The 69,511-nt window shown below is 37.9% G+C and overlaps 8 protein-coding genes and 1 pseudogene across 8 annotated transcripts; 1 reads left to right on the top strand and 8 right to left on the bottom strand.

Annotated features, from left to right (window-relative positions):
- Positions 1-158: 158 nt before the first annotated feature.
- On the top strand, positions 159-2,978 carry LOC137745367 (uncharacterized). The gene is made up of 4 exons (XM_068485315.1): positions 159-689; positions 784-1,002; positions 1,735-2,007; positions 2,731-2,978. Exons 1-4 carry the CDS (start codon positions 684-686, stop codon positions 2,779-2,781), a joined length of 549 nt encoding a protein of 182 aa, XP_068341416.1. The 5' UTR covers positions 159-683; the 3' UTR covers positions 2,782-2,978.
- Positions 2,979-6,704: 3,726 nt separating this feature from the next.
- On the bottom strand, positions 6,705-9,024 carry LOC137746214 (U-box domain-containing protein 9-like). The gene is made up of 2 exons (XM_068486291.1): positions 8,572-9,024; positions 6,705-8,029 (listed from the first exon to the last, which is right to left on the bottom strand). The coding sequence occupies exons 1-2, from the start codon at positions 8,899-8,901 to the stop codon at positions 6,950-6,952; spliced, it is 1,410 nt and encodes a 469-aa protein (XP_068342392.1). The 5' UTR covers positions 8,902-9,024; the 3' UTR covers positions 6,705-6,949.
- Positions 9,025-11,425: 2,401 nt separating this feature from the next.
- On the bottom strand, positions 11,426-13,669 carry LOC137745383 (U11/U12 small nuclear ribonucleoprotein 48 kDa protein-like; annotated as a pseudogene).
- Positions 13,670-13,813: 144 nt separating this feature from the next.
- On the bottom strand, positions 13,814-23,473 carry LOC137744183 (probable UDP-N-acetylglucosamine--peptide N-acetylglucosaminyltransferase SEC). Its single transcript, XM_068484048.1, has 28 exons — positions 23,106-23,473; positions 22,655-22,800; positions 22,443-22,541; positions 22,299-22,349; positions 21,912-22,028; positions 21,722-21,778; positions 21,088-21,207; positions 20,870-20,932; positions 20,696-20,774; positions 19,072-19,181; positions 18,924-18,977; positions 18,768-18,835; positions 18,557-18,659; positions 17,867-18,069; positions 17,372-17,468; positions 16,900-16,971; positions 16,694-16,770; positions 16,478-16,594; positions 16,302-16,386; positions 16,059-16,226; positions 15,713-15,823; positions 15,544-15,630; positions 15,322-15,449; positions 15,130-15,212; positions 14,803-14,908; positions 14,555-14,701; positions 14,244-14,364; positions 13,814-14,155 (listed from the first exon to the last, which is right to left on the bottom strand). Exons 1-28 carry the CDS (start codon positions 23,260-23,262, stop codon positions 14,042-14,044), a joined length of 2,940 nt encoding a protein of 979 aa, XP_068340149.1. The 5' UTR covers positions 23,263-23,473; the 3' UTR covers positions 13,814-14,041.
- A 10,473-nt stretch (positions 23,474-33,946) lies between these two features.
- On the bottom strand, positions 33,947-37,651 carry LOC137744915 (probable leucine-rich repeat receptor-like protein kinase At5g63930). The gene is made up of 2 exons (XM_068484730.1): positions 34,645-37,651; positions 33,947-34,514 (listed from the first exon to the last, which is right to left on the bottom strand). Exon 1 carries the CDS (start codon positions 37,577-37,579, stop codon positions 35,216-35,218), a length of 2,364 nt encoding a protein of 787 aa, XP_068340831.1. The 5' UTR covers positions 37,580-37,651; the 3' UTR covers positions 33,947-34,514; positions 34,645-35,215.
- LOC137745388 (probable leucine-rich repeat receptor-like protein kinase At5g63930) lies at positions 34,180-35,095 on the bottom strand. Its single transcript, XM_068485337.1, has 2 exons — positions 34,645-35,095; positions 34,180-34,514 (listed from the first exon to the last, which is right to left on the bottom strand). Exons 1-2 carry the CDS (start codon positions 35,093-35,095, stop codon positions 34,180-34,182), a joined length of 786 nt encoding a protein of 261 aa, XP_068341438.1.
- A 2,011-nt stretch (positions 37,652-39,662) lies between the features above and the next one.
- On the bottom strand, positions 39,663-49,534 carry LOC137744914 (protein PIR). Its single transcript, XM_068484729.1, has 30 exons — positions 49,224-49,534; positions 49,041-49,113; positions 48,819-48,883; positions 48,585-48,662; positions 48,351-48,470; positions 48,193-48,263; positions 48,015-48,107; positions 47,842-47,911; positions 47,696-47,760; positions 47,264-47,459; positions 47,011-47,162; positions 46,561-46,654; positions 46,221-46,436; positions 45,527-45,738; positions 45,174-45,315; positions 44,494-44,662; positions 44,234-44,310; positions 43,788-43,958; positions 43,418-43,494; positions 43,238-43,340; positions 42,985-43,104; positions 42,757-42,900; positions 42,504-42,653; positions 42,254-42,397; positions 41,975-42,062; positions 41,581-41,708; positions 41,210-41,417; positions 40,842-41,014; positions 40,535-40,741; positions 39,663-40,306 (listed from the first exon to the last, which is right to left on the bottom strand). The coding sequence occupies exons 1-30, from the start codon at positions 49,275-49,277 to the stop codon at positions 40,112-40,114; spliced, it is 3,855 nt and encodes a 1,284-aa protein (XP_068340830.1). The 5' UTR covers positions 49,278-49,534; the 3' UTR covers positions 39,663-40,111.
- Positions 49,535-55,694: 6,160 nt separating this feature from the next.
- Positions 55,695-57,730, bottom strand: LOC137745798 (GDSL esterase/lipase At5g33370-like). Its single transcript, XM_068485811.1, has 5 exons — positions 57,413-57,730; positions 57,178-57,305; positions 56,767-57,009; positions 56,394-56,646; positions 55,695-56,185 (listed from the first exon to the last, which is right to left on the bottom strand). The coding sequence occupies exons 1-5, from the start codon at positions 57,645-57,647 to the stop codon at positions 55,953-55,955; spliced, it is 1,092 nt and encodes a 363-aa protein (XP_068341912.1). The 5' UTR covers positions 57,648-57,730; the 3' UTR covers positions 55,695-55,952.
- An 8,085-nt stretch (positions 57,731-65,815) lies between these two features.
- LOC137745982 (GDSL esterase/lipase At5g33370-like) lies at positions 65,816-68,852 on the bottom strand. The gene is made up of 5 exons (XM_068486020.1): positions 68,547-68,852; positions 68,224-68,351; positions 67,807-68,049; positions 66,412-66,664; positions 65,816-66,229 (listed from the first exon to the last, which is right to left on the bottom strand). Exons 1-5 carry the CDS (start codon positions 68,776-68,778, stop codon positions 65,997-65,999), a joined length of 1,089 nt encoding a protein of 362 aa, XP_068342121.1. The 5' UTR covers positions 68,779-68,852; the 3' UTR covers positions 65,816-65,996.
- Positions 68,853-69,511: the final 659 nt, after the last annotated feature.

A 69,511-nucleotide genomic window follows, 5' to 3' on the forward strand; every position in this document is an offset into this window, starting at 1 on the left:
GAATTCAACTTTCTCAGGAGATATTTATTAGGTTTTCAAGTGGGAAAACCTGGAATTTCTGGGGCCCACCTGTCTACCGCGTGAACCGAGGAGGTGAAAAAAAACCATCTTTTTATCAGGCATGGTTGAAATGTGGCATTACTAGATTGAGGAATTTGATTAAATTGTCAACTACTACCACCATCTCCTCCATCTCTCTCTCTCTCTCTCTCTCTCTCTCTCTCTCTCTCAAGTGTGTATAGTGAGTAGCGCAACTGTAAACATATGATGCAGAAGCCGACGCAGAAGCAGAAGCAGAAGCAGTAGCCATCCCCCCAAAACAAGGCCCTGAGGGCTGCCATTGCCCTACCCAAATAAGCTATCTTTCGTGCTCGGAGCCTTTGCTTCTGGATGCTATAAATCTAGTAAAAGGAAAGCAACTTTGAGATCATCTCGCTCTCTCTCCTCCTAGATTCTCTCTCTTTAACACTGACCATAATTTATATCCTCTGACTTTTCCTCAGGATTATTCATAGCTTCTTTCACCTTTTTGCTCCCACACCCCCTCCTTTAACTCCTAGTTTCTTCACAGCCAATCTCCACACACCACCCCTTAAATTTTCTTTCTTTCTTTCACCTTTGCATTCAAAATCCAATCTTTCAATTGGGTTCTTGCTCTTTTGTGCAACTGACCCACAAACACAATGGATGTAAGTTCTTCACCCATTTTCTCAGTAACCTTTCTCTTCTTTTTATTGTTTGGTTTTTAATGTTTTGATTTGTGTTTGGATGGTGGTGATTCAGGACTATTACAAGAGGAGTGGGCAGATTCCGGCGTTTGGGGACTGGGATTATGCAAACGAACTGCCAATCACTCAGTATTTCGAGTGTGCAAGACAAGCTGGTTTGATCAGATTCAGCTCTTCCTCCGGCGAGAGTACTGATCATATGCGCCCTGACTTGTATGCTGTTCCTGTCGATCACTTCAAGAAGCCTTCTCGCAACGTTGCTCCTCCTCGAAAGGTTCTAACATTAATTTCATCCCCCTACATCTTCTTTTTTGTAAATATTTTTGCTTTTTCTTTGATTTATGATTTAATTTGAGCATTTTTGCTTTTGTTTTTCATTCCCTTTGCATATTTAGTAATGTGATTTGGGTAATTGTGGTACAAGAAATTGTAAAAGGAAATTATTTCCAAAATTAGATTGACATTGTAAAAGGGAATTTGTGATATGCAATTATTTTTGGTCAAGACTTTAGAAGCTAATTATTTACACCTATGAGCTAATTATTTAAGCTAGCTAGCTTAGGTGAGCTAGCTCATTTCCAAAAGCATGATGCCTATTTTACTATAAATTTTTATGTGACCAGTAGTATCTTTTCATGTATTTTTATGATGCCTATTTTACTATAAATTTTGAGTACTTCCTGACGGAAAAATATCATCTTCGGATTTCTTTTACTTAATTATTCTCAACAAATAATCCGAATCCTTGAAATTAAAACAGGGATCCATTTTAAAAGTTATAATAACTTTAACCGTTAGTTCAAATTTCAAAAGTTTAAATTATTTGATAAGGAGGATTAGGTAGAAGGGATCCGGAGGATCCCTTTCCCTCCGTAACACCTGTCGTATTTATGATATTGTCACACATTAGCTTATGCATCATTTAAATGTCAGAGAGAGTAGTTGGTGAAATTAATTAAATGATGATATAATATGTGAGAGTGAGACGGTATATTTATTGGTGCAGGCAACAGCAGGAGGAGGAGGAGGTGGTGGGCGAGGGAGGGAAAAGCGAGGGCAGCGTGCGCATGTTATGGAGCAAAAGAGGCAGCAATCGAAGGGGACAAAAGTCTGTGACGTGACGGAACCGCCAACTAAACCCTATCACTATCAACTCCATGTTCAACAACCCAATCGCGCACACCTCCACCACCACAAGAACGACACCGTTTCAAGACCCAAGCCTGTCGACGAAGATCTCTACAAGATACCCCCTGAGCTCCTCCACACCACCAAGCGGGTATAATTTCCACATTTTATAAATATAAAATACACCGAAACATAGTAAAATTTTTATGGAACTTAGATGAGAGTTTTTGTCGCAAACAACGAACATGATATGAATTTCTATACACTGAAACACAGTTGAATTTTTGCAAATATGTTGTGTGAGAGTTTTACTCTCAAACATGGTGGAAAAATTTGATACATCGAAACATATTAGAATTTTCGTTAAACATTTTGCAGGACAGTTATACTCGGGGACATGGTCGTGTTTCAATTTTCAACATGGTACTGAGAATTAGTGAAAAAAAGTTGTCCATCATGCACTGAGTTTCACACGATCAGTTTGAAAATATGACCTCCGTTGGTCTGAAATTCAACACTATTATGCATAATGATGTGACTTTCTACGTACTTTGTCGTGTATATAATTTTAACACTTTTGGGGGCATTTTGGAATGAGTCAAGATCCTTTTTGGATTTCTATGTTTGAAACAGCTGAATTAAGAAATTTGGACCGCTTAATTTAAATTATACGGTCTTCGTTAGTCCATTTCATTTGTCCACTTCACGGAACACACAGTCTTTGAACGGTCTGAAAATGGCCTGGATTCCTTGGATTCCTTGACTCGCTCTAGACACAGAAATCTAAAAAGGATCTCAATCTTGTCACTTTTACTCTTTTACATACCCTTTTGATTATTTTTTTTAATTGTTTTTGAATTTTTGTTTTCTGCAGAAGAAAATGCTGGGATTGTTTGCTTGCTTTGTGCCTGCTTGTGCTTCATGAAGCAAGAGGTGTTTCAAAACTCATAGGAATTAGAATGCCTAGAGACCAGACAAACTCAAGTGCCTTGGCTATCTTTATATGTGTTGTTTTCTTCAACATGTGTTAATTATTGTTCTTGTAGCTAGCTAAGATGGAACCAAGCTTATGAATGAGATGAAAATTAGAAGTTAGTGCCAAATTGTGACACTCTTATTTAATTTTCCCCTCATTTGTAACTTTGTTATCTATCTATTTTGTATTTAAGAAATGAAAATTTTCGAAATTTCCGAGTTTATCAAACAAACTAGCTTTTAATCTAGAAGTACTTGTATTTCTGATATTGAAAGGAGAAGCCAAGTTAATCTGTCCCTCCGATAAAAACAAGACGTAGAGAAGATTCTGCTATGCTTGGTGCATGACAAGTATTACAGCAATGGACAGTTAGATGTGTGACCAAGAATTTAACGATCAATGATTCGAAAGCCAAAAAATACCGATATATGATATGAAGCTTGTTTCTCTGTTTGATTTATAATCATTAGTTGAGGGATGGCCCTCATGGGTCATTGCCACTTCCAGGTGGTAGCTCTTAGTATGTGCGTCTTTCTCTTAACAAAACGATATTCTAAATATGTTTTTATAGAAGATGGAATTTGAAATTGAATGTAAATAGCGGGTCATATTATACTGAATAACTGGTCTAACTCATAATTGCACTTTTCCTATATTTGTTCACTTTCTGGTGTTTTGTGGACTTCGGGGATCTCCACTTTGGATCTGATGTTTATGTGGCCCCCCAATTTTGTTCATTTCAAGAATCTTTAGATTTCTCCATACCTCAAAATTGAGTTGGGCTTCCCTTTGCTTGTCTTGGGCATTCTGTTCCACTTTTTGCCCAATTGAATTGTACTGAGCTTAACCCTTCAACTGTTGCATCCAATTTTTCTGTCCATTGAAGCCTGTCCTTAAGGCCTCAAGGCCCAGAGAGATTCTCTCGTGTCACCGAGGATATATCCTCATTAGTCTACGACAATCGTTACTCGAACTATTTCCTCAAGAACTCAATGCTTGGAGAAATGTTTTAGTGTCACCGGACATATATCTTCTTAGATGATAAGTTATGTAGACTTATCGAATATATTCCTGATTGTAGGTAAGAATCTCATTCAGCAGGCGATAATTTTCTATTTGCAGAAAGCTTAGTGGTAGTTAAGCAATTGAAGAAACTTTGAGATGCCATTGCCTATGTTATATACGAATTTAGCCTTCTTCTCTATCTTGGTCTCCCAATTATGAATTGTAGACCGCTATATAAACTACCACGAGAGCTTTTACTTTCTAACTAGAAATATATCCTCAGATAAATGTCTCATGAATCACAATCTGATTGCATAACAAATAAGACGCTTAAATAGTGATATATTCTCGGTTACACTCAAGGTTTTTCCATCTTATGCACATAGATTCGAACTTGTTGGATAAGAAAGAACTTTGAATGGGGAATAAAATATTCTTTGGATGCCCCACTACTTTCTTGTTTTTCTTTGTTTGGAAATTGAAGAAATGGTCTTTACTTTTACTTTTGATATTTTCCAAAGTCCATATTTTGGAGGCAGTAAAAACAACACCAGCAGACAAGGGATCTAAAAAGTGTAGGCCGTTGATTTAGGGGGTTTCATTATCATAAACATTCTTTTAAGCATGGATTAAAGCACCATTAAACAATTTCTTAATCATGGTCCATCTTCTTCTTGTGGTATTACTTTGTCAAACCCAAAAAGTTGCTAGCCCCACCACCTCCCTCCTTCAAGGTTTTAGCCTTTAGGACCACTCCCTCACTCAACCGAAAGCACAAAAATATTAGAAACTAGAAAAGAAACGATGGTTTTCGACTACATTATTTGTACAAAAATATGAAACTTCACTGTATTTTGATCACACTTAACTTAATATGATCGTATTTAGCACGAAAATATCTTAATTTGATAACGCTATCGAATATCTTCTTACCTATTACATGCCAAATCAATCGTATCAAAAAATTGAAGCCAGTAATAAGCCTCTTGGGGGAATCTAAATCCATGGCTTCCAAGTATCATGGGGGAAATTCGATTCCTGCATCTCATCTTTTTAGAATGTTCAGAGATTCTTGATGAATGTTGGTTTTTGTCAGCAAAGATGGGATAGGACCAGCAAATGGCACCATCAAGGGCCGCATGATACGAGTTGTCCTCTAGGGTTTATCATGTCTTGTAGTGAAATGTGGTTTGCATTTTTTCAAGATTGTTTATCCACATAACCGTTTTTACTTTCTACACACATTCTATTAATTTTTGTCATTTGGTATCCTTCAATTTATTCGAACGGATCTGAAAATTGATAGGAGTGTGTGAGAGATAAAAAAAAAAGTGTGTGGATAGCACCACCCTTTTCCCGATGTGTGAGAATTTGGAAATTCAGATTTTCTTTGCATCATATTAAGGAGAAGTTCTGGTGTACGACTAACACTCTCATGCAAGGGTAGGACCAACTCAGCATGGTTGCATGGTCCGATGAGCGGACATTAGAATTTCTTTGCACTATGAAACCAAATTTCATCTTTGTATTGATATACATAATAGTATTACTTTCAAAATCAGTTCTTCCTAAAAGTATATATTGAGTGAACAAATATATATTAGCCATAGAAAGATATTAAGCGACAAGTTGTTGGAAGGTTGATATTTGTTAACCATCAAGCAACAATTACAACAACTAAATAAGCAGGGTTTATAACTAATCCTACTTAATTTACAAAATTAGTTCAGTTGGCAGTTTTCTTTTCAACTAAATTATGCCCCAGTCACACTCCACCATCGTGTTAGATAAGGCTCTTCAACTCCGAGTGTTTTAAGTTCCAATCCTCTTCCCTTCCTTTAGTCTAATAATATTGCTTATCAGACCAAAAAAAAATGTTTTGTATTCAATAGGTTTTTTGATATGCCCTGAATATGGGACGGTACGCTATGTGTTATTAAACAAGCGAATACAAATTTTTTTTTAAAAATATCTCTCTACTTATATAATGATATACGTTGTATGTGTCCGTATTTCGAACACCAAAAAAAGCCTTTCCTGAATCCAAGTTTCAAAGTTACTTAAAGAAGTGGATAAACAAAATTAAGAAGCTTTAATATAATAATTAAATATTTGTACAGTGTTGTGGCCAACCAGAGTTTTTAAGCATGCAGAAGGCCAATTAATTATAAAATATAAAAAAAAAATCAGTCACTGGTATAGAGAGGTAGTTGGAAAATTAGGCCTTCAAGTAAAGTACTGGCTACAAATTTCAAAGCAAACACAAAAAGAAAGGCAGAGGGGATCATATTTGCTTTTATCCAGTAAGATTTTATTAATCATGATGAATACTTAATTAAAATGTTAATTAATCATTGTTTCTACGTACAGTGTAATGCTGAGAAAGGCAAGGTGATTAGTGGAATAACGAATCACAAATTACTAGATTTCGGCATCATTCTGCGCTTAATCTGCCATATTATTAACATTAAACTGTTGTTTCATTATTAAAGTTTGTAAATCCTATTAGCACCGACTAAACATGTCGTTATCGAACCTAATTAGGGTTTAAGGACTTTATCCAGTGCTTAAGTATTGAATTAAGAAAGAAAAGAGATCCGAAATAATGCAATTTGGTGTGGTCAACCTGCCGACACACTTTCAAATTTTAGGGTGGCAGAAACAATGGAGGCCCTACAATCATCATTCAGTCACAAAATCCAAAAGAAACTTATTATATTTATGATGGCATTTCAAAGAGCCAAATGCAATGCACAGCTGGCACAAACCCGAAAAATGTAACACGTGACGGGAGAGATACTAACAGGGTGATATGCCACCGGTTCTACCCGAGAATCGGAAAAATGAGCCACAAAACAGAGAGAAACAAAATGTACTAGTTGTGATTTCTTTTGTGATCAAAGAGAGGAGAAATTCCAATGGCCTTTACATGTCTAGAAATGGACCAAAACTTTGCCCAGGAAAATTTCAAGTTATGTGTACAAATCAGTGAGCTCTTTTATGTGTACAGGTATACCTGGAGTTTAGTACGAAATATACGACATTTACATGGGGTGTGATAGGGTAATACCTTTTCGGGGGAGGAAAAAAAAGAAGAAAAGTTGGATTTCTGTCAAGCAGTGTGCGTTATTGCACCAGTCCTATTCAGTCTTTCAAGAATTCCTCTCGCCTTTCTCTTTGCCCTCGAAGTTCCGGTCTGTACAAGTCTAGAAAATGTACCACTGGCCATTTCCTCTGCCTTAATTTCCTTCAGTTTAGTCCGGTCAGCAAAACAGATAGTGTAAAGGATTGCAACACAGTTCTCCTTGTTGCGCTCGCAGTCGCTCTCCCTTGTGATTCCAATCAAGCAAGGCACAGCGCCAAGCTCACACATTTCCTGAACGGCCCTCTGATGGTTGGAAAGCATTGCAAGTATAACTAACAACTCGGCAACTAAAACATGATCCATTATCTTTATCAGAATCACCCCGACTGCTCCAGCATTGATGGCCCTTTCCTTATTTTCGAGGACAGTACACAGGCTGAATACTGCCGAAGCAACATCCTTCATTGCTAATGGATGCCCCACGTCTAAAAGGTCAATCAAAGGTTTGATAGCACCGGATGCTCCAATTGTAATCTTGTTGGAATCAATTGCTGATAATGTGAAGAAAGTTGCGGCAGCATTGCTTTTTGTTTGGACGGTTCCATATTCCAAGGATTCAATAAGCAGACGGATGACTGAAGTGTTCTCTGCGACTAATCTTTTGTTATTGTCATGAATTGAGAGGTTTAGTAGCGTTGTGATCAAATCTTCTTGAAGATCAGGATGAGCATCAACCTGTCCCGGTGAAAGTGGATTGAGCAACTGCGGAATGGTCTCAGTAGACTCACCAAAAAGTGCCCGAAATGATGAACTTCGCTTTGTTAGCAGTCGAAGCTGTTTTGCTGCTGCTTTTTGATCAGATAGAGATGATGACATCTTCTCAAGCAGTGAATTCAGACATCCTCGGTCTGCACTGGTGACAAGTTGCTCATCAATATCCTGAACAGGTTTCGGAAGCTCAATTTCATGCTCCCTGCACCATTGTGAAACCATTTCTCGAACCAGGTGATTAGGGGTAAGGACAGTATGAGAGATGACTTGCTTGGTTTGAGGGCAAGTTCTGTGGCCTTCGTTCAACCACCTCTGGATGAATGGTCGATCAAACGTCTGTAATCAAATAAAGATATGTAAAAAAATATTAGAAACTGCATGAATTGAAGGTGCTATTAAGCAAAGCAAAACATCGGACATGCAAGCAAGCGATGCTACCATATTTGCAGAAGCCGTGATCTGATCCTAAATAATTCATAAACGCTACAAAATGCTACCATATTAGAAACTGCATGAGTTACAATATATATATATATATATATATATATGTATGTATGTATCTATATATGTATGTATGTATATATATATATGTGTGTGTGTGTGTGTATGTATAATCTTAATTTTAGACATCTTCATATCAAACACAATTAACAAAGAACGAAGAAATCACAGAGCAAATTATGCAAGAACAAAGAAAAACCAATTGAAATCCCAATTTCAAAAATAAAGAACCAATCTTGATACCAGAACAAAACGAAAGTCCCAAATTTAAGGACAACCCAAATCTTCAAAACACGAAATTCTTGCATGCAAATTCGAATTAGCCACGAACATTTCAAAAATCAAAAGAAAAGTAACAAAATTTGTGAACCTGATACCTCTCCAGTGGCCAAGACAACAGGGTCGGCCATGACCTCTCCGGAAATGGGACATCTGAATTCTTTAGGGACGACTACAGTACCGCCGCCGCCGCCGTGAAGCTTGAAAGAGAGAGACCTTTTGGACTTCAAGTCTTTCAAAGAAGCCAAGGCTCTGATGGCCTCGTCAGCAGTCTCGACCCTGTAGTCGTCTTCATCGACAATGGCCTTCACCAGCCTCTCCAGTTGCTTCTTTATCTCCACGGCCTTCGCCTTCGCCGCCGCCGTGGACGCGTCGGCGTCGGCGTCGGTCACATTTCCCTCCTCGTAGACCACACCTTTCCTGGCCATTTGCGGAAGAAGAAAATTTGATATCAGGGGTTACTGTTGCTCTGATTATTCGTTTAAGATGAACGGGGTTTTCGTCGTCAGGGAGATACAGACGTCGAGAATTGTGGGCTGCTGCTGCATCGTCTCGTCTGTCAGAGGAGAGAGAGAGAGAGAGAGAGAGAGAGAGAGTGAGATGCTCTGTTTTCTTGGATTTGTTTTTGTTGTGGTTTGTGTGTGAGTAAGAGGAGATAGAAGGAGTGTGGCACGTCTAAACTGCCTCAACAATATATGTACTTTCCTGTCGCTTGCTCCACCGTACCATTTGAGTAGGAGTCGGATTCTTTTTTTTTTTGGCCTTTCCTTCCCTTCCCTTTTTTCTTATTTGAACGATAACGGTTAAGCCATATTAATATCTTATATTAATTTGTTTTTATCATAAAAGAGAAAGGTTAAATAAAGAAGGTGAGAGGAGGGAATGGAAGAGGATAGAAAGAGGAGAGGAGAGAATCCTGGTCCCTTTGAGTAAGGAGAACTTTCATTCTTATTTTTATTTTTAAACTCAAGGTAAAAGATCGGGCATACTATTCTGACTAACTCGGGTAAAAGAACGGACATACTATTCTAATTAATTGGTCGACAAGTTTAACAGAAATGTGCAGGATTAGTAGGGTTTGGAGGAGAGTGTTTGAGTACAGCAGCCTTATAAGCTGGATGGTCAGACACTATCGCTTGGGAAAAACACTCGTTGTAATTAGAGTTGTTCAATCCAAACGGCTAAAAACGTGGCTATCCAGCATAAGACTCATCGGGTTAGAAAAGCTCCTCTTGTTGACGGTTGCTAATTGCAGTATAGTTGGGGTCTCGTGACCTCTTAATATTCTTATGTAATATTTCCCTTCTTTCGGGCTTATGCCCCGTTGTAAACAAAAAAAAAACTATTATGTTCTCTTCGACTCTCCTTAATTAAAGGTTTCCATCTAAAAACATGTGGATAAACTAACAAATTAAAATGTTGCAGAAAAAAAAATGCTACCAAATTAAATAGCAATTTTACATCATCTCTACAAAACTAAAAATACTAAGAACACAAAACAAGCATTCTTCTTCCATCTACATATTTCAAAGGGGTAAGATGAAGCCAGCTTTCCCACAAGCACCGCTTCCGATTTGCATGAACTCGTCGAAACGATTCATCAGAGAACTGCATTCCATTAGCAAAACTAAACTATTGCATAGAAATAAGGGTCAAAGCACGAGTACTATGCTTCATCCAGTTATGTCATCAGTCACTCTCCATGTTGACAATACCACAGGACAGAGATGCATGCAGCATGGTGCTTCCCTTCACGATTCACAAACTTCTTCAACATTCTAGCAGACGCTGGGGGCATTCTAGTATCTACAGAGCAAAGAGATACGGGTATCAGAAAATTCAACCATGACATCACATGTATTGCTGTATACTACAACACCAGAGTAGAAAGCAAGTAACAAAAAAAGGAACCGTCCCGAGGGGTGGGAGGTCGGAAGGACGGAGAAATCGTTATAATGATGCTATTCTTTGCAATCCAACGACAAACCTGTTGACCCTCATTTGCAGATTGAGATCTGGTAACCATGGCCTCTGTCATTTACACTTGTGAGGAGTGCAAAATGAGATTTTTGGAGTGCTAATAACAGTTTCATATATATATATATATATATATATATGTATATATTACGCATAAAGCTTTAATTGCATAGAAAAATAGAAAAGACATCACTCAGGTTATCTGATAGACTGATTCCCCTAGACAAAAATGCAGCATCACATGCTTGGTGCTACAATCAGCTAGATTTCTCCTAGAGAAGTTAACAGGGTTAACATGGCTCATCAATAACATCAATATACTTAATTTGGTTTGGTCAGAGTGAAGTCTAGCGCAACAGAAAATTCAGAGAGGTTAGCGTGTAAAGAAACAGGATTAACATGTAAGAAGAGTTTAACAAGGTGGTTGTGTTTTCGCTGACTTACTAGACCAACAATTGCTAAATGCGAGAGATCACAATTGCAAGTCCACAAATGTGCACTCTGATGTGCTCATCCCAACCAATTAAAAGGAATCGCCATATCTTGAAATACTAGAATGGGCTATCATAATGAACTGATGTAAATACTTAATACTGACAAGAGGATGCAGTAAATAACAATCTCAACTGTGGTGTTAACTGACGAGGCTAAAAAACCATGATGAATATAGGAACAACCATGCCAGTACGAGCAACGTTTTGTTATCAACTTTTCATCTATTCAGAGCAAGAATGAGGGAAGAAACGTGCGCAACTGAAATATTTATATGCTTAACAGCTAATTAGAAAAATAGTCAAGGATACAAAGGAGGATACAGATGAAGTTAAAATTGCTGAAGCCTGATGACTTTGTGTTGCAAAATTTGGTCAATAAACCATGTCACGAACAAAATATCACTTTCAAATTCAAGTGAGAGCATACCACAAGTACATAAAAGAAAATCAAGAATAACTTACCGACATGGCAGTCAGATTTCTAACGGTCATTGGGAATTTTCTCTTTTTCAGAATGTCTGCTTGCTCTAGCATACTTTCTGTTTGTAGAGAGATTGTCTTCATATACATCACGAGGCTCCAAAGGATCATATCTGTCATCAAACGTATTTTGTTCCATAGAGTTTGAACTGTGATTCTCATATGTGTACCTATCCCTTCTAACCTTTGATTTCTGATGAGAATTTGACCGAGAAGATGATCTATTATCTTTATACTTGGATATGCTAGAAGATGACATTTTGGTTTCATGATGCTTGGTCTTTGTCACCTCCAGATCATCTCGTTCCCTGCGATTGCGAGTATGCCTGTCTGCTAAGTTAAAATAATGATATTATCTGGTACCTGGTTATCTAGAAACAAGTATCATGTCTCTGCTAAGTTATCTAGAAATAATGATATTATCTGGTACCTGGTTACGTGATTTCTCCCAATCATCATGGTCAATAATGGGTTTGTACTGATTTCGGTTTTTCCGCTCCTCATGAGCTCTCTGTGATAGATAATCATGATCAACCACCCTACAAAGAAACTTAGCGTTTTATAAGCAACCACCAATATATACATATGCCAAGTAATGGGACTGTGTATAACAACTCAGTTGAAATAAACGCTGGCAAAAGGCCAGTTTTCTCCAAACATAAATAGTCCAATATCAAAAACAAAAGCAAAGTATTGGCTGTTTTACAAAGGTTAATATAAAGATTTGCAGCACTGGAAGATCCCTGGCCCTTTCGATTACGCTTCAACTAGATTTTCAACATATTAAAAGAAAACCTGAAAGCAAACTCAAGATAAAAATGAAACTGAGCATAGTGGCATACTGTTGATATCTAGTAAGGGTTTTTGAAACCCATTGTGCTGTAAGTTTTTCTTCTAACAAGGACCCTTCATGCAACGCCGCGACCGCTGCTGCAACCTGGGACACAAATACCACCCTACTGATAATGTTTTCCTTCATCATGCTATCCCCTTCACCATCTGTGCTTAGTGGTTTCAAAGCTTCAGTATTCCTAACACCGTTGCCATTGGCATCCAAATTCGATGAAGCCTCTTCTAAAGCAGGAGACCATGTCACCTGTTGCTCCAATGGGAAACTTAACGAGGCCATTACAGCATCTGATATGCATTTCTTGAGAACGCTTATGGCAAATACTTTCCCATTTTGTGCACCATACAGTATGGAAAGCTAAGAGGCCAGCCACGTCAAAGCTTGAACCAGAGTGGGACACTCAAAATTCTCTCTTTGGATCTCCTTATGATCCCTCATAGCGACATCAATCACAACTCCACATTGTGGTGAATTTGCAGACACCCATATGGCTAAGTCCCATTCTCTAACCACACCCAACCCCAAGATGGCACCAAGAACACAGTACGAGTACATACAAGGAAACTCATTCCAGCCCTCAACTTCAGTTTTAATAGCCCACAACTCCGATGGAAGAATTCTACACCACTCTTTGTCAGCTGAAGGAACTGTGAACATTCTGTTGATACCATCAAAAACAGAAAAATTAACGAAGGTGGGGAGGATTGATGATGCGTTCCGGCTTTTGCATAATTCGATTGAAGACGGGCATAAGCCATTTCCGACCTTGTAAGCTTCCATAATTAAGGAGATGTGTAGGAGGGGTCAGTTTGATGATGCATTTTGTTTCTTTAGAGAGATGAAGGTTAAGGGAGATCCCCCTAACCGACCGGTGTATACTATGTTGATAACGATGGCTGGACGCGGAGGGCGGTTTGTTGAGGCCGCGAATTACTTGGTGGAAATGACTGTGATGGGGTTGATGCCGATGTCGCGGTGCTTTGATTTGGTTACTGACGGATTGAAGAATTGTGGGAAGCATGATATGGCTTAGAGGGTTGAACAATTGGAAGCGTCTCTCCACGGCACTTGACGGGGCAACCGAGCGTTGAAGATGTTTGTTCTTGGCCGTTTGAAGGATCTAATGGTTCTGCACTGGGCATCATGCCACTCGTGCTCGCGGTGGGGCACCTGGTTCACAGAGGACATGGAAGAATTGATGGCCTCGTTGGTACTTGATCGAGGAAGTAACGATGCAGTTCTCTGTTCAACAATATATGCAATTTAGGTTCGGGTTTTGTTAGAGCGGGCTACAAGCCATTACTGACAACCAAAATCGCTTCCGACCATCATCTAGCTGCTGATGTTTCTTATATTTTACGCAGATAGTCGAGACGAATCCCTAGTAATGCTTCTCCTTCATATTGTAGGGCAGAATTTGCTTGCAAACTGAACACAAATCGCAATTCAATTTCCGGCAAAGTTTCGGTTCAAGTAGAAAGAATGGAAAATGCATCAGAAAGATTTCCGTTGACAATCGAAGACGAGCAGCACAAGAGCAGCGTGGAACCAATACATTACCAATATATCATCTCCATTATATAAGATACGTACAGATCGCAAGATTATATGGTGGAGGGGATGGTGAGGAGGGGAGGAAGCGGAAAGAGTGACATAGTGAATACGGCTACGTCAAGCAAATCTCTCCTTCGACTCGAAACATGTCCAGGATTTATCAATTTGTGTAGAACTTACGGATCTACAAATTCCGTCTCTAACTTCGCCCTTCTATCTATCGTACGGAAACTCTAAGTTGTTCTCGGTGACTTTGAAATGCTGCGGCTTCTGGCCCGAGCAATGCAGATTCCACATTTTGAAATAACTCCTCTCCAGATTCCTCACCTGCAACAAGTTGTTTCGAGAGATTATTACTGTGCCTTCCATTTTTTCCGAGTAGTCATTATGCACAAAACATGTTGCTTTGACTTACCCAGCGTGCAGTGTCGAACAGAGGACAAGTCAACCGGGCTGCCTTGAGCTTGCTGGTAAGAGCATGGAGCTTTGAGGGATTCAGTGCCAGAGACACTGCCTTCTCTTCATACTCTTTCATGCTATGGGAAGTCAAGACAGGAAAAGGAAATTGTTACGAACTCATTTACATGTAAGAAAAAAGCGTCCAGTGAGAAGACAAGAACAAAGTGACAACTGACAAGCGCTGTGTGCAGATGGTGGATGATAAAGGCATCATTTTATGAAATACTTGTATGTCAAGTCTCAAGGTTGTCTGTAAAAAAGACGTACCTGCTAACAATCATCTCGTCTCCCAGTCCAGTAGCGAGACACAGTGATCCAGCAACCCTGGTAGCCATCTTTTCAAGGGGAAGGGTCACCATTGGCAGACCTGCCCATAGAATATCCGTGCCTGTCGTATGTGCATTGCACAGAGGCCTAAAAACAATCTCAAACAATCAGAAATTCTAGCTTACTATGTATAGTACACAACGAAAGAGACTTCAGATTTACGTTGAATCCAGGGAAAAGAAGATTACGTGTCAAGGAATAAATCTGCCAACGCACTCCGCTTGATATGTTCACCTTTCATAGCAACATCTGTGAAGATGATTTGGTCTGGCTGCACTCCTTGAGCAACAGCATCTGAATAAAGTCGAATAAATAATAATAATGTCATATACTTTTGGGTGAAAAGACAGAGCTCAAGGCCCATTATTAAATCGTTTTTACTTCAGACCGCAAGGTCAAAGGTTGTGTTTTCTCTTTTACTCAGATTGAGTATTCAAAAAACCTATATGGTTGCACGAAAGAGGTTTAAATGAGTGCGATCAACTCATTATAAAGTAGTAAACCATTCCACTTACATGCACGAAGTCTCATTTCGCCTGCAGCTGGGAATCTGAGGAGCCAAAGTGCACCGTTGGGTACACGTTTAAGAATATTGCACCTAGAGCACATAGAATCATTAGTGAGATGACAAATTATGTACAATCTGTACTAATGTAATTTTTTGTTCTTCAGGAATTGCGACTACGTGAGGAATATGATGATATTACCATGTATTAAAGATTTCAGGATCCATTTTGTACAACTGATTGAAGCATGCAAATATAAATTTATCCTCAGGCAGACCATAACTGGATCGCTTCTGCCGGCAGCTTGGATCCAACACATCTTGATTTTTCTGAACACAACATTAAAAGGTGATTCAGGTTCCATGTAACTTCGCTGAAGTTAATAAAATAACAACACAGACTAGAGAGCATATCTACACCAACCTGCTTGTAATCATTCACAAAGTAGCAATGCGGGAGATGAACAATCTTCTCAGAGTAAATATGTGAGAAGCGCAAAGGTGAAACGAACTGAAACAAAAGAAACAGCACATCAGAAAACTACATTCAACAAAATTAAGCTATCCACAACATAAGGTGGCCCAATTCAAACCTCATCAGTGACCAAGTAATCAATGTAATTTGCTCCTGTAGTACCAGGGAAACCCATATATGAAACCTGAATGGGTGCTGGCTGCATGGCAAATATTTCATTTCTTGCACCCTGCATGATGAAGGTGCCATTAAGTCATTCCAACAAGTACAACAAATATATGATACAATAAAAAGCTGAGTGCATAAAAAACTACAATTAGTTGATGTAGTATACCTGACCATATTTATGAGCAAATAATTACACAATGCGTCACATAAATAGGCACAAGTTCAAGGTCCTTACAATAAGCCTCATCAAAGATTATTTAAGGACGAGAAAAGAAATGTCAACAGATGAAGCATACCTTTGTATAACCATTAAGGTTAATTAAGATCTGTATCTTATCTTCATTAATCATTTTGGCAATCATATCTGATGACAAAGATGAGACATCGATAAAGTGCTCTGCTTCCGACTGGATGCGTTGTCTCCATTCCGTTCCATCATTTGGACTCAAGGCATAACAGAAAACCTATATCAAAATGCTTAGTTCCAGCATGCAGTAATTTACTTAGAAAGAACCTATAAGAGTACAAAAATTACAAACCTCAACATTGTCCTTATTATGCATCCCAAACACAGATCCCATAAGATGTGACAAGGGGTGATTACCAAAGTCACTGCTTACATATCTGCAATTCAAGAAAGGTCCTCATACGGTTAAAGAGAAGTATAGCTCTGACAAATAAAGAGATTAGTCTCACGCATCCTGTCAAAACATACCCAATCCTTAGTTTCTGTGGCCCACCATTACGCTTTATATGGATTGGAGCAGGATGGTTGAAAGGAGAAAGTCCAAATCGTGATGCGACTATGGAGCAGTGTGCAGCATATTTACGACTGTAAAAGAGAAGACAAAATTGTGAATGAGAAGAAAAATTATTCTTGCTGGTTAACTATTGTTTCTTAAAGCCTAAACACTGTACGTAGGGGCGATACCTAATTTCAAGTGCCAGAATTGGATCAATCGGATAGGCTATTGCATGGAAAGGTTGCACACTTGGCAGAAGAGACATCTGAAATAAGAAGAAAGTAGCATTCAAGTGACTCTTAGTAAAGTTTTATAGTAGACTGAAATAAGATTAGAAGGGTAAATGATCAGTTTTACAAAATAGAGAGTATAATGATAACAAATCAAGACCGACATTAATCTGCCTCCTGATTATCCCTTCAACTTCAGAAAACATTTTGTCGCGGTCCTCCCAACTGCATACACACTACAATGTACAATCATATTACATTAGTTTACATGTAAGGACATCAATGCTCAATGCACTGCAACCAACAGACGGAATTTAACACATGCTCCTCTACCTCTGAATACTGCACATATGCCTTTATATTTCAAGTCTACTTATGTAGTCTAAATCAACCAACATAAAGCCATTTCTATGGTCACGGATATATCCACACAACTCCAAGAGTTTTAAAGAGTACAGGTATTGGTGCATGTGAACATTTGTGTTGAGTGTCCAAGAGCAAACCGACATGAACACAATTCGATTAGTGCACTAAATAAATACTTTCATAAGTAGAATTTAGATTAGTGCAAATTTCACAGCCAAATCACATAAAGAATTCTTGTCAAATACCACTTCCATGGAATTCAGATAATACCTGTAATGTATGTAAAAGATTACAAATTGCCTCTGAAAAATCAGGTCGAATAAGCAATGCCTGTTTATAGCTCTTAATAGCAGCCTCCACATGTCCACTGCAAGATGAGCTCAATAAATGTTAATTCCACTTCCACGCAAGGGATATGATGGTTTGAATGTCCATCCAAGGCATCCAGCTACTTTACTAAACTAAAATTTACCCAGTTGGAGTTTGTTGGGACCCAAAGATTAGATTCCCTGGCAAGAAGGCATTAACTCTAAATTCTAACAAATGAAAGTAAATTGTTCCCTCATAGGCTCCCAAATAGCAGTGCACCCATCAGTACCACCCACCACAGAATCAATTTGATTGAATTAAACGGATCAAAATAGGAATAACAATCCTGAAGGAATTTCACTTTTTGTTGGAGTAAACCAACTTTTCCCAGGAACCTGGCATATTAAACAGTTGACAAAAATTAGAGCGCCAACAGTGAAAACTGAAGTACCATACCTATCCTTGTAAGCTGACGCCAAATTTGCATGAGCTTCAGCCATAGTTGGCCGGACAGATATTGCGTGTATGTAGTCCTGAATTGCTTCACTGACTCTACCAATCTCTTTGTACGTGTTCCCCCTATTGACAAGCCCATCAGCTGCCAAGGGATCTATGCGGAGAACCTCATTGTAGCAAGAAATTGCATCTGCATAATTCCCCTGTGATGAAAGCATGCACAGTAGATATTAGAGCAGAAAATGGTGATAAATAAAAATAGATTCAACAAAGTTTTACGAGAAGAAACAGGACTATATATCCATACAATTCTTATTTTTCTCCTTAGTTTTTATTTCTACTCTTAATCTTAGAAACTGACCAAGCCTTTACTGTGAGGGTTTCACCTGCATGATTTCTTAAAATATGGTCCTGCCCCTCCCCCTAAAAGGCAGTTTTTTGGAGTGCAAATTGTCTAGACAAATCTTCACATATCATGCACCTTTATAATTTAAAGACTATGAATCTTAGTAAGAGGAAAGAAAAAAAAAAGGCCAACATTTTCCCAAAGCTGTAAAGGAGCAATTAATAGCAGTACCACCTTCCATACCACCCTCCCCCCTCTACCCCAACCCCAAAAGAGGGGAGACAATCCACAGGGGAAAATACACTTCTTGCATCCATGTAAGAATGGAATCAAGGAAACGGTACCTGTTGTTTATAGATGATGGCAAGATTATTAAAAGGAGCAGACAATCCAGTTGTTACAGTCAATGTGGCCTTATAATATTGAGCAGCAGCAGACACCATGTTCCTGCATATACAGTACTTTTAGTTGTTAAAAGCGTGTTCATCATCCAGAGCTAATTGTTTCGAAATTAATAAATTAATAATAATGCACAATCATTTCAAGATCACATACCATTCCATATAAATATTCCCAAGGTTGGTAAGCGCTTGTGGATGGTTAGGCTGTAAAGTGAGGCATTGCTGCATGCAGCGACATAAAAGGTCAAAGGGGACAGAAGATTATATGCAAGTAATTCAAATGAAATTTAACATAGAAAGATGAACCTACATTGTAGTATTGAATTGCTTCATCTACTCTGCCAACGTCTTTAAGAGCATTACCCTTCAAATGATGCAAAAACAAAACAAAAAATCAAGTCAGTGAAAGTTGCAACTACAAATCCAAAATTCATAACATTCTGGATATGAGAACCAACCAAATTATTGTAAGCCTCCAAAAATCTTCCATCATAAGAAATGGCTTGCTTATAATGTAGGATTGCCAGATCCAGTTGACCTTGTTCATAATACGTACTAGCCAAATTACCTGCGCCAAACAATTCAATTTAAGGTCACATAAAATTCATGAAACTGCTACCACACGACAAATGTATCTTAACATCTGAAAAAAGAAATGAGGATAACAGAATTCAAAACAAATTCAAAACACTTGTATGTTACAGATACTTATTACACACTCAGACGAGATATGAAAGTAGTCAGTTGACTTGAGACAAGAATTTGGCCAACTGACTCAATTTCTCTTTATGGTTAAAGTAAATGTATTTCAAATCCAAAATGCCAGAACAACTTATTCTAAAAAGGAATAACCAAGTAATCTAATAAGTAAAGACTAAATTAAAAATAGGGCAAAGTACACAAAACTACCTCTCAAGTATGAGTCTAATCACAATCTCATACCTCATGTTTTAAACATTGCAATGTCATACCTCAACTTATAAATTCGTTGCAATGTCAGACCTCCATTAAGTTTTCTATCAATTTGGTTGTTAAATGATGACGTGGCATATATTTGTTGACATGGCATGTATGGGTATTAAATGTGTGTTATGTGAATAAAAAATAAATAAATAAATAACCTAAATAACCTAAAAATATCATTTCAAATTATTAGGGGAAAATAAAAGGAATCCAATATTTATTCATCATGACCCGCCCTTCCCCAAATCCCTTAGCGCCGCTGCCCCAACCTATCCCCACCATCTCTTCCAAAATCCCTTCCCTCTCAGTCTCCCAATCCCGCAACCACTTTCTCCCATCCACCCACGGCATCAACATCTCTCTTTTCTGTAAAATGAACATATTTAAGCAGTGAAACCAAATTCCAAGAACAAATCAAACAAGACAACAGCGACACGGACTGGGGCTACAGCAGGCGGTAGGCTTCATCTTCGTTGACGTCAACTCCGAGCTTTGACGGCTCGAGTCGTCGTGTTCGCGTAATTGGGCGTTCACAATTTTTGTTTGTTAGTCGTCAAGAAAAACACACTGCAATTCCAGGCCTTTGAAACTTCTTCGTACCCAGAAATTCCAGGGCTCTGAAGCTTCTTCTGGATCCGCTTCATCAGGTGGGTTGAGAATCCCACAGGTATAGTTAGGAGGGACTGGATCGGTTCTGGATTGGGATGGTGGTGGTAGGGGTGGGGCAGCGGCGGTGAGGGATATGGGTAAGGGATGCTGGGGTTTTGGGGAAGCGCGGGGCATAAGAATGAATTGGATTTTTTTAAAATATTTTGGAGTGATATTTAAAAATAATTAATTTTTTTTTGTTTATTTTTATTCACAAAGCACAAATTTGATAGCCATACACGCCACGACAGCAAATACATGCGATGTAGTCTTGCCACATCATCACTTAATGGTCAATTTAACGGATTGACTAACGGAGCTCTAACATTGCAATGAATTTGTAATTTGATGTATGACATTGCAAGGTTTAAAAGATCAGGTATGAGTTTATTATGCAACCGAAAGTTGAGGGTGAAAATTGTAATTTACCCAAATTATGAAAAGGCCAAGACATGGTAAGATATTACTCACCGAAAGCCATTGCATAGTTGGGTCTTGTCTGGAGAGCACGTTGATAACACACGATTGCCTCCTGTGGCAGTCCCAAAGCCTGGAAAAGGCAAAAGAAATAGCTTGTTTTTCTCCAACACAAGTCCAGCCACTTGCACCTACCAAACCTTACTGGCATTAGGCATGACAGCTTACCTTATAAACATTCCCAAGATTGAGATACGCATCTGGAAAAGCAGGTTTGAGTTTCACGGCCTCCTGTGATAGAAAAGTATCCAAGGAAAAAGAACACAATTAAGAACATTTCTAAATAGGGCAGATATGATAAATCATGTACAGAAGTAAGATATAAAAGAATAAGTACATCACAAAGACAGAAGATGAATAATGGATGAACACAAAATTTACGATACCTTATAGTACTGCAGGGCCCTATTAAGATCACCAGACTCCATGAAAAGACCAGCAAGATTAGACCATGCAATAGCGAAGTTTGGTTGGATACGTATAGCCTCGAGGTAGCAACTGTATGCCTGCACAAAAGGTTAGAGTCTGACTATTTGCAGTCTTGGGGATGGGAGTAACAACAAAACCATCATCTGAGCCCTGGCCTGGGGACAACAACTTCATATCTGTTTGAACTGTGAATTCACACACAGTTCCACACATGAATTATTCCATCAGTGACTTTACTTGATATACATTACAAAAATTTAAATGTTGAACAGAATTAACATTCCAGTAGACTGTTGCGAAATCCAAAATTATTAAGCCCCCCCAAAACTTGGCGGGGGAATAGTTTGGGCCAGGTGGATATTCTAGAGCAGAAGCTCAGAAGCTCAGACTTAAGTACCATATTCTGTACTGAATCTGAACAGAAAGTGATACGGCGGTATTATAGGTCTAGGCAAACAGCATGGAAAGTTAGGGAACACAATAACCAACGGCACTTAAAGCCTATACAGCGCAATCTAGATCTTAGCTTCCATTACATATATGGTAACTAAAACATAATACAAGGCAATGCATTCATTTTTCAAGACTTACCTCTTGCACCAATCCCCGTGCCTTCATTAGATTCCCAAGATTACTATGGGCATCAACCTGTTTTATCAATTTCCCATTGTAGTTAGCTTGCAGATAATATTGAAAGCAGAATAGTGTGTAACCTTGGATCGGACAAAAGAACAACAATTACAGCCTGTAGAAAGTCAAAAATAACAAGATGGAAGCCCACCAAATGGGGATTTAATGCAAGTGCCTGGCGACAACACTGTGCCGCTTCTTCATGTCTTCCTTTCCGCATGTATGCACTAGCTAAGTTTGACCATGCATCACAGAAATTGGGACGAAGCTGCAGCCAAGTAAAAGTAAGATCAATAAACTAAACAAAAGTATGAGTCTATGAGAAGACAAAGACACCTAACCATTCAAACTGAAGCAGCACAACTTGAACTTTATAAACAAAGCACATCCAAAAAGTTTAATAACCAAATTAGGGAAATTTGACTCTATAAATGAAAATTACACACTACAAGAAAACTGAACATCCATTTTCATCCCTTTATACGATTTGAGGGATTGCAGGAATAATTAGAAAATAATTATATAATAGTATACGAACCTCAATGGCAACCAAATAATAGCGAATAGCAACGTCATTATTTCCTTTTTCCTGCATAAAGAACAAACTTTAACATTATGGAAAATTGTTCAACCAGAAAAACGGAAGGGGTGAAACTAGGCAACCATGCATTCACGACACCACCTTCCAAGCATTAGCCATGTTCCCATAACACTCGGCAAAATGCGGCTCAATTCGAAGGGCTTCTTCATTTTTGGCAATACACATATCAAAGTCATGCAACTGCAACAAAATAAAGCGGACATAATATTAATCAATTTCAGGTTTCCAATTCTAATTGAACGAAAATCAACCATTGGAAAATAATAAAATTACACTTTAATGAATTATTGAACCTGATAATAGATTGCACCCAGAAGAAGGAGATTGTCAGTGCGAATCGGGGTTTTCTCATACACAATTTTGCTATGCTCTAGTGCCTCCTTATAGTTTCCAGCCTTGTACATTTGATGAGCAACGGTCATATGTGCGTCTTCATCAACTTCATAATCAAATAATTAATCAATCAGCCTCAACAATAAGAAATTCAAATAATTAACCAAAAAAAAAAAAAAAAAGCATCTTGGTGATAGGGAACAATAGATGAAAACCCTAACCCTATAATTCGAATTTTAGCTTCTGTCAAAATTTTTAGCTCAAATTAATCACCAGAAGAACACTCATCGATTGAAAAACCCCAACAATTGCAATTGAAGTTTCAAACTTTAATTAAGAAACAATTTAGAAATTCATATTCCGATTGTAAAATAATATGAAACTAAAAAAAATTAGATCAGAAAATGGAACCTTCACGAGCATCGTGATGAGGCTTGAAAGAGACCAAGCTGAGCGACGACGGCTCCGGCTTAATCCCAAAGGAATCATCGCGAGCGGAGCCGAAGTGTACCCTAGAAGCTCCGACCACCGCCGGCGGCTGACGAGCCTCGCCCTTAACCGTGATCATCGTGGCGAACCTCCTCCTCACCCCCCTCCGATCACTACCATCCAACTGCAATCGGACGGCCCACAACTCTCTCTCGAGCTGTCTGGCTCTGCCCCTTGGCTTCTAACTTTTTTTTGTTTTTGGAGTTCTACAGTTTTGCGTAATTGGAAGAAGCGCCTTTTTTTGGAAGCGGCTTTTTTTTCGGTGCTTGTTTTGGTGCGAATAACAGAGGACAACGCGACAGAAAGAGGGGCTTAAATATAAGGTGGATAAGTCGGCTGTGGGCGAGGAATGATCTGGGCCGTCGGATGGTGGGATGTGATTCAGATTTGTGATTGGATGTCGACGTGCCGTATCGGTTGAGTTGTAATTTCCAAACATTCTGCAACTTGTTTGCAGTTTTCACCTAATACGGAAGAAAAATAACATGTTGTGGACACGTAATCTTACGCTGACTGATGAATGCAAAAGTGCGTATATTTAATTATTTTGGGAGAAAGATTTCACTTTTTGACGCACATTTAAAGATTCGAATTAATTGCTTGGTAGATTTTGATAAGAGAGATCTGAAGGGAATCTTTTTTCCATTTTAAATTCATTGTGTGACGTGTTTTGATAATTTAAATCATGTATATTTTATAATATTATTCTAAATTATTTTTTACAAAAGAAATTAAGTAAATTTCAAATTATTAAAACATTCATTTTAATTAAAAAATTGAACGAGTACGATTCTACAAAGTGGGGTCTCATAAAAGAAGAAAATTGTTATTAGCACTCTAAAATTCTTATTTTACACTTCAAACTTTCTATATTTAGAAAAAAATATATACTTATAAGGAGTGTAAAATGAGATTTTCGAAGTGTCAATAACATTTCTTAAAAAGAATTCTATTCGAACTGAACCCATTGGGCCTTTTCAAACATGAGTCTATTGGGTGATTTGAACCCGAGTCCATCAGTCCATTTCCGACTAAGTTCATTGTGACATTGCAGCCGGAGTCCATCGGAGCAAATGTATGGTGGGGTCAACAACTATGAAGTTAGGGACACAGAAGTGGGACTCCAAGCAACCTGCAATCCAATGGCTCATCACCACAATGGTAGCAGTAGCAGCTTTTGCCGGCTTGTATCAATGATACAATGTTATATGTAAATTTTTCTCCAGTCGTTTAGCATTACAGTGTAATGGTATTCATATTCACTTGTATAAGAGAGATTTTAGGTTTGATTTTCGCTAAAAGCAAGTTTAAACTATATTATTATGACTAGCCTAATGAGAGACTTAGCCCACTCTCCACCCCCTTAAAAAATATAATATCGTTTGTTAAAAAAAAAAAAAAAAATTCTCCACGTAATACTATATAAGGCCGCATAATGTCTAGGTGACGGTATCCGTATTTGGTAGGGCACTCTAGTTATTATTGCACTTAATTCCACTACGAAGATGTGTGCATGGCTGCGCTATGGTTACTTTTGTTGTCAATGACTCTCACGTTCCTCTTTAAAACATGCATTCACCAAGCATTTGCACATCCCGTATTTTCATCGTTCAAATTTCATAATTATAATCGTTCAATTTTGTCATCATTTCAATATCATTCTTACAAAAAAAATTATTTGAGTTAGAAATATTCTTCCAAATGTATCGAATAAATGATTGAAATTTGACACTTACACCAATTTTTTTTTTCATACTTTTGGATGACTAAATGATTTTTTTTTTTTTTTTCAAATAAAATTTTTTATGGATGATTTTCAAATGAAGATTATGAAATTTGTGTAGCGAACAGACATACTTCTCTCATATTTGACAATAAGAATCGTATTTGGGTGAGGCGATTGTTTCTAGCATCGTAAGATATTATGCCACATTGTAAAAGAAAATTGACAAATTGATACAAGGGCCAGATAAATGATAGATCTTATATAATGGTAAGATTGAGAACTTGGACTAGCATATTGCCTGCTATTGTGATTTGCCTTTGTTATTCAATGTCTATCCAAGGTGAGCCTCAGTATACACAACTTAAAGAAAGCTGACTAGTTTAACTAATTGTTTCTTATTTCATCCTGATCAGCAGTTCGACGAATGAGTTGGAACGATTAGTGCACCATGAGGAAAATGCAGACAAGGACGCAGTACATATGAATTAGCCAGAGAAGAAGGAGATTGAATGTTTTAGTCACCGATGAATGTTTGATTTCTTAACATTATCCGCCGTGACTGTCACGAGGTTAGTTTTGAACTAAAATATTGATTGGAAGTCTTGCTTGGTTTAGATTCTGTAACATTCGAGTTAAAGAGAAGAGAGCAAGCTGCCAATATAAAGTAAACAATGAATCAAAAACTGTATAAAGTTCATCAAATATAGGATAATAACAGATACAGATTGCTTCCTGTATGAAAAACGGAACATGCATGTTATCCACGTTAAATGGATCGAGAAGTCATAGGGTACACGTACTGGGAGAAGTTTGTTGTATTTGTTTATTTGTTTAACTAATACAGGGATGAGTATAAACCTAGGATTAATTAGAATCAAGGTTCAGTATTATCTATGGAATTGGTATCATGATTTGATGAATCACTTTCAAAGTGTCCTTCGCTCTCATTTGATCCAATAAGCATGGAAGCAACTTCTCTCATGGTCGGGCGGTCGAAAGGGGGCAACTTGTGCACAACAAATCAATTTTTAAGATAGTAATCATGTGGGAGACAGTAGCTTCATCTTGTAAATCTAATCGAGCATCGATTGCTCCTGAAGACAATGAATGGAGGAGAACATAATTTCTTACCCACGTTACCAAGTCACCGCCTTCCCCATTCGATTGTACAGGCGTTCTGCCAGTCAGCAACTCTAGCAGGACTACTCCATAGCTGTAGATGTCATATTTTTCTGTGACTTTCAAAGTTTATGCATACTCTGGAATAAAAGATTTTGTATCAGTATCTAAAGCATTAATCATCCTAAATATAACAGATAGCGTTCGGCGGTTATATCAAATCGATCTTCTAAGTTGTATTGTATTAAGATTAGTTGAAAGATAGCTTACCAGGATATCATTGTAGCATCTCTAATTTTTCAATTTTTTATTCAAATTTCACTCACATATCTGTTGGTATTCAAAGGAGTTTGCTAACTCAATACCAAAATATGTGGGTGATAAGTTTACAAACTCTATCACACCTCTCACTTTGCACTCTCAATAAAATTGGACAAGGAAAGAAATAGAGAAAGGAGGGAAGCAACAAGCTTTGGCAAAACACTTGGACTTTGATATATATAAAAAAAAGGTTTACAAACTGATGGAATAAGAAAGCTTACAAGCTTCTTCACAATTGGAAGTGGGATTCGGATGGGATAATTCTAAAGCCTAGCAAGGAGGCTTATTTATACAAGCAGAAAATGAATAAACAATAAGACAACACATGCAAACAGATCATGTGAACTTTGGACAGCTTGCACACAGCAGCTCACATCTCTGCTGTCTTTCAACACACTTTCAGCTAGCACATGGAGGAAACTTTAGTCTTTGTAGTTGCAGCATGTGTGGATACAACCTGTAAAGAAACTAGCAGCAACCTTTTACAGCCTGTTTTTATTTGAATTTCCAACACGCCCCCTCAAATCAAAATGCCTTCATGCCTAGCATTTCACGTAATAACCGGAATGATTCAACTGGTAATGGCTTAGTGAAGATGTCAGCCACTTGTTCCTTTGTGTGACAATAGACAAGCTCAATTGTCTTTTGCTTCACATGGTCCCTTAGAAAATGGAACCTGGTATCAATGTGCTTGCTCCTTCCATGTTGAACAGGATTCTTTGCAAGTTTGATTGCAGACACGTTATTCACATGAATCACAGTCGATTCCACTTGTGGATGACACACTGACTTCAACAGATTTCTTAACCAAATTGCCTCACACACGGTTGAGGCTACAACAACGTACTCGGCTTCACACGATCACAAAGCAACAATTGATTGCTTCTTTGAAGTCCATGAGAAAGTTGTTGATCCTAGAAAAAACACATAGCCAGCTGTGCTTTTCCTTTCATCTTGGTCACCTCCCCAATCACTATCTGAATAACCAAATAATTTTGCATCTTCACCAAAATTATAAAATAGACCATAGTTTAGAGTACCTCTTATGTACCTCAAAATTCTCTTGGCGGCCAACCAATGAGACTCCCTTGATGTTTCCATGTATCGACTCACGAGTCCAACACCATAAACTATATCAGGTCTTGTGATTGTAAGGTACCTTAGGCTTCCAACCAAGCTTTTGTACACGGTTGAGTTTACAAACTCACCTTCTCCTTCCTTAGACAGCTTCAATCCAGTTGCAACTGGAGTGTTGACAATATTGCACTTGTCCATATTGAATTTCTCCAATATATCTCTCATGTACTTTTGTTGAGAAATGTAGATACCATCACTTCCTTGCTTCACTTCTATGCCAAGAAAGTATGACATTAATCCATTGTCAGTCATCTCGAATTCACTGAACATGGATTGCTTGAACTCACAGAACATTGCTTCATTGTTTCCTGTAAACAACAAGTCATCTACATAGAGACAAATAATTAAGAACTCCCCTTTTGCACCATTCTTCATGTAAACTGAATGCTCGTATGGACATTTCTGAAATCCATTTTGGTGAAGGTAGTTGTCAATCCTTGAGTTCCAAGCTCGTGGTGCTTGCTTGAGGCCATACAAAGCCTTCTTCAAACGATACACCTTATCTTCTTTTCCCTGTACTTGGAAGCCTTCTGGTTGTTCCACGTACACTTCTTCCTCAAGAACTCCATTAAGGAAGGCTGACTTGACATCTAGTTGATAAATTTTCCATTTATGATGAGCGGCAAAAGAGATTAGTAATCTTACCTTGTCAAGTCTTGCAACTGGAGCATAGATTTCATCATAGTCCACTCCATACTTCTGTTTGTAGCCCTTTGCTACAAGCCTTGATTTGTATCGATCCACACTCCCATCTGCAGTGCATTTGATCTTGTAAACCCACTTGACACCAATAGCCTTCTGATTTGGTGGGAGCTTTGTTAACTCCTAAGTGTCATTCTTCTCGATAGCATGGATCTCTTCTTCCATGGCTTTCTTCCAACGATCTTCTTCCACAGCTTCATTGAATGAGAGAGGCTCGTGGTCTGCATACAAGCAGAAAAAGTTGGTTTCTTCTTCTTCTTCTTGTCCATATATCTCGGTGAGACTTCTTAGCCTTACTGGAGTTGATGAGCTGCTTTCTTCACTAGATGTTGGACCACTCCTTGCAGTTCTGTGCAATGGAGTTGTTGTGGTTGTTTGAGCAGGTTGTTGCTCAACAAGTGGTACAACTTCTGGTTCTTCAAAATCAGTGGAAACGATCTTCTCTTTACTGACTTCTTTGTTGTTCCACTTCCATGCCTCTTCCTCACTGAAGATGACATCTCTACTAACCACTAATTTGCCAGTTAGTGGGTTGTAGAGCTTGTATGCCTTGGACTCTTCACTATAGCCCACAAACACACACTTCTCACCTCTATCATCAAGTTTCCTCCTCTTGGCTTCTGGAACTTGAGCATATGCAACACACCCAAAAATTCTTAGGTGTGTAACATTCGGCTTGTATCCACTCCAAGCCTCTTGTGGTGTCATCCTCTTGACACTCTTTGTTGGACATCGATTCAACAAATAAATCGAACAAGCTACAGCTTCTGCCCATAACTCTTTTGGCAAATTCTTCTCCTTAAGCATGGACCTTGTCATGTCAAGGATGGTTCGATTCTTTCTTTCGGTTATCCCATTTTGCTGTGGGGTATAGGCAGCAGTAAGTTGATGCCTAATTCCTTGTTCCTTGCAGTATGCTTGGAAAGCATTGGAGGTGTACTCTCCACCTCTATCTGATCTCACAGCCACAAGTTTGTGGTTACTTTCAGCCTCTGTGAGTGCCTTGAACTCCTTGAAAATTTTTAGGGCAGCTGACTTCTCCTTGAGAAAATAGACCCAAGTCTTTCTACTGAAATCATCAATGAAGGTAATAAAATACCTATTACCTCCATAAGACATGGGATCCAATGGACCACATATATCTGTGTGCACCAACTGCAGTGGTGCATTTGCTCTCCATGTATCACCAACAGGGAACGATAGTCGTGCTTGCTTGCCAAGCACACAACCTTCACATACTTGGCGTGTGGCTTCAATTTGGGGTAGACCACGAACCATTCCTCCACTTGACAGCAACTTTAGGCCATTGAAATGAAGATGGCCAAATCGAAGATGCCATTTCCATGACTCATCTTCCATTACACCGATGTTGCAGCTTCCAATCTTTGTGTTCAAATTCAACGGAAACATCCGGTTCTTTGACATTCGAACACGTGCAATAAGCTTTCTCCTTGCATTCCTGAGAGTGAGAAGCATGTTCTCTATATGTATAATGTACCCTTTCTAGAGCAGTTGACCAATGCTTAGAATGTTGCTCTTCATACCTGGTATGTAGTAGGTATCGGAGATGTATTCTTCTTTACCATCCTTCTGGATGATCTTGATCTTCCCTTTGCCTTCAACTGGCAACTTTGAGGAGTCACCAAGACTTACAGATCCATAGGCCCCATCTTTGAGTTCGGCAAAAAACTCTTTCTTTCCACACATGTGATTGCTTGCACCAGAGTCCAAATACCAAACATCTTGTTGGCTACTGGAATCATGGTGTGCTAGCAAGACTGTAAGTTCTTCATCAGTATTTCCACTTGATTCTGCCATGTTGACATGCTCACCATTTTTATGTGAACATTCATTGGCATAATGTCCATATTGTTTACAGTTGTGACACTGGATATGCGCCTTTCCTCGAGTAGATCTCCACTCCTGAGACTGACCTCGATTTTGTGCATAGCCTCGACCTCTTCCTCGAGCTCGTCCTCGGCTACGGTTAGATGAACTCCCATGACGTGAGTTCCACTGCCCACGACCTCCATTTGATTTGTCAATATTCAACTTTGACTCCAAAGCTTGCTCTAGCGTTGTGGGGTTTGCATTCTTCTGAATGCGTTGCTCGTGAACTAGGAGGGATCCTAGTAGCTCCTATGCGTTCATCACCTCCAAATCCTTGGATTCCTCAATGGCAGTCACCACATGCTCAAACTTAGATGTGAGTGACCGGAGTATCTTCTCCACAACTTGTACTTCATCGAGTCTCTCGCAATTTCTCCTCATCTGATTTACTATCATAATGAGCCTTGAGTGATAGTCGGAGATGCACTCCCCTTCATTCATATGAGCAGTTTCAAAATCTGCTCGAAGTGACTGTAACCTCACTTTCTTGACTCGATCTACTCCTTTGTAGATTGTACTGAGTGTATCCCATACTTGCTTGCTCGTTGTTGCTTCTGCAACCTTCTCGAACGTTGAATCTTCCAAACCCTGGTATAGAAGATACAGCGCATTTTGGTCCTTCTTTCGTAAGTCCTTGAGAGTGTTCCTTTGATCCGCAGTATATACGGCTTCTTGCTCGGCAGTGGGTACAACATACCCACTACTGACAACTTCCCATAGCTCATGTGATCCAAATAATGCTTTGAATTGGATGCACCATCTTTCATAATTTTCTTTCTTCAATGTGGGAACTTGGAGTTGCACTAAGTTGGACGTCATAACTGCTGCACCTGCCAGAATGGTATTCTGGCTCTGATACCAATTGTTGGTATTCAAAGGAGTTTGCTAACTCAATACCAAAATATGTGGGTGATAAGTTTACAAACTCTATCACACCTCTCACTTTGCACTCTCAATAAAATTGGACAAGGAAAGAAATAGAGAAAGGAGGGAAGCAATAAGCTTTGGCAAAACACTTGGACTTTGATATATATAAAAAAAAGGTTTACAAACTGATGGAATAAGAAAGCTTACAAGCTTCTTCACAATTGGAAGTGGGATTCGGATGGGATAATTCTAAAGCCTAGCAAGGAGGCTTATTTATACAAGCAGAAAATGAATAAACAATAAGACAACACATGCAAACAGATCATGTGAACTTTGGACAGCTTGCACACAGCAGCTCACATCTCTGCTGTCTTTCAACACACTTTCAGCTAGCACATGGAGGAAACTTTAGTCTTTGTAGTTGCAGCATGTGTGGATACAACCTGTAAAGAAACTAGCAGCAACCTTTTACAGCCTGTTTTTATTTGAATTTCCAACAATATCATCATAACATCTGTAATTTAAGAAAATATATATCCATATTTTCTTTTTGTCTCTCTCATATTTCTCTCCAACTTTTGACTTTTTCGTATATACTTTCTTAAAATTTATACATTCATAGCGTGTGGCTTCATCTAATATATTATTATTTCAATTGCTATATATAGCTGGATTGTTCTAGATCCCAAAATAGCATAAAATTATAACCATGAGCGTAAGGACTATCCTAAAAGAAACAGGAGACTTGAAATGTAAACACATTGTATAAGTTCTATAATTCATAAATTAACAAATACCAAGTTATCACAACGCATCTTCTTCTTCCTCGCACATGCATGTCCTCTACTCTCCCTGCAAATTTTGGCCAGTGGCCACCGGAGGCTCTTGACTCTTGGATCTTGTGCGGTCGCACACAACGATAGCGTTCACCCTAAGCCGGCCTTGATCACAGGATTCATAGTATATAAGAGATAAAATCACGTGCGACGTGTTGAACAAAAAAAAAGATACCATGTGAATCATGTCAATATATATATAACAATAAAAAGTATAGTAACCCTAATATTTTCCTAAGTTGCCTAGCCACTATATATCTATATCTATATGCAACCCAGTTGGTTCACTCATTGCATTCCCACCACCGTTGTTTTAGCGACGACCGATCGAGGAAACAAGGTATGGAGTCGGGTTCCGAAATGCCGTCGCCAAAAGTTACAATAATTGATTTTACAATTAGTGGCAGTAAGGTCCAGGAAGAAGGTTCGGGTAGTTGTCGGCCTTCCAAGGCCAATCAAGTATGACGTGCACTTGAAGAACACGGTTGTTTTGTGGCAGCATACGACGGAGTTTCTTCTCAACTTGTTGACAAGGTGGTGGCGCAGTCTAAGGATCTGTTTGATCTGCCCACAGAAACCAAAGACAGCAGTGCCCGCAACAACATCGCAACCAGTGGCTACATCCGACCACCTCAGAATCCTTACTACGAGACCTTTGCAATTGATCATGCTACAAACTTACAAGATGTTCAGCAATTCACGAACCTCGTGTGGCCTGCCGGCAACGATCACTTCTGGTAATATTAATCAGTAAATGAATATATGATCATTCGTGTTAATTGCTGATATATATATATATATATATATATATATATATATAATCTTTTCTTTTGTACATGTATGATATAGAATTGGATCTGAATCCTCGATTTGCTTGGGTTTTTTTTTTTTTTTTTTTTTTTTTTTTCTGTATGATTTAAGATTTTATTGGGTTGTCTACGTTTGTTTCTTGTTTATTATAACAAGACTAATTGGATGGCTAGTATATTTAGGTTAGTTTAAATTCGCGTCACATACACACTATAATCTATATACCTTAGTCAACTTGCTTTGTTTTTAGTAGAGAGACAACGTTAGTAAGTTAGATAGTTAATTGTTAGAGGGCAAGAAAATTGATGAAAATAGAATCTGCACTATAATGCATAAACATGATTATTTTTATGCATCTCGTGTTTCTCACGTTAGTGGGTTAGCTAGCCAACTTGAAGTGCATTTTTGCACATCCCATAACTTTGGTGTATGTTCACCGTGTGTCTTGCCTTCGAGAAATTACTTTCATTTTTTTTTTTTGTTTTGTTTGTATCATTTGCGAATCCAAGGCCACTGCCAAGCTGTTATATGTATACACACATAGATATCGTTGGCATACTCACCCTCAGAGAGACACAGTAGCGTTAGTGATGGTCGATCGAGTAATTTAAATATGGGGTCGGATAGAATGTCATATTTGCGATTCAAGTTAGGGTGTTGAAGATCTCAGGTAGCAGCTAGTTTACTATTCTTCAGTGATCTAGATCGATTCATTTTACGATTTTTCTTTAAATTTGAAGTTTTTAACATATGAATGCAGGTTCAGACGCCAAGGCATGCACGTACGAGGAGGAGCTCGGCAAGGAACTGGTGAAAAGTTGTGCAGGGTTACCGTTTGCCATTGTTGTCCTCAGCGCCTCAGTACATTCAACTTAAAGAAAGCTGACTAGTGGATCACTTCTCGGGCCCGACTCTACCGTAGCATGATATTGTCCGTTTTGGGCCCTCAGCACACCCTCACGGTTTTGTTTCTGGGAACTCACACGAGAACTTCCCGATAGGTCACCCATCCTGGGAGTGCTCTCGTGTGCTACTCGCTTAACTTCGGAGTTCCTATGGAACCCGAAGCCAGTGAGCTTCCAAAAGGCCTCATGCTATGTAGATATGGGAATATACATATCAGGCTTACAGGATCCATTCCCTTGGACGATATGAGATGTTACATTAGTTTTGTACTAAAATATTTGATTGGAAGTCTTGCTTGGTTTAGATTCTATAATATTTGAGTTAAAGAGAAGAGAGCAAGCTACCAACGCCTTTCGAGCGTTCGAGAAACAATTGTATTTTACTGGAATAACAAAGCAAACAATGAATCATCAAATGTAGGATCATAACAGATATATTCTGCTTACCGTATGAAAAACGGAACATGTTATCCCCGTCAAATGGATCGAGAAGTCATAGGGTACATGTATAGGGAGAAGTTTATTGTATTTGTTTAAATAATACAGGGATGAGTATATATAATTGACAATTAAAAGAAAAAAAACTCATCCTGGATAACCAAAATTCCCCAGAAAATTAGGATTAATTAGAATCAAGGTTCAGTATATCTATGGAATTGGTATCATGATTTGATGAATCACTTTCAAAGTATCCTTTCCCTCTCATTTGACCCAATAAGCATGGAAACAACTTCTCTCATGGTCGGGCGGTTGAAAGGGGACATACTGGTGCACATCAAAGCAATTTTCAAGACAGTAATCATGTGAGAGACAGTAGCTTCATCTTGTAAATCTAATCGAGCATCGAGTACTCCTGAAGACAACAAATGGAGCAGAAAATAGTTTCTTACCCAAGTTACCAGGTCACCGCCTTCCTCTATCGATTGTACAGGCGTTCTGCCGGTCAGCAACTCCAGAAGGATTGCTCCGAAGCTGTAGATGTCACATTTTTCTGTGACTTTCAAAGTGTATACATATTCTGAAAGAAAAGATTATGTATCAGTATCTAAAGCATTAATCATCCTAACTATAACAGATAGCATTCGGGGGTTATATCAAATCGATCTTCTAAGTTGTATGGTATTAAGATTAGTTAAAAGATAGCTTACCAGGAGTAATGTATCCATAAGAACCTGCAACTACAGACAGAGTCGTAGAGTGTGGCATGTCCATCACCTTTGCCAACCCGAAATCCCCAACACGAGATTCAAACTTGTCGTCAAGAAGAATGTCATTGGACTTTATATCACGGTGAAAGATTATCGGTTTGCAATCATGATGCAAGTAAGAGAGACCCTGAGCAACCCCAAGGGCAATCATGAATCTCGTTGTCCAATCAAGACTACAAGATGTTCCATGAAGCAATTCTCCCAAGCTGCCTCTCGCCATGTACTCATAGAGCAGAAGATTGCAACCCTGGTAGTAGCAGAAACCGCATAGCTTTACAATATTTCGATGCCTGATTTTTCCTAAAGTTAGAATTTCAGCATGAAAACTGTTATCCACATTGTTCCCCTCCCTGCTGGATACTACTTTCTTAACAGCAACTGTATGACCCATCGGTAAGACTGCTTTGTACACGGTTCCACAAGCTCCTCTTCCAATTGTAAAGCTCTCATCAATATTTTCAGTCGCCGCAACCAAGTCTTGGAAAGTGAACCCTGCAGCCTTTGGACAAAATTAGATGTCCAAAACCGGCAAAGAGAATGATTTTTCCTGCAACGAAGAAACTACACTCGTGGGACGTCTCATGACATAAACAAGGATTGCAATCAAAATGAGAGAAACACCACCAATAGCTGCTGCGATGATAGCGATGATTTTACCCAAGTGGGGGCGTTTCTTCGCCACATCCGGAGGAAAAGAGAGTGAAGATGGTAATGTTGCGCAATCACCAAGAGGCCCGCCGCAGAGTCCTTTATTCCCAACAAAGCTGTCAACATTCATATTCTGAAAGAATGGTAAATGAGGGATAGGCCCTGCCAAGGCATTGTACGACAGGTTGCAGACAAGTAGACTCAAAAGATTCTGGAAAACACCTGGAATTACACCTGTCAAATTGTTGTTATTGAGTAGCAGGAATTCCAGCAAGATAAGATTTCCAAGCTGAGGAGGTATCTGCCCGGAAAGGTTGTTAAAACTGAGATTTAATGCAATCTGCAGGCTCGAAAGGGAACCCAACTCCGCTGGGATGCTGCCAGAGAATGAGTTGCCACCCATTTGTAGCTCAGTCAAACGTACAAGGTTTCCCAGCGCAACTGGTATGTTTCCGGAAAGATTGTTTTCAGAAAGCTTGAGAAGCTCCAACTGAGAAAGTGTTCCTATCTCACTTGGCAATGCATCTGAAAAGTTGTTATTGCTAAGATCAAGCCGTTGAAGTGTTTTACAATTGAAAATTTCAGGCGGTATCCTTCCAGAAAGAGAATTTGATGAGACATTAAAGGTCACCAACTGTGGGAGGCTACCAATCTCTCTAGGCAACTCCGATGTGAAGTAGTTGTCCGAAAGGTGCAGCCTTTGCAAAGTTCTACAGTTGCCAATTTCTGGAGGAATGGCTCCCCTGAACTTGTTCTGATCCAACTCCATTGTAGAAAGGTTAACCAGTTTGCACATTTCGGATGGAAAAGTACCCGTGAGGTTGTTTCCAACTAGACGAAGCTGCACTAATGACTTGCAGCTTGTGATGCCATTTGGTATATTCCCAGTGAGCCTGTTAGACCCCAAATTTAACAAAATCATGTTAGAATTTCTGCAGAGATGATGAGGAACTCCCCCCGTTAAGAAGTTTTCGGATAAGTCAACCACCCAAAGCGCGCTATACACTCCAAGGCCTTGAGGGATTACGCCACTCAGCAAATTGTGGAACAATTGCAGCATGATCAGTTCAGTCAAGTACTGGATTCTGGTAGGAATTGAACCGGTGAGAAAATTGATAGAGAGGTCGAGCTTAGTCAGGTTTGTAAGACTTGTGAACTCATCTGGAATAACACCTGTGAATTGGTTCTTGAAAAGATAAAGCAATTGCAATCCCGCTATCTTACTGAGCTCAACCGGTATCTCTCCCGATAATAAGTTCTCCGAAAGATCAATCTGTGCTAATAGAGAAAGATTGCCAATCTCTCTTGGAACTGTCCCATTCAACATATTTCTGTAAAGATACAACTTCTTCAGATAAGCAATGTTTCCGAGCTCCCTTGGAATCTCTCCCACAAGCTTGTTCTCATACAGGGCAAGAATTTCCAAATTTGTACAGTTGCCAAGCTCCTTTGGAATAACCCCGGAAAGCTGGTTACCCCAAAGAAACAAAGCTCCCAAATTCTCAAGCATTCCAAGCTCCTTAGGCATTTCTTCACTTAACTGATTTTCCGCTAGACCAAGAAACTCCAAGCTCTCACATTCACCTATCTCTGTAGGCAAGCGTCCGGATATTAAGTTCTCCCCTGCCCGGAAAGTCCTCAATCTTTTGAGATTTCCAAGAGAGCGCGGCAAAATTCCGCTAAGATTGTTAGAGTACGCAATCAATTGGGACAGGGATGAAAGATTTCCAATTTCTTCATGGATAGGCCCTGATAATCTATTGTTGCAGAGATTCAGTACTCGTAAACTTGAAAGCGTAGCTATTGGTTTAGGAATTTGACCTATAAAGTTATTGTCATTCAAATATAGAACCTCCAAACTCGAACAATTTCCGATGTCTTCAGGTATACTCCGAGTCAGTTCATTGAAAGAAAGATTAAGATAGTTCAGGTGAACCAATCCGCCAATGCTCGGAGACAAATAACCCGAAAGATTCATTGAGCTCAAGTCAAGAGACAGCACAACCGGATTGTATCCACTGCTGCAATTCACTCCTCTCCATCCACAAGGTGTGAAATCATTGGAATTCCAACTACCAAGATGATCAAACCTATCAACTAATCCGCTCTTGAATTTTAGAAGATATTGACCCTCATCGTTAAGCCCCTCGGATTCGAAAACCAAAAGGGCAGCAACAAGGACAATTATAGTAATCAAGAAACCATATGACATGTTCACCATAACCATCAAATGGAATTGAAACCAATAACCCTTAGTTTGTAGGGTTTCAGCACTCACAGCACCACTTTCTCATCAACAGTTCCATGATTTTTTTGACGAAAACTAGACTTCGAGGAAGTTAACACAACAAATATGAAGGGTGATCACAAAAGCAAAAGATTCAGATTTGAGAAAGATACAAGGGTTTTGATAACTTGCAGGGAACGATGATTTTACATACCTGGAGTTGATGACCAATAGTGGGAAAAAAAAAAAAAAGGAATCCCATCAAAGAGAAGCAACCAAAACTCGAGGAAGCGGCAAGAAACGCATTCCACTTTCCCGGGAAAATAAAACTTTCTGGGAAAATTCATTGGATGTTTATGGTTGAAAAGAAAGAGTGGCGCGTCATTGCAGTGAATTGCCACCTTTCTAAAGATAATTTTAAAGGATAAGAAGCCGAGTGTTCATTCACTTTGTCACCCTACTGAATGATTCAGAAGATCCTACTTTGTGTGAATCTGGAAGAGAGAGAGAGAGAGGAGGGAGATAGTGATGCAGGAATGGCCGACAAAGCATGCACGATGCATAAGCTTTTCTCTCCTCTCACTCCTCTTCCATAATATTTTAGCGTTTCACAAAAACCAACTGAGATTGTTTCAGTTTTGTATTGTTCTGCTGCTATTGTACTCTCATAAAAAACATGAAGTGCTTTCAGATCAAATAACTAAAAACACTTTAGATCACGTTTAACAGAACAAATTAAGAAATTATACTTCTTTTAAAATGCACTTAGAGTTTTCATTCAAAAATCGATGTGCTTCTAATAAAAGCGCTTTAAGTGAAAATACTTTTTAAAGAAGCATATAAGAACCAACTGATCCCGGCTGGTCAAACCTTGAGTCTTGGTAAAAGGTTTAGTTGGCATGATCTAGTTTTCAGCAAGTCAAACTTGATTATACTTATGATTGCGTTTGGGTTCGATTTCTAATGTTGATGAATCACACGATGATGATCAATTGCTTAAATGTCTCTATAAATCTTCCTGACTCCAAAAAAAGAAGATTGTCGCAATTTCGTTGTCTTTTTTTTTATTATTTTTTTTCAGAAAAAAGTTATATATATATATATGATTGAGAGACACCGCAACAAATGTACCGCTGCCCCTTTCGGTCTTCGTACGCTCTTCCACTATAACTTTTGTTTTTTTGTTGTATTTTTTTTTGGGCTAACACGTAGGTTTTCCATACTTGTTTTGGATTGGAAAACGTAAATGCTTTATGTTTTTGTAGATAATTAAGCATTATATTTGTTTTTCTTTTGCCATTAGTCATTAATGACTGCAAATATCAATTGAAACTTTGTTATTGGATCAAGAAATCATGTAGTGGTGTATGTGTTTACATCAAGTTGGTCTCTCCTCTTGTCATAAATATTACTTTAAAACTTTGAAAATAAAATTTAGAAGAAAGAATACAAAATGATCGCTAAATTTTTTTAGTGATGACCTTCAAAAGATTTTTCGTCGTTAAAAAGGTTGTTTATATTTTAATGACTGTTTCTGAATAATTGTTTCATCACTAAATGTTTATTTTATTTGGGAGAAAAACGTGAAAGAGAAAATGGTGTCAACTGATATGATTACCTGATTGTAAAACACCAAAATAAAACAGTAAAATTATTTTGTATTTATTTTACTATATTGACCATAACTTTTATTTTGCTTATTTTCCTTTAATTTTGTTAACAGAATTATTTAGATTTTTACTCTTTTTGATCTACAAAAAGAATTTTATTAATAAGTACTGCCTTTATATGAGTTGGACGTAAATATATACGTCATTGCTGACGATAACCCCTACCAACTGGCACTGTATTGACAGCTGACATGTCAAAAAGGCCGCCCTAACACAGTAACACTGGCCGGCCGGACCAACTAGGCTGTACGGGCGTACGGCCATACTCACAAACTAAGGAGCAACTGCCTAGGCTAGAAAATTTTCAGTATATCTAGCACACATATCGGTACACCACTTGTTATAATATGTAAAGAAAGTATATTATTCAATATCCCTTCACTTGTATTATAACATACGATGAACGGACAATATACAATGAACGGATACGATTTACGGATTCCCGAGATCCTCACAAAAAGGATACAAGAATCGGGATTCCAGAGGGACGGCCTGAACCCAACGGGCGGGGCCTAGCCTATCATTCTTCGGAAGAACTTTGTCATGTCTTTTGACAAAGATAATATTCTAATCAATATAGGAGAATAGAGATTCAAACTTGAGAGTAAAGCTTCCGACATGCTACATTAGACTAGCTTAGCCCATGTCTGCATCTAAAAGTTGAGAGTATGCAATTCATAACGAACTTTTCAAAACAATGCTCTCTCTCTCTCTCTCTCTCTCTCTCTCTCTCTCTCTCTCTCCACTTGCATTATCTACATAACTTCGAATGCAATCGTGCTTAGGAAGTACAGAAACCAAAAGGAAGAGAACAGCTTAAGCATTAAGGAGTAATGAAATGACCTAACTTATATAATTCAATTCAGGCCTCTTTCTGCGGAAGAGTTTCAAACGCAGAGACGGTGTTCTCGAACTTGACCCGATGCAGAGGGGCACCGCTTTGCTTGATAGCGCAAGCCGTCTTGTCTTCGAGCGGGCAGCGCGCCTTTAGCATGCTGAACACATGATTGTTTAGCCTCCTTGCTTTCTTCATTACTTCTAACAGACCGTCCCATCCCTTCACCACATATAACCAAACAACCAAGTTAAAACTTAAAACCAATACCATGTTTGCATGCAAAAAGACATCATTGATCAGAGGACGACTCGAGAACGGAGAGTTTATGCGAAATTCGTAAACATTAGAAACAACAAATGGAATATGGGAACGGTAGACCACAGACATTAGTAACTAATTAATTTATAGACTAGTGGAAGCGGATAAAAGGATGCGTAACTTCTGTACCTGGACAAAATGAGGACTCTTGTGGACTTGGCTGATCGATGCAGACTCCACTTCGGCAACGTTGAGGACCTGGTATGAAAAATCCAAGAGCTCAAAATGTAGCTGTTGCCCAAGCAAGTATATTATGGTGCAACCACCCCAAGCTATGGAATCACCCAGCACTTCATGACTGCTTGGTGTTACTCGAACAGACTCCTCTAGGTACCACTACAATTTAAGAAGTACGATATGTTAGCAGTTAGCAGCAATAAAAGATGAGAAATATTCCGATTTCTAGCACAACTAAACCAGTTACACCAGATCTTACAATTTGAAGACCACTGTATATACGATAGAAATCCTTTGACGTTGTGATGTCGATGAACCCTGTTTTTGGAACAGCACTCCATTTGCTACAATATTTGTCCAGAGCCGCACTTGTAAATGCTAGGGCGTATTCCAACACACTTCCAGTATTCATGTTAGCCTTGTACAACAGATCTGCAGTGAAAGTAGACATCTGAAACCATCAACGCGGAACAGAAATAAAACAGGAACCAAAATAGGATTACTGGTTTCTGCATTTTATTTCAATTAAAGCATGTGAATCTAAAAATCTCCAAAGAAAGTTTACAAGAACTACATAATTATATAGTATAAGCAGGAACTTTTTAGGAGTAACATGCAACTGCACACCTGCAGCTTCTGCCTGTTTTGATAAGGTATGGAAGGAAGTCGGATTTCGGCACCCAGGATTTGACACAATTACAGAAGTAGCTGATTTGAAGAGGTTGACAATAGGGCTTTCTCCGCCATCTTGAGAATGCAGTATTTGTCCATCTGCGCCAGGAAGCAAGCCCAACCAAGGGGCTGTTTGCATGAAATGTGTTGTATCTGTTTCTCTCTGTCAAGCAGTTGAGATCGTAAAAGTAAGGATCAACCAGCCATCAAATTAATTTCAATTAAAACAGCAATCAATGTGATGTGCAAAAATCAGGATACGCCTGCCTAATATCACATAGCAATGGCAAAACTAATGCTATCATTGAAGTATTCAAAACACTAACCAACACGATATCAAGAAGCCCCAACCAATATAACACACTTCCAATCTCCTTTATCCCTCGAAGAACTTCGCTTTTAAGCTGTGATTTGGTTCCCCAACTAAGTTGTTCTTTAACAAGCCTCATACAACCTGGGTTTAAAGAATTACAAAGGAAAATCAGAATATACCGCAAACACTGCGACAAAATTACATGTGGTCGGGGTTGCTTTATTTGCAGATGCACTACTTATTGCTTCAATATTCCACAGAAAAACTTAATATAAAAGGACCAAAAGAGCACAGCTATATCCAAAAAAGGTTCAAACATTAACTTTTATTCATGAGTCATGACCCAGTCAATTCATTTGTGTTTTTCTAATTAGCAAAGAACGCATACAAAACATAGCACTATGTACCTGTCACGCCTCCATCAAACGGAAGCAATCCAATAGACTTCGGCAAAGCTTCTTGAAGCCCTGTTATCATTGGTTCCACCGCAGCTATCTGAAAGCACACATGACCATGAAAATCAACATGGCGTTAATGTTATCAAAAGCTAACATGCATTAAACAAAGAAAATTTCTAACATGATGGAAATAATTAAACAGAGAAACATGTGCAACTTCAAATAACCATGTATATTTACATTTGAATCTTGTCTATGAGCTACGGACTTCTGCATAGCATGACATACCTTGTTTGATACATGATCTAGAAGTGCTCGAATTAGCCAAGGCAATGATCTAGACCCTAGAAGCCTAACAATTGAAAACATGTGGGGCATCCCAAAAAATCCACTGTGCAACCGTGCAAAACTCTGATGAGCTGCATTTAAGTCCTGCCATGACACAATTGATATTCAATACAGTAAAATATACTCAACCAAAAGGTTTGCACTTACAATGACAAATGAGGAATTAGGCTTGGCAAGGAAGATTTCTTACTTTAGTACCACAATAGAAATTAGGCTTGGCAGAGGGAACCGATGGCTTTTGAATAGGTACAAGAGGCACCTTTGATGATCGGGTGAAACGCTGGGTAGTATTGCAAAGGATGAAGTTTGGCAAGAAATCATTTTGCATCTCTGACCAAATCTAGAATAAAACAAAATGAATAAGTGAATATAGAAAGTAAAAGACTCAACATTCACAGTTCCGAAGCAGCTTAGTAACAATGACAAAGAAAAAATTGCCAAACCTGGGAAGCAAGTCTACTACAGTATGACACAAGTGATATGTTTTCTTGCATCTCATTCAACATGATACTGAACGAGTCTATTGAGAGATCCCTGGATAGCAACCCATGGGCATGTTTTAAGATATCCAACAGATTTTCTAATTCCTATCAACCAAAAAGTTATATTTGTTAACAATGGGATTGCTTACACTATCCAGGAGACAAAAGTAAAACTGTGAAACTACTTACCACAATAGCGCACAGATCCTGAGACTCAAAACGATCAAATAGAAACTCAATATTATCTCTGAAAACTTTGTTCATCCGGTCAGCAATCAAACTTCTCAAATCAATCATCCTCCCAAGCAACTGTAGGCAATGAAATTTTCACTCTTAAGTAGAGGAAAGAGATACTTATTTAACTCGTGTATTCGAAAAACATAAATATAACCAGTTATAATAGGAAAACTAATGAAAATCACATATCAAAGTTAGAAATTACCTTCACTCTGGTCATCTTAAGTAGGGCAGTGAACCTCATAGGCTCAACAGAATATTTCTCTCCATTGTCCAATGCGAAGAGGAATGAAGTATCAAGTAGCTCACTGCAAGATAAGACAACTAACCCATGAAAATGGTTACTCTATTGGTGGTATTGATAAGCCAAAGGAGGTTGACATACCTTGCTGCCCAGCTCTTGTAATAAGTGAAAATACTATCACAAAGCTTTGAAACAAATATATCGAAACAATGGTCCACCTGAGAGGGAAATGAAAATAATTAATCAACTATGGTGCAAGGAGATAAACAACAATCTATTCTCATGCATGCAGTTGTATGAGACCCATAAATGTACCATTTCAAATACAATATACTATTAAAATATTCTTTTCAAAGCAAGATACAAATTCAGCATGCAAATTTTCTGTCCTACAGAAGCCACAAGGACACTACTAGAATTAAGTATTAGTTCAATGCAACAAGCACCTAAGGCAAACATGAATATAATTGTGCTGGCTAATATCTTTTATAAGTAAACAAAATTCAGGTACCTCAGCCTCAATTTCATCATAGAGGAACCGTTGCTTGAGCAAGACCAGTGCTTGCTGAGCTGAATCATTATAGATGTCAAATGGCATCAACACACTTTCTAGGATGCCCGCATTCTGCGACTCCAGCACGTAATCCACCAACATCCAGGGTAGAGAACACTCAATGGGAAACTGATCAATAAGAACAAACACGTTTCATAAAATTTAAGAACGAACAAAGCTAAGAAAATATGGGCTGAACTATCCGAGGGTACAATACAACTTCAGAAAATCTTTTTCAGCTGAAACACTTTCAACTTTGTAAACATACAAGAAAAAAGCGTGGGAATAAATAAACTATTGAATGCATTGTTATACAAGTTCAACATGCTAGTATAATTCATTTATTGTCAAACATGCTATGCAATTCAAATGAGATCTAGTTATTATGTGGAATAGTGTGCTACCTGAATAACACGAGAAGATTCCAAATAAAATTCTCTAAACCACAAGAAACCAAGATCCGTCAAAGTTGCCACAGTCACTGCAACGGAATCAAAAGGACAAAGCTGAATTTTATAGAAGTGGTAAAAATTCTAGTTTAAGAAAGGAGCAAATCAATATGTTATCAGTTTCAGATAAAATGACAAGCTCTGATTGTAAGCCATAAGACTTAGCAGCGTTATGACTAAGGCATGTAAGACGAAAGGAGAGTTGGAAGGAATACCTGAGTAGTCCAATATATGCAGGAAGAATCTGAGCTTGTAAAAGAATGTTTCCAACTGTTTTAGATCATTAACGGGAATCTCAGACCCACTATTCCCAAAGAGTCCTCCAGGCTTCCTAAGATTACCACCAGACACTGCCTCATATATCAGGAACTGCAGGCAGTGAGCCTGAAAAAAGAAACTGAATTGATCAATGAGCTCAATCTTAGGGCGAGAGAATTATATGATAATGTACCAAAAAAATATATTAATTGGTAGTTTACCAAAATTTGCAAAATTAAGCACAACTTGAAACTCGATTTAAGCTCTACTTCTTTAATAGCTTACAATTGAGCATCTATGTATTGGGTGAAAAGAGGAACGTGCAAGACATATAAGACCCATGCAAAATAGATTGAGTTATATATATGCTTAAAACTTGAAGGTGCTAATAATTTACTATTAAAAGCTCCCTTAACTTATTCATTATAAATGTGGGTCTTTGCAGATCCAGATTACAAGGGAAGTACTAATTGGATCAACATAGAAGTTTCTGATTAATTTTGTTTCCCAGTGAACAAATGGAAGGAAAAAAACCAAAATACAAAGAGCAATATCAAGTAAGGAAAAAAATCCCTAATTAACTGATAATAAAAAAAAATCTCAAATTTCACGAAAGAAGTAGGATGATGCAGGAAACCTGAGCAGCTGTTGGTGCAACCGGCCTTGGATAAAAAAAGTTTCCTTTGCTTTCATCACCCCCTTGTTGTAGGGATCCAGACTCAGACTTGCTAGTATTTGCCATCCAGTCTGCTGAAAGAGTCCGCATATCAGAAAGGATCCTGAATTGAATGAAACTTATAAGCAAAATGAAAAAATTGCACCAAAAATTTATATTACATTAATAAGGTATTTCAATTTTCGTTATGGTAAACTGACTGATGCTATAAAAGAGAAAGAAAACAATACAAAAGCAATGAACCAGTCCACTAAGAACTCTTTTCCAGTAAGAGACCCAAGAAAAAATCATATTAAACAAACTTAAAGTCCCACCTAGATAGGTCCTTCTTCTTTCGGAAGGTAGTCCTCAACATAGTGGCCAATGTATTTTGAACAAAATCCTGGACCTCTGCATGAATTGTCTCCCATAAAGCATCAGCTACCAAAGTGTCGTTGCACTGCATCAGTGATCCAATGCTCTTTATGTAACCAACAAGTTCAACCAGTGCTTTCCTTTCCTCTGCACTATAGTTATATCGTACCACCTATGAGAGATTTCACAATAGTTGCGATCTACGATTAGGCAGACAAGAACTGAATCGATAAACTTAAGACATGCACATATAAGTTAGATATGTATGTTAACATTAGCCTTTTAGGTCATTAACGTTTCTTCCATGTATAACCTAAACGGCGATTTCAAAATTGAGTAAACAGAACCAAGCATTAAATTATTATGTGCATGGAGATCCAGGCTCCAACCCAATTTTCAAAGCCTACCTCAAGCTAAATGGGACCTCGAAAAAAGATTTACATCATCGACCACATTCTTTAGTAATGTGTTGTTACCATAGGATGGACTACCAATCCTCCATTCATTATTTACGTGCTATGCCTTTTTTTTCCACAGGTTTTAAATTTCTTAATCACACTAGCATCTTGTACCGAAATCTTAAAAATATTTACAAATTATTGGGTCTGGGATCAATAGATGCAATTACAACATTTCAGATATGGGATACAATACCTTTTCATAGTCAGAAAATGATGCTAAAGCCTCTTGTGTTTCAGAAGGAACTATATCCTTGCAGGGACGAGAAAACTTCCATGCACATTGTTCCCAAATGCGTGCAGTCCATCTACTCAACAGCTGAAAACCTTCAACAACCATATCATATATGTTTCCCTTCACTTCTTTGCACCAATCAATATCAGGATTGTCTGTTGCCTTCAACAACAATAACTACATAAAGCAGAAGGAGCAACTTCAGAAAATTACATAAGAGGGCCGAAAAGAATTCATATTCATAATACAGGTTTACTTTTATTTTGTGGAGATGAAGGACTGAGGAGTAGAAGGAAGAGACCTGATTCATGGAGGAAGAAAAACGAATTGCAAAGTCATCATGCTCTGCACGGATGGATCCAATGTGATTGATGATTAGATAATGTCTCTGATAAGTATAACATGTCAAGGCCTCACTGAATAGATGCACCAACAACGAGATTTTGTGCAAATCTCAAAGACACTAAACAAGACAAAACTATAAAGTTGCAGTTAGATTCGGTAACGAAGCAAATACCCATGTGCCCAATAAAAGATAATCAGACTACTAGTAGACTTCTATAACAATGTAAGAGTTGAGTCAGCAGTCTAATGTTCCATCTAGCTGTGGTCAAAAACACAAGCTTTAGAAAAGTGGATTCACTTGCATTAATGAAAATAATTTTTCTTATACAACTTAGTGATGCTAAATTCCCAATATAAAAACACAATTTTACTTTTAATAAATAATGAAAAAAAAATCAAAGGATATTCTTGTGCCTCGCGGGATGGAAGCTCATGAGGTGAGGGAAGACTAAGAAGACGAGTTTGGGTGGAAAACTTCTGGAAGTATATTGACAATTCTTTCATGATTGCAACAGGAGAAAGATGAAGATCTGGAAATGCAGGAATTACTGGATCATTCTGGAAGACAAATAACAAAGAAACAAATAGAAGCCTTTAGGTGAGAGTGCAGATAACTTTTTAATTTCTGAACTTTGAAAATCATTACAACTATATATTACCTTAAATATATTGATCAGTCTGTTGATTTTCACTCTCTTGTACAAAGACTCGCTATCCTTTTCCGATGATGTTGCTAAAACAACAAGAATTGGCAAAACACGTAGAAGAATATGCCGCTCTGGGAACAGAAGTGCAAAATCCAGCTCTAATGACTCAACAGCAAAGACTATGAGAACTTGAAGGATGTCTTCTACACTGTATTGTGTCAAGGAACTCATAGCACACTGTATCACCAATTGCAAATGTAACAAATTGACAATAACAAGAAAAGGCAGATCACTATAATTTTTGGACAAGGTGAACAAAATTAGTAGCTCCAATTAAGTGAAAAGAGTAGAGTTGAAAGTATCAGTCGTCACTTCTTCTACTCATTTCATATAGAATTGTAATGTCTAACAAAATGAGTCCAATGCCTCCGGTACACAGGATACTTGTTCACGCGGAACATCTCCACATGCAAATTCAATAAGATAGCCCACCTTGTGCTAAGGAAAATCTGCAGCAACATATACAGTGATATTACGCATCCATCTAAATCTGCATATCATGAAGCTAGTGAAGGAGACCACAGTCACACCTGTAAGTCATCTAGCTCCTCTCTCATCGTATCAGTATCATGCCACTGTACACTTACTTGTGTGAATGTCCTGAAAAACTCACAGTAAGCCAAATAAGAGAACTAATCATGGATTACATGCCATGTCAAAGGTACAGTAAAAAAAAGATATAGAATGGTAATAATTGTCTTACCTTTTATACCAAGAGAAATCATTCGGTATGCTTGCTTTGGCATTTTTGAGATGATCAAGTTGCACCAGAGTGTCAAGTAACTTCAACATGGACCTGGAGCATGAACAAATTAGTGGGACCCACATTGACACACGCCAAAACTAAAGAAAGAAAATGTTTCGGAAATGTTATTGCATACCAGAGATGAGTTACTGTGGGGCCATTAATGCGTCGCTCAGGCCTAGAAAACCGTTGCATATCTGCAGCTAGCTGTACAAAAACATCCATGCCACAGTGAAATTTCAAATCAAGGATAACAAAGAAAGTGTGTAAATTGAGGTTTGAAAAAGCTAATACCTTTGCGGCAGCTGATGCTTGCCATCGTTGTATTTCACGCAAACGGCTCATTTCCAAGTCCAAAACTTGATATGTTTCTAGATACAAGTCAGCTTGACTTTGTTTCATATTATCAGGAAGCTGCCACAAAAGATACATACACACACGTTAGAGACAAGTCAGCTCAACCATTTATAAAGATTTTCCGAAACAATGCTAGCTTGTATCGGTGACAACTTGAAGGAAGAGCTTAACCTGAGGAAGTGCTTTGACACAACTGCGATACGTATAAAGCACTGATCCCATCTCCTTTCCCTCTTGAATAAGAGCATTCTGCATAAGTTGCAATTTTTATCGAAAACACAATCAAAGACAACATTCAGATGCATCCGAAAATGAGTACAAAAATGTAGCCAAAATGCTTCTTTGTGTCTACATTTACACCGAAAATCGATTCAAAGACAAAAATTGCAACAAATAAGTATGTACCAGCTGATTGAGAGCTTTTGTGTCTTCTGTCAACGACAGGCGATAAGCGGAAACATCGCTATACTCTACAAAATGTAAATAACAACAATTAAACTTCAAGACAGTTGCTTTAATTGGAAAAAAAAAGTTAAATGTAGTTCATAATATCAACCACTTCACTCAAGACTTCCAAATCAACACCAAAAACAATTCCAATTCCAACAAAAGAAACGAAAAACGCACCGATGGGACTATCCGTTGCGCCGCTATCAGTCGAAACCCAAATTCCCGGTCCTTGAACCTCTGCTTGTTCATCCTACATTCAACCAAAATTAAATAAAATTATAAATAAATAAAAAAATCAGAATAAACACAATTAAATCAAATTAATGTGAATTCAACCAAAATTAAAGCCATTTTTCGGACCTCGAGTGAGAAGGTGGATAGAGCGGCAATGGCTTCTTCAACAGGAACAGCCATGGCTGAAGTCTCTCCTACAGTAAGATCTGAGTAAAAACTGAAGCTTTCAGAGTAGAAGCTTTAGATTAGAAAGGAAAGCAGCATCGTCGCATTCTGCTTTGAGTTTAAGCAGCTTTTTTGGCCAGCGCTTTTGGCTGACGGAGTTTGCGGGTGAGTGCCTTTTTTTTTTTTTTTTTTAGGTGGGAAGGAAGGAGATCGCGAGCGAGCCGTTTCCGCTGTGTGTGGGTCTGAAGGCGGTTGTTATCAGTGCCTGACTAAACGACTGAGCGGAGTGGGTACACACAACTCCATTAGGACAAATATGTCCTTAACTGCAAAAGGACTAATTAGCAATTTTGGAGTACTTTCGAAAAAGAAAGACATCCTTGGGGTCAATTCATGAATAAGGATAAATATAATAGAATTGGATCCGCTCTGGACCTTAGTGTCCGGAGCCTAAAGATTAATTCATCTGGGCTGCTAATTGGTGTGTAAAAGAAATCAGAGCAGTTGATTTTGTGTGGTGGGCTAGGAAAATGAGTTAATGAGAACCGTTGGATTGAATTTGTGCAGTCCAGATGAATTGATCCCTAGGCTTCGGACACTAAGGTCCGGAGCAGATCCAATTCCAAATATAACGTCGTGTTTACCCTTGTACATGACTAAAATACGAGAGTAAAATGTAGATAAAATTGTATAAAATGGTTTCTCAATTTAAACTTAATTGAAGCAATGGTCTTTCAACTAAAAATTTAAGATTATTGGTCTCTTTAACTCCTTGAAAAATGCAGTTATGATCCTTTTGTCAACTGTTAGAATTTCGTTAAATGAGTCATATTTGAATGACCGTTCTTATTAAATAAACTTAACCCATTTTCATGAAAAATAAAGTTATAGAATAATTTTTCATTAAAGCAAACTCAGACCAAACTCTTTTCATTAAAAGGCTCTTTTATTAACTTAATTTTTCATCAAAAAATGATTTCCACGCTCCGGTTCTAACACAAGTTCCTTTACTCCGGGGACGGGTCCCGGCCGGCTCATTAAACAACATAATGGCTGCATTAGATTGTGTTCTCTCTTTGAAGTTACATTTTCATTGGCTTGCTTTAAGATCAAGCATCAATCATATGTCTTATGCACCAAGACAACTGAATTTGACTGCCTTTTAAGCTAACAGTCAATGAGTACAGAAAATAATTACTACCACTACTGAAAAAGAGAAACCCCAAGCTAACAAGGCTTCCTGCTTATTAAGAGTCGGAAATGGAATGTCTGTCGTACGTAGTTGTATCCTTGTTGTCTTACCCTTACTTTATAAAGAGATTGTTTCCACAGCTCTAACTCGAAACTTTTCGGTCGCAAAACAGCAACTTTTCTGTTGCACCAAGGCTCGCTGTCAATTACTTCCACTGCTAAGTGGGCAAAATTTAGGTTTAATTACACAGTAAGGGAGAACTGTAACAAATTCTAACCCTTGTATTGCAACTACCTTTGACAGTACAATCAGGTCGTCCGCTTAGCAGAAATCACCCGGTCCAATGTCTCGTATGGGACTGTGATTCCAGTCGTCACCATGTCTGCAACAATTGCAACGGCTGCATCTAGCTCCCCGAGGTCAAGACACAGTGAGATGATTTCATCGTAAAGGGGACTGCAACGGAAGAGAAGAAAAACTGATGTAAACAAGACCTCCAAAATGTAGAATCAAATCTCTCTGGCAAGCGATAATTTGTGTGGATGAACGTGTTTTAGATCATGAACGTGAACACCTACATCATCTCCGGTTTCTGTTTTGTTTTCAGTTTTGTCATACTCAACTTACTACATGGTCTTGCCTGCCGAATACATAACCAAGACTATGCGTAGTCTGTAAGATCTTCAAGAAAGCTGACGGCAGAGGAGCCCTTACTGGTTACTGCCCCACGCAAAATCATGGCACAATCCGCAATTGTGGGTACTCCTCCTCATCATCAGCTTCAGCTTCGTCATTTTTCACATCTTATGCAACATCAACGGTGACACTATCCGAAACATCTTCAGCCTTTTCTTGATCAGTACCGGAGCCTACTCCCATGAAACGACGCTTCCAGAACTCTGTATTTCCTTTTTCTAGCTTAACACATGAGAGCAGTTCATCAAGCTCTTCAGCAACCTGTAAGACGAAACACATTCAGATTTGATCAGTATAGAGTGAAGTTCCAAGTGCAGCCAAAATGGGGAACCATTGCTTGCAGAGCTATGCAACCCCCCGACATAAGGAGCAGGTGTCCTTGCTTTTTGGACACGCTGGTAGAGAACATTTCTGGTACCATCGGTTGGCAGACCCAAAATAATTGGGGGCACCAAAATTATTAGGGTAATATATTTATATATGTTTTCATTAGAGTATAAATTTACAAAATTTGGTTGCAAAGAAATTTAACAAGAACTGATGATTTTGTTGTTTGAAATTAATTTAGCTAGTAATTATGTGGGTTGTTATTTTTAAATATTTGGTGCTTATTTACTTTTCAATTTTTACAAATTTCTTCTCATAAAAGTATAAATATATAAAGTTTGGCTAAATAATCAAGAAATTTAATTAGAATCATTGGGTTTTTATGTTTAAAATTAACGAAAGGTCCTAAATTCGAAATGCTAAGTGTATGTTTATTCTTTTCAATTTTTACGAATTTTTGTTTGGTTGTTAATTTATTTTTAATTAGTAGCTAGTAGTTATGTGGGTTGTTATTTTTAAACATTTGTTCCCATTCAAGTATAATCTTCAACGAAGAGTAATGCGTTGACCAAATTTTCAGACTAAATTTGCAAATTATATAACGTGTCATCAAAAAGTTTAATTTAGTACCCATTTATTACTTATACATATCAATTAAACACTCAAAAACATCATTATTTTTTTAGTCCCGTATTGACAAGGTTAATAAATAAGAAAAAACACCTCACAATTTACACAAAAATACTTTAAAAGTTCAGATGGAAAAAAAAAAAAACTCATATCTATCTACTTGTAAACCCGGAGTTTTTTTGTTTCCTTCTCACGATATAAAATAAATTAGTTTTTCTATGTTTCAAAATTATCTAATTTGAAGTGCTTTTATAAGTATAATTTTATCGATATCTTACGTGTGAAAACAAATATTTTTCTTATATAAAGTGAGGGCACATTTTTTTGCATCGTCTCGGACCTCAAAAATCTCTAGACTGGCCCTGAAGCCCACCCTCTGCAGTGTACCTGATTCATGGACAAATACTACAACAATTAACACCACCTGTGTTAACTTGATATACATGCACCAAGAATTTAAGCTTTGGGAGTCCGGTATAAGTCAAGCTTGGTTCTGTTATACAAAAAAGGGACCATATTCATCTATATTATTTATCTGTGTTACCTTCTAAAGTGCAAAATTCAAAATAACACTTGCGCATAATAACCGTTGCAACTATTACCACATATGGAGCCACCGACCTGGCCATGCAATCTATCTCATGTGCAGTTCAGCTTGTGTGTGGGCATATACTAATAATAGTTAAGCAATGAGTTAAATTTGTCCAACAAAATTAGAAAAACACACGCATATGTAATATACATACATACATACATACATACATACATACATACATACATACATATATATATATATATTCTTTCAGGTCAGATGGTGGAGTCCAAGGCCATTATGGTACTGAGGTTCATGGGGCTCGTATAGTCAGTTGAGCCCGTCGTGATCATCTCTGCATAAATTCTATTAGCCTTTTTCAGATGGATGGAAGGCATCCCAAAACGCAAGCAGGTTTCTATTTGGGGTCAAATTGGACAGAAATGTGCAGAGACCTTGTCCATTGGAGGGTCCTTGCCCACAACATGCTACCTTCGATGTGGTAAACCCTGCAGTGAATGCACAACCACGCGTTAGAAAATGAGTGAACAACGTGTTTAATGTGTTTCAAATTTAGGATTTTGTAAGAACAAATAGATGCATGTGTTATAACATGAGTGAATCAATAACAATTTCCAATGTAATTTGTTTTTAGCTAGAAGTGCTTTATAGAAACATGTTGACATTTTTGTTAAAATCCTAGTGTTGCTTGAATAAGAACTTGAAAGAGTTTCCTTAAGAAGCATCATGCTTCACGAAGTACCTAATTACGGCCTGGTTTGGTACTGAGATAATTCTGAAAAAAGCCGGCATAAAAAAAAGCTGGCATCAAAAAAAGTTAGGAGCTGTTTTTGTGTTTGGTAAACATTCAGCTTCAACTTTTTTTCACAGTTTTGGGTGAAAAAAAAGCCAAAAACAAGAAGCTGCAAAACTCAGCTTTGAAAAACCAGCTTTTTTTTCACATCTGTTTTACATAAAAGTTTACCAAACACTATAATACTGCTTTTTTTTTTTTTTCAAAAACACTTTTACAAAAAAGTTTACCAAACACTCTGCTGTTTTATTTCACAACTGCTTATTCTCACAGCACAGCAGAAGCAGCTTTTTTTCAAAGCACAGTAATACCAAACCAGCCCTACATGTGTTTCTTTCTTCCATAAGCACTTTCAACTTTTGCAATTGGAAGAATTTTTTGGTTATCAAAAAACACTTTTAGTCATTTCAAAAGTAGTCAACATATCATCTTTTAAAGACAAAAACCAATTAAATTCATGAATTATTACCAAATGCTTGGGGGTTGCTAATGAAAACTGCATGCATTTGCCTTGTGTTGGTCAGGATCGACCAATAGAAAATGAGCATGCTTATTCCTGACCTAATCGGTTTTATTAAGTAATAATTCAATCACCAATTGGCTGAAGAGGTTGCAACCATTGATACGCTTAATTATGTGATTTGATCAGGATCGATATATATTGCAGTGTAAACTGTACACTGAGAATTCATATGAAGCAAACTATATAGGGCATGCGCAGTACGTGCATGGAGTTAATTTTGTCAGCTAGGCTTTTATTAACCCTTGAGCAACTTCGTAGTGGTTAGTTTTAAGTGGGAGGTACGTCTAAGGAGAGGAAAGAAGTCTCTTTTCAAACCAGTTATCACGTAATGAGGGTGGGATTCAGAGTCAACCCACTTAAAAGAGTTTAGAGAGGCAACATCATCATCAATATCGAAGTCCGTCTTCCATGAAGGAGGTGCCTTGACTTCGAAGAAAATGAGAAGAGTACTCGGGCGATCAATATTGTTCTCTCCACCTAGCTAGAAGAGAAATGTAAGCACAAACATTAGAAAACATACTCTAGTCTTCAGTTTTCCTGTTCTTCATATCTTTAATATCTCTTAATTGATGGTTCGTTTGAAACTACTTATTTATAAAGAAGTTATGCTTAGAAGAATTGAAGTGATTTTTTGAACCTAGAAGCATTTTAATTTTTTTCTGCTAAATATGTTCAGAATCTATTTTACTAATTTAAAAGAACTTTTAATTATTTTAAAAACAATTCCAAACATATCCTAAAACAAAAAACTTATTCACAAACATCATTATTTTGTTGTAAAACTATTGAAAATTAATCAGGGGAATGTTAATTGGACGGATATTTGATTGTAATAGGTAGGATATAATAAAGGATTTGGATCCTCTCTGGATTCCCTCCTTGAAGATTCCGGAGATCAATGCACAAGAACCGTTCATCAAAGATCATGCAGTCACAATTAAATATTTTTTACTCAAAACGAGATTGTTTTACTTTTAAAAATATAAAAAAATATATTTAATTATGATCGCACGATATTTGATGAACAGTCATTGTGCATTGATCTCCGAGATCCCAAGAAGAGAATTCGGAGAGAATCCAAATTTTTTAATAAAGATATGAAATGCTCGAAACGTGGCGCTCCAACAAGAAGTATGTGACATGCATTAAATTGGTTGGCCATGGCAGTGAAGCAAGTGGTCCTAAAAAGCTAGCTAGAGCAACCAGCGCAAATTTCTCGGGAAACTGGAAAGTCTTGCAGATTGGAAGAGAAAAAGTTTAACCTAGCTTAATTATTCAATGGCATACACTTTTGCGTAGTCAAAGTTTGTTACAACAAACATTTTTCGTAAAAAAATTATTATTAGAGAGAGAGGGGGTTCGAAACTATTATAATAATTTAAAATATAAAAAAATTTGAACTCAGGATACATGAGTGAAAACCCAACGCACTATAGTATTTATTAGGATATTAGACCACTTACAGAAGAGGAGAAGGGAATGCTTCTCCTTTTCCATAATTTAGATTAAGCTAATTAGAATGTCACTCGAGTATAACGAAAAAAATATTCTCCACCAACTCTTAAATTACACTCACAAAAACGAACTTTTAAGTGGTATTCTATAAAGAGAGTAGACAAATCACACCCATGTAACACGAAGAAATGGTCGTGCCCAAAGGTTATGTTCAATAGCTACAATAAACCAAGATCAGCAAATTTTGATCAAGCTAAACCCAATGAACAAAAAGACTGAATGGAAATTAAAGGTGATTGCACATAACTTGGAAAGTTTGACATTGTCACCTTGGGAAAAATCTTTCCCATCAACCATTACAAGAACTACAAAGCAATTGGGAAGCTCCAATCAGTTTTTAATCACTAGACTTCCCAGCACGGACACAAACATCAATGGCAGCTAGTACTCGCATTTAACACATATCATGATCTAGTACATATAAATATAGTTTCAAATGGAAAGACAGATAAACATATGTCTTAGGTCCTGGAATCCAAAGCCAAGATGGTGCTGAGGTTCATGGGGTACATGTACTTTTCATCCCCTTTCAAAATATTCTGAACGATCAGTTTGTTCGCCTTTTCAGATGGATGAAATGCATCCCAGAAAGCGTATTGGTTGCGGTTCGGGCACAAGTTTGAGGCCACCGTGCACAGCCCCAAGCCATTGTAAGGTCCTTGCCCACAGCATGCAATCTTTGACGTAGAAAATCCTACACAATAAAAATTAAAACAAACAATGTTATGTCACCAACACTACAAAAGGGTATAGTAAGCAACAAAATGCTTGGTAGGGTTGAAAATAAGCGTAAATCTGGAGATTCCCGAATATGTAAATCTTTCAAACTAAAGCTTAATCCATGATCATGATATTACACCATGGTCATAAGATTGATATATGTGTGTGTATAATTTATTTACCAAAAGCTTGAGGGTTGCTGACGAAGTCATTGTGGGTCTGCTGAGTGTTTGCAGCAATGAAGACATCCGAACCGAGTTGGCTGTTGACTGATCTCAGCATCTGAATGAGTTGGGGGTTGTACAGAGACGCAGCTCGTTGCAGCTCCGCTGAGCATTCTCCGTTCCTGCTTCTCATGGCCAATTCGGCCGGCACACAGCCTAGTGGTCCTGTCCCCGTCACCAAAACCCTTCGTGCTCCAAGATCATACATTTTCTGTAAAGTTATGACACCAAGGATGATCAAACAACACATAATAATAAGTCATTAACATGAGACATTGTTGCTTAGCTACCAATTTCATTATCGAACTTAGCCTAACTGAGAATTGGTTACCAAGAGAAGTTTTCGGAGCTCGGAAATGAGGTATCTGACATAGTCTGGCAGATCAAACTGGCGAGATCTTGCGGAGAAAGGCACCAGGTAGTAGTTGTTGACAAAATCGTTGCCGCCGACGGTGAGGAGGACGAGTGCTTGATTTACGAGTTGTTTGGTACGTTGAGGTCCGATTAGGGAAGACAGCCTTTGCTGGTATTGTTGGAAGTAGTCAAATTGCCTTGTCATTCTGATTATATTTATCTGAAAATATCACATATGATATAATCCATTGCTAGTTAAAAAATAAAAGAAAATTGTTGGTTGACAACTTTACGAAGATAATTAATTAACTAGCGTGTAGCAATTTGTGCCTGGGCACTAAAGAGCTAATCTTGCATTATCCTTTATTTGGTTTGAAAAAAAACTTACAAACTGAATCCCAGTGTCATTGAGAATTCCAATGCCAGCAGAGGCAAAGTTTGCACCAACTAGTAGCTTTTGCCCTGTGAGCTCTGGACTCAAGTATGGCAATGTAGGTTCTGCGCCAAGTTGCTGGCCTATATATACACACACGCACATATTAGGTCAATTCAGTAAATGCGAATGAGGTGAAAAAAAACCCCGAAAAATCGGAAAGAAAAAGAGAATGGAAGAAAACCGTAACTGATGAAGTCAGGAATGTTCAAGCCATTGGAGAAACGGCCGGTGGGTCGACCGGTGGGATAGTCAATGCCGTAAGGAGGAGAGTCGGCACGAGCGGTGGTGGCTAAGTAGTTGTTGTTGCCATTGTCGACCAGTGAGTCTCCAAAGACAAAAAAGGCACGAGCCTCAGCCTCATAACTCAACATTCCCAACGCCATGATCATAAGCACACCAAAAATGGCCAATGAGCTAGCCATGGAGTTGGCTTTTGACTTTTGAAAGTAACCCAACAAAGAAAATAGAAAGGAGTTTGACCTAGATCTTTTTTTATGATTGTACAATGATCGCAATGAGTATATGTGGAAGTTTGAATCGATGAGAGGGGGGTTATATAGGTGGGGGTGTTGGCCGATTGGAGTAAAAACTTAGGCCCACTTGTGCAAAAGCAAAGCTATATTTGTAGTTTGTGTTTATGGCAATGTCTTGTATGGTTGGCAATGCAAAAGCAAAAGCTGGTTTGAAATTTCAGCTTCCTTCTTTTTTTTTTTTCTTTTTTTTTTTTTTTTTTTGTTTGATCCAGAAATTTCAGCTTCTTGTAATCAATTGAAGTGGTTATTCGACCAATATTTTAGCTTTTAAACTTACTGCCAAGTCAGAACTCAGAACTCAGAAATGAGAAAAATTTAATGTAATTTTCAGTTGGGTCAGGCTCATTAGACTACGTCCTTGAATTGGGAAGAGACTTGACCACACATGATAAGTCACTATAAGGATATTAAAAACAAATACCGCATTGGTGTATATTACAATGCGTTATTTATTTAGAATATTATTCCATTAGCCAATATAGATAAGTCATTCTCCTGCAACTTAATGTATATGTACTCTTATGTCTATAACTTGACGTGCTGTAAACAAAATTGTACCCCGTGACAGCATAGTTTGTAGACAAGCTAGCGCACGCTACATGCATATGTGCTGTTCAAGTTTGTTCTCTTGCTCAACTTCAACCCTTTTACAGTTTTTACTTTTCGTGCTAAAGATCTAGTGTTGGAATGGATCAAATTAACCTGCTGCAGATAAATATTGTTCTTATTTCGAAACATCAGTAGTCACCACCTAATTGTTACAATTTGTGAGAAAGCATCACATTAATGTGACAGCCAATTTCACATGCTAGTACATGGGACAGGTTGTTGATGATTTGTGATGAAATTTCCATGCTCGTGAAATACATTCCTTCTTCAAACTTTGCCCGTGACAGTTACCAACTTCACTATAATAATAATAATTCAATTTTGGTTCCAGTAAATTAATGATTATGGTTGTGACCACCCCTGGTTAAAATTTAATTTGAAGCCTTAGAATATAGAAGCACCTATGAATGTAGCTTAGAGCAACTCCACCGTGGTGGATTGCTCGGGAGATAGCCCAAAGAATACGGCCCGAGGGCCTATGGATCGGCTCCAGCGTGAAGGAGCCCGAGTGGAGGTGGAGGCCTGAGCTCCGGGCCTGTGAAGAATTGCCAGCCCGAGAGCCCGAGTGGATGTGACGCCAAGGCTAACGTCAGTCTGGCGTCAGGCCTTTTTTTTTTTTTTTTTTTTGTCAGGCCCGTGCACCCCACTCACGTGTGGGGGCGCGTCGCCGACACATTTTTAGAAAAATCAGCCACTTTTTCAGATTCAAAAGTTACCGTTGGGAAGCTACGTGGCTTCCCACGGTCCGTTCGATCTCAACGGTAAAAAAAATAAAAAAAGTCTTATTTAATATCCACCGTTCGATCTGAGATCAACGGTCAATATTAATATGCTTTATAAATAAATAAATAAAAGAAAAAATAGTTTTAAAATTAAGACAAGTTATCGTTGTGACACGTGGCACAATCTAGAGTGTTGGAATTCAAATTTTTTTATATCCAACGACAGAAATTAATTAATTGAATAAAAATTTAAAAAAAAATTGTAAAAAATTAGAAAAAAAAATTTCTGAAATTTTTTTTAAAAAAATTGTTTTTACTTTTCTTTAAATACCTTCTCATTATCATCTACCTTACACCACAATTTCATATTTTCTCAACTACTTTCAATCACATTCCTTTCTTTCTCTCAAAGTTTCAATCCATTTTTTTTCAACAAAATGACTACTGATGCATGTACGAATTGGTCGCTTCTTGAAGATGTTGCGTTGTGTACTAGCTGGGTTGAAGTTACTCATAGTTCGCTTACCGGGTAATGAGATGCAGTTGCGAGAAATGTGGAGTCTTTTTTATACCAATTATCTTGAGAAAATTGGTGGGAAAAGAACCAAAAAATCGATGTCCAGACGTTGGAAATTACTTAGCCAATCGTTTAATACGTGGAGAGACGCCTTGGCACAAGCTAGTAGTAATATTCGAAATGGGGAAAATTACTCGGATCAGGTAACAATATATTATTTATTTGTTTGTACTATACCCAAATTTACATTATCATTATTTGTTTGTATTATTTATTTGTTACCTACTTACATTATAATTATTTGTTTGTATTATTTATTTATTACCTACTTACATTATAATTATTTGTTTGTATTATTTATTTGTTACTTATTTTCATTGTGTAGGAACTTCAAGCACAAGCTTGGTACGGTGCCAAAACCAAAAGCAAAAATAAATCATTCAACCGGTGGGAATGTTGGAATATTGTCAAAGATTGTCCTAAATTTAGAGTTGTACCTGTCGGTCCCGAAGTTTTCATGAACAACACCCCTCTACACTCTACACCTGATCATGTCTCGCATGTTCATGAAGATGATGCAGAAGAAGTGCCCGAAACACCATTCCCTAAAAAAGCGTCAAGTTCGACCCGTTATCCAATTAGGCCTCAAGGTAAGAAGGCTTCAAAAAGAAAAGGGAGTGCTTCCAAGAATGATTATGCAAAGTTCATGGAAGAACTTACTCGCCAAGGTGAATTGACTTTGGCGAGAGAAATGGCGAAATATGAGGCTGATAAGGCTAGAGATGACGCAAAATCTGCAGCTATTGAGAGAGAATTTCAGGCTAATGAGAGAGAAAGAGAGCTACTTAGGCAAGAAAGGGAACATGTTAGAGAAGAAAGATGGGCTCAACGAGATCGTGAGATTATAAATATGCCTTTAGAAGGGAAGTCTCCAAATTCTAAATTTTTTTGGAAGTCAGAGAAAGCGGACGTGGTACGAAGGAGGTGTGCAAGAGAAGCGAGAGCAAGCCAAGATGGTCCTAGCACCACAAGAGAAGATCATCCTAGCACCACAAATTAGTTAAGTGATGATGAATAAAGTAGTTTTTGTAATCGGAGCCCATAATTTTCCAATCACCTTGGGTTGTAATTTATTATTTACTGAATATAGTACTTCATGTTGTTTACAATTTATTGAATATTTATTCAAATGAATTTGGTAAGTTATTTATACTAAGAGAATATTTATTCAAATGACAAAAACACGCCAAATAAAATTACATAAGCATACCGAATAATAAAAAACTCACTAAAGCTGAACTAAAAAAATTACATAAACATACCAAATAATAAAACACACCAAATAAAATTACATAAACATACCAAATTCAAAAAAACACACTAAATGAACTTAATTATCTTCAGCTTGTTTAAATGTCCATTGGTGCTCTATCAAGTCAATTTGCCGGGCATTGTGCATGTCTGTCAGTTGAAATGCAGTATATCGTTGAATGAGCCTTTCATTGTAACGTTCATCCCTTTGTAATGGCTCATGTTGCACGGGCTCATCGGTGGCGTCATGAGCACAATATATACGTGTTCTTGAATTGTTCATCGTGTTTGGCTCATATTCATCAACGGCATCATAATCGTACTCATCTTCCACAATCATGTTATGAAAAATGATGCACGTCATCATGATGGATTGAAGCGACTCTACATCAAACAATTTGGCAGCACCTCTGACGATCGCCCAGCGAGCTTGGAAGATACAGAAACAACGCTCCACATCCTTCCTGCACCCCTCTTGACAGCTTGCAAAGTATTTTTCCTTTGCATTTCGCAGATGTGGCACTGTTTTGACGCATGTTGACCACCTTGGGTAAATTTCGTCAGCTAAGTAGTATGGCCCGTCGTACATACGTCCGTTGACCTCATACGTGACTTTTGGTGCCTTTCCTTGCAGGACATCGTTGAACACTGGGGATTGGGCAAGGATGTTGAGGTCACTTTGAGCTCCCGGAACCCTGAAAAAGGCGTGCCAAATCCATGTATCAAAAGATGTCACCGCCCCCAAGATGATACTTTTTGCTCTTTTTCTGTCCCTATAAGCGTCTTGTCATGCACTTGGACAGTTTTTCCACGTCCAGTGCATACAATCAATGCTTCCAATCATCCCAGAAAACCACGCATCTCAGCCTTCTTCAAAAGTCGTTGCAAGTCCATGTTTGTAGGTTTCCGGAGGTACTCTGTGGTGTAGATAGATTCGATTGCTCGGCAAAACCTCATCAGGGACTCGAGAATGGTTGTTTCCCCATCTTCGTTATCTCATCCACTTGGTCTACAGATGCTCCATATGCAAGTATCCACAAGGCAACAGTAATTTTTTGCTGAGGAAGAAGACCTATAGCACCAAAAGCATCTTTCTTTTGCACAAAGTAAGAATCATGGTTGCAAACAGCAATCATGATTTTGTCGAACAAATGTCATTTCATTCTAAAACGACGTCTAAAGTACGTATCAGGGAATGCACTATTATGGACAAAATAATCGTCTAAGAGTTCCGTACCTCGTCATTGCCTGCTTCTATCAAGGTTTCCAGAACGGCTGGGCCTGCATATCTGAGCTACAGCTTGGATGACTCGACGGGAATGTGAGGTTCTGCCCATTCTTACTTCGTCATCTCTCATTCTACGCTCTTCATCCTCTTCCTTCTCATTTTTTGCCACCTGGAGATTGAACATTCCTTCTGATTGGTTAAACAATTCTTCCTCTTCCTCATCGAGTTCCCACATCATCCTTGAAGAAGAAGAAGACATTGTAAGAAAGAAGCAGAAACTATGAATAATGATACAGATTTTTGTGAAGAAAGAAGCAGAAACTATGAATAATGATAGAGATCTTGAGAAAATTGGTGTGAGATTTGTGAGGATAGATGGTGGATTATATGGAGGATTCATAAAGGATTAGGTTGTAGATAATGCCACGTGGCATGCGGTCATTCATTAAAAATCTTATGGAAATCTATCCTCAAAGATTGTAAACAAATTATGATACGTGGCGCAGCGTGATTGGTTAATAATCTTATTAGAAATCCATCACCAATAATTGTATTTTCGGATAATGACACGTGGCGCAACGAGTACGATTAAAAATCTTATTGGAAATTCATCCCCAATAATTGTCTTTTCGGATTTTATGACAAATGACGCAACGAGAACAATTAAAAATCTTATCCGAAATTACAAATAAAATTATTTTGTATTATTTAATGATACTTCGGATAATGATACGTGGCGCAACGAGAACGATTAAAAATCTTATCCGAAATTACAATTAAAATTATTTTGTATTATTTTATAAATTTAAAAAATACTAATATTTTATTGCCTATTGCTAGGGTTATTGAAGTGTAACGGTGGAGATGCAAAAAGCGATTACTGTTCATTAAGGGCAATTACTATTCACCAGGTGGATTGAATAGTAAATAGTCTGGGGGAAGGACTCCAACGCTGAAATTGCTCTTATAGATTTAACTTTTCCACTCCCAGCAGTAGTTTTGCTAACTTACCACCAGGCATGTGATCAAAACTAATTATTATCATAAAACTGGGTAATTATTTAGTCAACATAGTTCGTGCAGATTTGATTGCAAACCACCTAATTTCACAGCTTTAAAATCTTCTGCTAATCATTCTCAATGTTCATTCCATTATGGTCCTGAAAAAGTTGCTTAAAATAACTATTGAATGATTGGATTGCAAATTCAAATCAAAAGTATAGCTTCAACCCTACATGCTTAAACATAATTTGTCTAAAAAAAAAAAAGTTTCACCGTAAAATCAATTGACAATATAGTGACTAACAGTAGTCTAACTCTTTATAAGAACATGCAAGGTTCGGCAAATTTTCGACATGGAATCTTTATTCACATACTTACATGCCCCCTCACCGAAATCTTTATTCACAGACTTAGATGCCCCCTCACATGTGACAAATATTCAAAGTCTAACATGTGGGCACATGGAGCACGTCTGGTTGGTGAGAAGGCAAAGAACTTGCATGAAGCAATTCCCTGTTCTCTCATTTTTTCTCTTCATGTAAAGTTATGTGTTCTCAATGTAAGTAAGTTTCCTTCGCTAATAAGATACTTTATAACATTAGCGCATTGTAACTTAGCAGTGTATTTGGGGCCCCAGAAACTTACTTCTCAAAATAATTGGACCAGTCTAGAGTACCGTGAAGTAATATATATATATATATATATATATATATGTGTGTGTGTGTGTGTGTGTGTGTGAATTAAGGGAGCCTTTATAATACCAACTACTACACAACAGTATCGTTCCCACGAATTGATTTTTGCTGTATGGACGGTTCAACTAACAAAAAGAAAAGCCTTAGCTTTATCCCGACGGTTTGTCAAGTTTTATTCGACTCTTTTTCTCTCAACCTACTTGTGAGGCTCTTTAATTTTCAGCAATGCAGAGCACTTGAAACTCATGCCCTTGATTGACACCCTAGCAGCTGTGTCAAGCTAGCTTCAAATGAAAATAGCTGCACAATTAAGAACAAAATTAGGTCAAATTCATTGAGACAGGCATGCAACTGCAAAATGCCTCCTTGTTGTACTAAAATTTTTCGAACATTTCGGGGTTCAACTCTAATGTTGTAAATTTGTAAGCAAAATATATTGAATGGTTGAACCTAATTACGCTTTAGTTTTATTTTGTTACAAGCATCAAACGATACTGAGGAAGGAGAAACTAACACACAAAATTGATCGGTGTATACGTAAATGTTTTCTTAACCCTAGTTTGGACATATATATTATATGGTGTACAACACCTTTGGAGGCCAAGTTAATGAAGTTGGAGAGAGTTGTCATCATGCCGATATCTGTCCTTGCTGGGGCAATACAAAATTTATTTCAAAAGTGTTCATACAAACTGTACATACGGCTCCTCCATATAGCTGTCGAGTTGTCCCCCAATAAATCTGGGTTAATTTCCTTGTTTGTATTTGCTTTCAACTTTCACATTTCTGCACTATTTGAGCTCCAACTCCAAACCTCCAATTTGCCACAGAAAGTTGTATCAACTGTCACATCCCGGGTCTGTTCCATTACTGTAGCACGATATTGTCCGTTTTGGGCCTCAGTCACATCCTCACGGTTTTGTTTCTGAGAACTCAGATGAAAACTTTCCAGTGGGTCATCCATCATGGGAGTGCTCCCGCGCGCTACTTTCTTAACTTCGGAGTTCCCATGGAACCCGAAACCAGTGAGCTCCCAAAAAACCTCGTGTTAGGTAGGGATGAGAATATACATATAAGGATCACTCCCCTAGACGATGTGGGATCTTACATCAACCCTAAATTTTCCTTGGAATACTTAAATTATGGCCCATTATTTACTAGATTATTCTCATTAGGGTTTTCAATACCTAGTTTAGTAGCTGCTTGCCAATTGTAGTAGTGGATGAAATATAATTACAATTCTAGCCTACATTTTTTTTATATACACTTAGTTGACCAGAACGCTATGCGCATTTGTGTCGCTTTGGTGGTTGATTTTTCTATATGAGGCTACATTTAGACTCTTAATTAGGAGGTATTTACAGTATCTAGAATGTTGTCGCGTGATGTTACTATAATACTAAAGTTATTACATGCGTATTTTGTACTTAACATTTGGCAAAGTTTATTGGGGTTTGCTCCCAAGAACAGGTTGTTTCTCATCCGATCTATTTTTCCATGTAAAAATGTAATTCTCTGCGACTGGCAAGATTGTTTCCTAAAAGCCAAGTTAGAAATCTCAGCCAAAAAGCAGTTAGAAAAACTGAATAAAATTAAGCCTAAAAAACCGAAAGCTATGGAGTTCTGTAGGTGTGTTGAGCAGAAGATATTACACATCGCTATAATATCAAAATTTGGGCCTATTGGGAAGTCATATCATGCTTCACTTTAACGTGTGAGCCCTTTATTGTTGGGCCTTAAATGTTTGAGACTGTTTTGGTCCTTAGACGCTTGAAGTACGTGTTTTGTGTTCGTCGACGAGGAACTGTACTCCCAAAGATTCAACAGGGAGGAGAGATTCGGACTTAGAATCTATTTCAAGGACTAATAGCCAGCTGGTCATCTTCGATGAGATGGGGTTGGTAGCAAAATATGACGTTTGAATGTAAGGTTTATGACAAGAGAGGGAGGGAACAAAACAAAGACAAGGCTAATTAAAATTGAAATTATTCAATAGTCGAACCACTGAAATCAAAATAACAATATCACACTAACGTTTTCCACGACATAAGGAAAATTATAATAAATGGACAATACTAACGAAGACACATTGAGAAAATGAAGAAAGTCTTATGATAGAAAACAAACACACCCATTGTAGTTGTAGAACTAGTTCTAGGTCTTAGAGTCCAAGGCCAATATAGTACTGAGGTTCATTGGATTCATGTACTCGTTGGACCCAGTAAGGATTATCTGCACAATAATTCTGTTTGCTTTCTCAGAAGGATGGAATGAATCCCAAAACGCGTACAAATCTCTATTTGGGCACAAGTTGGAGACAATTGTGCAGAGTCCGACCCCATTGTAGGGTCCTTGGCCACAGCAAGCTATCTTTGAACTCACAAATCCTGAAAAGCAAACACACCAGATAACATTAATTCAAGAAGCCGGAACCTGAAACCCTAAACACTCGCAAGAGAAAGACGTCGTGTGCTCTTAGCCAAATAAGTTACGAGCTCCTTGTAACTTGTTAGACGTAGTACATACCATAAGGTTATTAGATGTTATTTAGCTTATTAGACGTACATACCATAAGCTTGAGGATTGGAGATAAAATTCATGTGCATTCGAAATGCATCTGCAGAAATAAATACATCTGAGCCAATTTGGTTATTCAGGCTGTTGATCATATCGACTAGCTGTGGGTTAAATAAGGAAGCAGCTCGCTGCAGCTCCACCGCACATTCGCCTCTTCTGCTGCGCTGAGCCAACTCTGCTGGAACACACCCTAGTGGCCCTGTGCCTGTCACCAAAACCCTACGAGCTCCTAATTCATACAGCCTCTGCATTTTAAAAATATAAAGTAAAACTAAATCATATATTGTAAAAAGCACGTAAAGCCTGAAACATGTTGACCTAGTAGTTACATAGCAAGAAATTATTCATGGTAATGTAGGGAAGAAAAAAAATTCAAAAGTATGTAGAGCTCTGGGTTGTCGTTCAAAACCTCGAAACCTTTCCCCCCACTTATTTGTTAATTTGCCAGATATGATTTCGAATGAAATGCATGTGTTAACTTGTATTGATAGCAAGTAAACAACTTTAAGCTAACGATGGTTTGTCTAATAAAAGTGAACAGTCTGATATATTATGAAAGGGAAGTGTTATTGGTACTCCAAAAATCTCATTCTACATTTTCTTTCTAATATAGAAAGTTTGGAGTGTAGAATGAGATTTTTGGAGTGCTAATAACAATTTCCTAATGAAAATGTCATATTGATTGTTGGTCACACCAACCAAGCATATATGTCTTCCAAAGTTCCCAATTACTCCCTGCTCCCCCGATCGTCGCATTACTCCTCTTATCTATATCCTAACTTTCTTGTGACCATTTCTCTATGTATGAATATCTACATATACAAGGGGAGAATGCAATAATGATGAAGCTTTTATAATACATAAATTACTATTCTCCTATTAAGATTTCAAAAATTAAGGAAAAAAAAAGTAAAAAAAAAAACTCACATAAATGAAACTGTAGGTGGTTATGTTAATTATTTTTAATAAGTGAAAAAAAACAATGTGTTAGAACATTAGAAAAATAAAATAAAAAATCAAATGGCATACGCGTAGGCATGTGGCAAGAGGCTGGTATGCATAAATGGGAGTTATGTTTTGTTTGTCACCTGATGAACAAGGATTCATAGTCGCTCATCACCTTTAAATTTAATATCAATTAAAATATTAAAATCACGTACATTGTCATTCACTATGATATAAAATTCAATAGTGAATGACCATGTATTTTATAATTACTTGGTAGAAAGAGAACATTTCTTTATGCATATCATGTTACTTAAATAATGAAAAGGGTAAGAATGCTGAAGTAAAAATAGTGACATAGTGCAACCATTAGCAGTAACAAAAATAATGACGGAGTTATTACTAACACTTCAAAAAAGTCATCAAGCACATATATAGTTACCGCTAGAACTTTGCGGTACTCGGAGATGAGGTAGACGACATAGTCCGGGAGAGAGAATTGTCGAGATCTAGCAGAGAAGGGCACCAAGTAGTAGTTGTTGACAAAATCATTGCCTCCAAGGGTAATCAGAACAAGTGCTTCGTTGACAAGTCGCTGAGTCTGCTCAGGTCCAACTAAAGCACTCACTCTAGTCTGGTATTGCTGAAAGTATTCCAGTTGTTTGTAGATTCGGATTATGTTGAGCTGCAAAAATATAGCATTTTTGGAAATTGCTAAGATTAACAAGTCTGCTTGTTAATTAATTGTTTATGGTAATTTGAAAAGCGAAACAGCAAGTATAGGATGTAATATGTATACTTTAATTGTTAAAAGAGTGGATGCCAAAGTGAATTAATAATAAGGATAAGGAGGACCTACAAACTGGAATCCAGTGTCATTGAGAATTCCAATCCCAGCAGAAGCAAAGTTGGCACCAACGAGTAGGTTTTGTCCAGTGAGTTGTGGGCTCAAATAGGGCAACGTGGGTTCTGAGCCAATATGCTGGCCTAAACATGCATATCATGCAAAAAATATGTTACAATAAACATATAATCACTAAGCTATAATAATATAACATGTACCGAAAGAGATTATAATACAATATGTACGTAGGGACCCTGGTGGTAAGATATATACTAAGCTATAATAATATAACATGTACCGAAAGAGATTATAATACAAAATGTACGTAGGAACCCTACTGATAAGATCTGGTATGTTAAGGCCATTCGAAAAACGACCGGTGGGTCGGCGAGTAGGATAATCTATGCCATACGGGTAGGAGTCAGCCCTGGCAGTGGTGGCCAAGTAGTCGTTGTTGCCGCTGTCCACCAATGAATCTCCGAACACGAGGAAAGCTCGTGCCTCGGCTTGACGGCCAGCACAAGCAGCAAGCAGACCTAGAAGAACCCAAGAAACAAAAATGGTATGCATTGTGAAATGGCTCTAAGAACTCTCACACACCTGCAGCTAACTCAAATGTGTACTTTGTTGTGTACACTCTTAACCTCTAATTTATTCTACTGGGAAGTGAATGAGCTTATTGCTTTATATATTGCTCCTGCTTCAATTGTTTGGTACCATATTAATGGCGTGCTCTACCTCCAGCGGATTAGAATCCAGGAGTACCATTAAACATGCAAATCTCGTAGCTTAGTTAGGTTAAATTAAATATTGGAGAATTATTTGAGCAGCCACTAGCATGTAGTAGTTATTCACTATTTACGACCTATAGTTGTGCTACGTTCAAAACTTACTTTGCATGGGTTTCGTTGTCAGGTTGGCAATTCTGGTGTAGGTGAGGTGACAATTTTAGCATGCAAATTACTGCACTTTTCACACAATAAATGATAATTTGGGTTAAATTTTTAGGAAAATTAATGAATAAGTTTGAAAATTTTGAATTTTAACGATAAGGACAAAATAAAGGGCAAAATGAATAATACCAAAATTAACTTTTTAATGTACAAATATATTTTTTCGTTAAAATAAATAGTACTGGAAATTTTTTTTTTTTTTTTTTTTTGTTAAAATTCCCTAGATTTTTTCACAGTCAATCCCTGCTTGCTTGTTTTCCACCTACTTGTTTCAGCTTCAATAAATTATACTTTTCAAAAAATTGTGACGGTGGTACAGTCTCCTATGTTATCAATTAAAATTCTGCTAC

Source organism: Pyrus communis, chromosome 9 (assembly GCF_963583255.1).
Source record: "Pyrus communis chromosome 9, drPyrComm1.1, whole genome shotgun sequence".
NCBI classification, from domain to species: Eukaryota; Viridiplantae; Streptophyta; class Magnoliopsida; order Rosales; family Rosaceae; genus Pyrus; species Pyrus communis.

What these genes read in the sequence shown, in the direction of transcription:
- LOC137745367 (XM_068485315.1), top strand. An exon ending in ACGTTGCTCCTCCTCGAAAG is followed by an intron (nt 1,003 to 1,734) that starts GTTCTAACATTA and finishes TTATTGGTGCAG; the next exon opens with GCAACAGCAGGAGGAGGAGG. An exon ending in TCCTCCACACCACCAAGCGG is followed by an intron (nt 2,008 to 2,730) that starts GTATAATTTCCA and finishes TGTTTTCTGCAG; the next exon opens with AAGAAAATGCTGGGATTGTT.
- LOC137746214 (XM_068486291.1), bottom strand. Translation starts at nt 8,901, where the DNA reads ATGGCCAGGAAAGGTGTGGTCTACGAGGAGGGAAATGTGACCGACGCC. An exon ending in TTGTCTTGGCCACTGGAGAG is followed by an intron (nt 8,030 to 8,571) that starts GTATCAGGTTCA and finishes ATTTGATTACAG; the next exon opens with ACGTTTGATCGACCATTCAT.
- LOC137744183 (XM_068484048.1), bottom strand. Translation starts at nt 23,262, where the DNA reads ATGATCACGGTTAAGGGCGAGGCTCGTCAGCCGCCGGCGGTGGTCGGA. An exon ending in ATTATTTGGTTGCCATTGAG is followed by an intron (nt 22,029 to 22,298) that starts GTTCGTATACTA and finishes ACTTGGCTGCAG; the next exon opens with CTTCGTCCCAATTTCTGTGA. An exon ending in ACCTTAATGGTTATACAAAG is followed by an intron (nt 15,824 to 16,058) that starts GTATGCTTCATC and finishes TTCATCATGCAG; the next exon opens with GGTGCAAGAAATGAAATATT.
- LOC137745388 (XM_068485337.1), bottom strand. Translation starts at nt 35,095, where the DNA reads ATGGGTCATACAGTTGCTGTTAAGAAAGTAGTATCCAGCAGGGAGGGG. An exon ending in TTATGGATACATTACTCCTG is followed by an intron (nt 34,515 to 34,644) that starts GTAAGCTATCTT and finishes CTTTTCTTTCAG; the next exon opens with AATATGTATACACTTTGAAA.
- LOC137744915 (XM_068484730.1), bottom strand. Translation starts at nt 37,579, where the DNA reads ATGGTTATGGTGAACATGTCATATGGTTTCTTGATTACTATAATTGTC.
- LOC137744914 (XM_068484729.1), bottom strand. Translation starts at nt 49,277, where the DNA reads ATGGCTGTTCCTGTTGAAGAAGCCATTGCCGCTCTATCCACCTTCTCA. An exon ending in TTTCTTCCTCCATGAATCAG is followed by an intron (nt 46,437 to 46,560) that starts GTCTCTTCCTTC and finishes TGCTTTATGTAG; the next exon opens with TTATTGTTGTTGAAGGCAAC. An exon ending in TTGCACCAACAGCTGCTCAG is followed by an intron (nt 44,663 to 45,173) that starts GTTTCCTGCATC and finishes TTCTTTTTTCAG; the next exon opens with GCTCACTGCCTGCAGTTCCT.
- LOC137745798 (XM_068485811.1), bottom strand. Translation starts at nt 57,647, where the DNA reads ATGGCTAGCTCATTGGCCATTTTTGGTGTGCTTATGATCATGGCGTTG. An exon ending in GAACATTCCTGACTTCATCA is followed by an intron (nt 57,306 to 57,412) that starts GTTACGGTTTTC and finishes GTGTATATATAG; the next exon opens with GCCAGCAACTTGGCGCAGAA. An exon ending in CAGCAACCCTCAAGCTTTTG is followed by an intron (nt 56,186 to 56,393) that starts GTAAATAAATTA and finishes TTTATTGTGTAG; the next exon opens with GATTTTCTACGTCAAAGATT.
- LOC137745982 (XM_068486020.1), bottom strand. Translation starts at nt 68,778, where the DNA reads ATGCATACCATTTTTGTTTCTTGGGTTCTTCTAGGTCTGCTTGCTGCT. An exon ending in TAACATACCAGATCTTATCA is followed by an intron (nt 68,352 to 68,546) that starts GTAGGGTTCCTA and finishes ATGCATGTTTAG; the next exon opens with GCCAGCATATTGGCTCAGAA. An exon ending in ATGACACTGGATTCCAGTTT is followed by an intron (nt 68,050 to 68,223) that starts GTAGGTCCTCCT and finishes ATATTTTTGCAG; the next exon opens with CTCAACATAATCCGAATCTA.